This window comes from Rhincodon typus, chromosome 25 (assembly GCF_021869965.1).
Source record: "Rhincodon typus isolate 14 chromosome 25, sRhiTyp1.1, whole genome shotgun sequence".
Lineage (NCBI taxonomy): Eukaryota > Metazoa > Chordata > Chondrichthyes > Orectolobiformes > Rhincodontidae > Rhincodon > Rhincodon typus.
In genome coordinates, this window is record NC_063356.1 from 14,094,948 (window position 1) to 14,167,036 (window position 72,089).

General features: G+C 40.3%; 2 protein-coding genes across 3 annotated transcripts in view; one reads left to right on the top strand and one right to left on the bottom strand.

Annotated features, from left to right (window-relative positions):
• Positions 1 to 4,821: 4,821 nt before the first annotated feature.
• On the bottom strand, positions 4,822 to 26,765 carry LOC109913717 (proline/arginine-rich end leucine-rich repeat protein). 2 transcript variants are annotated; one of them, XM_048612251.1, is made up of 3 exons: positions 26,386 to 26,765; positions 7,403 to 8,421; positions 4,822 to 5,848 (listed from the first exon to the last, which is right to left on the bottom strand). In XM_048612251.1, the coding sequence occupies exons 2-3, from the start codon at positions 8,406 to 8,408 to the stop codon at positions 5,673 to 5,675; spliced, it is 1,182 nt and encodes a 393-aa protein (XP_048468208.1). In that variant the 5' UTR covers positions 8,409 to 8,421; positions 26,386 to 26,765; the 3' UTR covers positions 4,822 to 5,672. The 2 variants fall into 2 exon arrangements, with proteins under 2 accessions (XP_048468208.1, XP_048468210.1); XM_048612253.1 differs by having other exon boundaries at positions 7,403 to 8,426.
• A 14,985-nt stretch (positions 26,766 to 41,750) lies between these two features.
• LOC109937343 (decorin-like) overlaps positions 41,751 to 72,089 on the top strand; it is a 140,246-nt gene continuing 109,907 nt past the window's right edge. Inside the window, exon 1 of the mRNA XM_048612021.1 lies at positions 41,751 to 41,866. The gene's annotated coding sequence lies outside the window, so the exon portion shown is untranslated. The remainder of the gene's footprint in view (positions 41,867 to 72,089) is intronic.

Sequence of the window (72,089 nt, forward strand, 5' to 3'; positions counted from 1 at the left end):
TTACTCCCTTCATTTTCAACTACCTGTAAAAACAATTACTTTTTCACCTGATTAATCTTTTATTTATTCACTGACATTCTTTAGATTCTCTACAATCATCATACCTCCCAGTCATCTTTTCCTTTAAGTTTGATTCATTTCTTAATTTCTTTAGTTTCCAAGTATGTTGGGTCCTTCACATAGAAATTTTCTTACAGTGGGAATATTCTTACTCTGAGTATTCTGAAAAATACCTCTAAATATCTACCACTGCTTCTCAATTGATCTATCCACCACTCTAGTATCTCAGTTCATTCTAGTTAACTCAGCTTTCATGCCAACATAGCTGCTCTTACTTAGGTGTAAAATACCAATCTTACTGCCAGCTTCTACCTTCGAAAATGAATGTAAAATTCACTCATTTTATAATCACTGGTAGTAAGAAGTGCCTTTACCCCGAGGTAATTAATTAATTCAGTCACTTTACATGAAACCGAGTCCAGTATAACTTACTCTCTGGTTGATTCCAGAACATGCTGCTTCTGGAAAATAACTTGCAAACAGGCTATAAACTCTCATTCAGACTTCTTTCGCCAATCTGATTTTTCCAGTTTACATGTAAAGTAAATCCTCCATGATTATTGCTGTACCTTTTAAGTACCTAACATTTCTTCTTGTATATTTCTACCTGCTTTATGATTACTCTTAAGGGGTCTGTAAAACACTCCCACCAGTGACTTCTTTCTCCTACTGTTCCTCATCATCAAATTGATTGTACATCCTGATCTCCTGAACCAAGGTCATCTCGAGTTCTTGCACAAATGCCATCCTTGATTAATAATGGTATGCCTCTATCTTTACTTAGTCTCCTATACTACTTGAACTTCTTCATGGACAGGATATTTAATATTCAAGACTCAACCCTTGTTATCATGTCTTTGTAATGGCTGCCAGGCCATATTTATTCATTTTGCCGTGTACTATCAATTTGTTTACTCAGTTATAAATGCAATGCATCTTAAGATATGGTAACTTTATACTGTCTTCTTATTGCCTTTGTAATCTTTAGTCCTGTCTTTTGGTGTATTCGTGTGTTTAATCTCCCTCCTGCCATTGTTTGACTTTCTTTTCCCATATTATGTTAAACATGGCATCTGGTTTCCACACAGCAAGCACCAAAAACAACAGAGAAATGATCAGTTAAGTTGATTTTGGTGGTATTGGATGAGAGATTTTGGGAGGTCTTCATCACTCTTCTTTTAAGTAGTGTGGTGAGGTCTCTTGCATGCGCTCTTACATGATTTTGTCTTCTTCCAGGCTCTTGGAAGGCAAATTGGATGGACTTGCTGCATTTTATAAACCTAGCAAGTCTTAATATTCCACAGAAGGATGATGTGAACGAAGAAGAATTTTGTATTAATAATCCAATTGGTAATAGCTAGAATCTTTCCTACAGACATGTTTAAATGTTTTACAAGCCAAGAAGAATTCTTCATTCAATATTCATTTTGGATTCTTTATGATTTACTATTTGGGCTCTGTTAGATTTTGTACGATATGTCCACTTAAGGATAGTTGATCCAATGTTTACGATGTTATTAATAACTTGCGTATAGCTATTTGGAACCAAAACTGCCATCTATAAATACTATCATTAAATATTTTAGAAATATTCTTCGCACTAGCTTTAGGATTTCGTCTCAGCTTTGGGGTTTTAATCTAACTATTGCAGTAAAGTCTGTTTATTATGGAGAATTCATTTTTGAGAAACTGCTTTCCAATGTTTCTATCCTGTATATTTAAATGACTCCATAAAATTCAATCTTTGATCTTTTATTAAATCAACCACAAGAAATGTTTTAAAGATCATTTACTTCATTTGAAAAAATCTCTCAATGTCCTTTTTGCTGAAGAACTGTAATTCCATTTATTTTGTTTGAAATGTGAAGTAAGCAATGCCGACAATATTTGCTTTTTTGCAAGAAATGCATTAAACTGCACTGCAGTAAATTACAGATCTCTGCAAGTAAAAGGATAAAACAAAGCAAATGAAAACAACTTGCATATCAAATTCTATGAGGGAGGGGCTTAAAGCTGCAATTTGTTATAGTAAAATATGTTGGCTATAATTAATGTTAAAAATTTTGCTTAATAAAATATGCATGCAAGAAATGTGATTGGTTTACAAAAGTTATTATATAATTAACATTTGACAGAGAAATTTTAAAATAAACAAGCTTTAAAAAAATGATAATAGCAGTAATCTATCACTGTATAAAGCAAAGTTCTGAAAATGGATATACGTGAACAGAAGACTTATTAGGAATTTAACAATATTTTGCTAGCACTTATTACCTTTGAAAACATTTTTGTTGTTTTTTAGGATTAATATTCTATATATTTGTTAATTGATTTAAAGGCAAGACAGAAATGTGTGCCATCGTTAAAATAAACCCTTATCTGCTATAAAATATTGCAGCTTTAAAGACCTTTGTAATATGTTAATCTGGAATGAATGGATTTCCATGTGAATTCCTTAGAGTTAACATCACTGAACTGCTCGCCATCAACTTTCTTAGGGCCATCATTGACTAGAAATTAGACTTGATAAGCCTCATAAATGCCATGGGTACTGCAATATGTCAAAAACTGCATAGTTTACAAAAAATGATTCGTCTCCTGATTCCCTAAACCTTCTCTACCATACGTAAGGTAGAATCAGGATTGATGGAATAGAATTCTCCTTACCTGTCTTAACGGCTGCAGAAACAACACCAACACCCAAGATGCCCAACAGCATCCAGGACAAAGCAGAACTGACTGGCACCCCATCTCCCACTTTAAAGCTCATTTCCACCAGTGGCATTTTTTCTTGATTCTTCCATTGAATGTGGGAGTCACTGGCAAAGCCATCATTTATTGCCTGTCCCTATCTGGCCTTGACCTGAGTGGCTTGCCAGGCAATTTCAGAAGGCATTCAAGTGTCAACCACTTTCTATGCATCTGGATTCATTTGTAAGCCAGACCACATAAGGACAACAGATTTCCTTCCCTAAATAGCATAAGTGAACCAGACTGCTTTCTAATGGCAATATTTTCATCACATCATTACTGAGATTTATATTCCAGATTTGTTAATTGAATAAAAATGTCATCAACTGGTGATTTGGGGTTTTCAGCATATCTCCATTGTATTATTCTAGGCTTCTGGATTGCTAGCCTCACGACATGATCATTGCGCCACCCTCTGCATTCTGCAAGGGCACTAGTGCAACAATTTATTGAGGCTGCTTTGGAAGCACTTTCCAAATGCTTAACATTTCAGCTAGGATCATAGAGTCCCTACTGTGTGGAAGCAGGCCATTCACCCCGTTAGGTTCATGCTGCCCCTCCAAAGAGCATCCCACCCAATTCCCCCTAGCCCTGCATTTTCCATGGCCAATCCACCTAGCCTGCACATCTTTGGACTGTTGGAGGATCCCACACAGAAACAGAGATAATGTGCAAGCTCCACACAGGAATTGAACCCAGGCCCCTGGTGCTGTGAGGTAGCAGTGGTAACCACTGAGCTACCAAAATGCCCAGAATGATAGGACACTACTTCATCAGGAACATTGCAGCTTCTAAGATCCTTTTCAAATCAGATGCCATCTCAACATGGATGTAAACTGCTGATCCTTCATCAATATTGATATTAAATCTTGGAACTCATTGTCTAAGAGCATTTTGGATGTCCCTCCACCTAATCAACAGCTAAGGTTCAATAAGATTGCACACCACAACCTTCTCCAGGGTAATCATCTTAGCCAATAAATAGTGACCTTGCTACCAAAACTAATCTCCCAAGAATGATTTTTTTTAGCAAACTGAATCAGAACAGAGTTATAGAGCAAGCAGAATTCAGCAAGTTTGGTTGTGGATACAAACTTTAAGACAACTAAAATTAAAGTTAATTTACTTAAGAAATATATTGCTGTTAATGGAAAGTGTGCATTTTCTACTCTAAAGAAGATATGTTTGCAAGCTGAAGCAAACATAAATTCTGTATTCTCGACACAGAGCTCATGTCCTTATATTTCCTGATGCACATATCCCTTAGTATAGAATAAATGCAGGGTTGTTCATTCTTGGATATGAATACTTGAAAAGATAGATCCGAATACGAAGCTATTTTCTGTTCTATCTTTTAGGATACATTTTAGTATGCATTTTGGTATATTTCTTGTCCGGAATCTAAAGATGTTAGAGTTTATGAAAAGTATATAAGGCACAAGCTAGGAGAGAAGTGAAACAACCTTATTAACAGCCAGGTGATACACTCTACAGAATCTAAGCCTCTCAATGTGAAGACTGCAACGTATTTGTGATGATCGTGTTAAAGCTAGAGAACATCGCTCACTCTAATGCTTATGGCATCACTGTTTTTCCTCTAGATGCTGACAGAAGAAGCCACATGAGGACAGACAGACTTTAAACAAATTGGAGCAATTGAGCGGAATGCAAAATAGATCCAATTTAACATGTTTGAATTACTACAAACACTAATTTCCTCCTTCCTCTCTGGATCTCATACTAATAAATTTTGGAAGTGATAATTACGTCTGCTATTATCTTGTCTATTAGTTCTACATCAATGGCACCAGCTGCTGGAAAGGGACAAAATGACTATTTAATCATTTCAAAGTCAGCACAAATTCAACATTATGTAGCCTGACGGCTATTAACTGACTGTGCATGAAATGATAAGACAGTGTGTAGGACAAAACTACACTGTGTAAACAATTAACAATGAGAAAAAAGCTGTAGGAGGATGAAAGAATTACCAAGAGCAATTGCTAATGATGTATTTTGTCGCTGCCTTTGCTTTATTTCCTTGCATTAATATGTAATTGGTGATAGATTTACAGGAGAGATAGCTCACATTGGCATTGCACAGGTCTTGTTTGGTTGAAATCACATGGAAGTCCATTGATCCCTTAATGTCTTAAATTGAGAAGGATATATAGGCAACAAATTAGAAAGAGAAAGGGAATAGATCTTAAGATTTCCAGCAGATATTACCAAACCATGCTACAGTGACTTCACATAACAAGTGGCATATTAGCTTTCACTAGTTTAGACAAAAAGGTGATTCTGCATTCTTCTGATCTGCACCACAACAGGGGCAAATATCAATGTCATTGTTTGCTCATTGTCTTAATACCACAAATGGAGTATTTGAGAATCAGAGAGGGAATCACAAGGTGTGTTCTGTAGGTACAAGGCTCACTACAGTTTCAAGTTTATTCCTTTCTAAGTATTTCTAACTTTTTTAAAATCTGTTTTTTGTCCCTTGTTTCTTCCAGGATAGGTTGACGTGCATGGAGGCTAAACCATATTTATATGCGACATACTGAACATATCAGCTGGTCTTGTCTTTCCTCTTCATATGATACTTCTCCTGTGAAGCAAAAGTTTGCACACACTATTGAGGGTTTAATACAAATGTAGTGGCCCCATTTATTAGATTACTTTTGTGTCCAAATTGAAACAAAATAATCTGAAAGGGAAGAAACCGTGTCTGCAGTATTTTGTGCCTGATCATTTAACACAACCATAGCAATAATCTGACAGAAAGAAAGTTGGCCTAATAGCCCTATGAGAAAATTGGCTCTGTTTCAAGAGTGGAAGGGGGACTTGCTGGGGACTAGCTTTCAAACCACTATTGCCTGCAGGAGTCTGAAACACATCCTTATTTCCATTGGTATCGGGAGCGCCAGCGCATTCCCATCCAATCGTAGATATCGAAGGCGTGGTATCACATCCAGATCATGGGCATGTAAAGCAATGTTATCGATGGGACATGGGCAGATTTCAGTTCCATTGATTTCTGTGAGGAAGAGAAAAGTAACTTTAAGTTGGTAGATGTTCAGGAACCAAAACGTCCTGCATTAATCTTTTCCACAAATCCCTATATCCAATATGATAGTGGCAAATGTCTATGGAAATGAGACACACTGTCATTATATCCATTTGGCAATGGTGAGTTATGTACCTCCCAGCTCCTTATCCTCTACTGCAGTGAAAGGTTACAGCTAACTGTACTTTGCTGCTTCGAAAATTGCTTTAAATTTTGTGAAATTATCATATCAAAATAAGGGAGAATTCAAGGTATTAAAATGCCTGAATTACCTCTGACCCTCTATATTTGAAGACTTAACTTGGCATTCACTCATTGTGCAAAGTGATTTCAAGGGTGGCCATCTCTTGAGGCCACAAATATAAAATGCCTGGGGGAATGAAGTCATCATGTATTAAGATGGCATCATCGTGTGCATGATGACATTGTCATTTATTTGGATGGCATCATTGCCTGTGGGGAACCATGACAAAAATCATGGTGGAGGAAGATGGAAAAAATATATACGTCAATTTGACGTGCATCCAATCTCCTTGACGTTGCTGTAGATGGGGAAAGGTCCTTATTGGTGTAACAGGCAGGTAGTTATGGCATAGTGAGAGTGTCCCTATCTTACACCAGAAGGTCTAGCTTTAAGTCACACCTCTTCCAGAGGTATTTCTAAGCAGGTTGAGTTTTGGCTGATCTCTGTGTAAATAAGGGTTTGCTCTTTTTCACATGGCTCTTGTGACACAGCAGCAGTGTCTCTGCCTCTGATCCAGGAGATCCCAGTTCAAGACCCACGTGCTCCAGCGGTGTGTAAAAATATCTCTGAGCAGGTTGACTAGGAAAATACTTACATGTGCACAAAGTGATATTGGGCAGTGGCTAGATATTCAAAGAAACTGACCTGTCTAGTATAAAACTGAATGGATGGCCAGCATAATAACACAGGAGATTCTCGTATTCATTATTTTACATTGTATACATAGTTTAAAAATAATTCAGATTCAAATTTTCAGATATAAATTGATTATTTTATACAGATCCCTGATTTCTTAAACAATATTTTAGGCCATCAATGCAGAAGAGTTTTAGCTTAAAGATAAGTGCAAGATTTGAGTAATCTATTAGCAGGATATTGTAACTAGTGGTGTCACTAATCAACACTGTAGGTACGAATGATAATGTCAAACTTCATAACACTTGTTCAATAATGAATCAATATCTACTATTAACTAAAGTAGACAATATTACTGATTTTTTCTGTCTAGCCAATTACTAATAACTCCATTAACTTGTATTAAAATAATTGTCTTTTAAGTGTAAATCAGATAGTAGTTCAGTGGTAAAACATCTCTACTGATCAAACAGTTTGAATGAAAAGCTAAAAGAGAGTATCGTTGATAATCTAAATAATTAAAAGATCATCAACAGTTTACAGATACTTCAAAGTAAATTACTTATAATTCTGAATAGTTTACCATATTGTGTAGAATTGGAACAATCAAATTGGAACCTACCAAATAAAACACAAAAACTTACTTCCAATATTGTTGTGGCTGAGATGCAGGTGTTCCAGCTTTGTATTAAAGGTTGGTATTGAATTGAGTTTGTTGTTGGACAGGTGGAGATCTAGGAGAGTTGATAGATTAAAAAGACCATTGGGAATACCTTGGTCTGTCAACTGGTTAAAATTCAGCCTTAAAAATGCCAAATGGTGTAAATTCTTGAAATAGTCACCAGGTATTTCCTTGATTTGATTTTTATCCAAGAAGAGTTGGAAGACATCCTGAGGTATGGTTGGAGGCATTTTCTTCAAGGAATTGTGAGCCAAGTTGAGCTGCATTAGGCTTTTGAGACCTTTGAATGTATTCTTATTGAACACACCATCAGATAGCTTATTGTGGTGGAGGTCAAGTAAAGTGAGATTTTCCATCTTGCTGAAGCTACCTGCTGGGATTTTGGAGATTTGATTCCTAGATAGTCGAAGTTGTTCTAGACTAGATGGAAGATTTGCAGGAACTACACTTAATTTATTTCTATCCATGTACAAGAAAAGAAGTTTATTCAGAATGTTGAAAACTTCCTTATCAACCTTTTGGTTCGAAATCCTGTTGTTGTCCAAATTGATCCATTTGAGTTCTGTTGCATTCCTGAAAGCCCGTTCTGGAAGACCATCGATGAAATTATTTTGGAGATAGAGATAATGGATCCTAGGTGGAATGATGGGGACCATTCTTAGATTACGGCTGTCACAATAGAGTGCGTTGGGATAGTCAGGGGGGCAGTTACACTCTCTTGGGCAGTCTGGGTACACAGACACTGGACCTGGGGGTAGAGGTGGTGGAAGTGTTGTAACATGACTTGGCTCTGTAGGCTCAATGACAATTGCTTTTCCAGGCTTTGGAGTTTTTGGAGCCTTGGGAAGCTTGGGAGGCTTCGGAGGCTTTGGAGGCTTGGGAGGTTTGGTTTTCGGTTGACGACGTTGGCAATGGACCACTGTGGTCAGAATAAGACAAATGGAGAGTATGTATCCAAAATGGTTCATGATCCAGATGAACCTTTACTTGAAAAAAAAGTTCCAAAGTTTTTTGTTAATATGCAATGAATAGATAAATGAAAAGAAGCAACTGAAACTAAAGCTTAGTTAATTATACCTCATAAAACAAACCTGTATACAAACAGCAGATAAGTTTAGGAAAGGGTTCAGATAGCACTTTAGCTTTTGAGCTTGAAGATCATGGGTTCAAGTCTCACTCTAAGACCTGATGACCATGGATGGATTCAGCACAGTATAGCCTATGAAGTTGTTAGTCAGCCAACAAACCCTTCCATGTGGTTCTCCAAAGGAGAAGCAAGTATAAAATATGATAGACAAGCTTATAAAGTTTCTCCTACATAAAACCTTGGGTGATGCAGCCTAATTTGTTGTGATATATACAGTATTATTTTAATATTAGTGTTAGCCCATTACTTTTAATGCGAAAGTTAATCAACACAGAAAAATCGCCACACATGCCTCACTATAGTGGTGGAAGTACGACATCAAAGCAGGTATTGTACAATATAAAATTTTGTTTTCCTTTTGCAGGAAACAATTCCTGTAAATGTGTTGATCTTTGCTGAGACAGCACCTGGAGTATTATGCATGGTTTGGTCTCCTTATCTAAAGAAGGATAAACTTGCCAAAGAAAGAGTTCAACAGACAGATTCCTGGGATGGCAGGATTGTCCTATGAGAAGCGTTTGGGAGTATGGGCCTGTATTCTGTGGAGTTTAGAAGAATGAGAGGCAATCTTATGGAAACGTACAAAATTCTGACATAGCTCAACTATATAGATGTAGGAACGATGTTTGTCCTGGCTGGGGATTTAGAAATAGGGGAAAGAGTCTCATAATAAGTGATACGCCATTTAAGCCTGCGAAAAGGTGGAGATTCTTCACTAAGAGAGTGGTGAATCTTAGATTTCTCTGTCCCAGAAAGCTGTGGAGGCTTTAGTTGTTCAACATGTTCAAGCCAGAGACTGATACATTGCACAGAATCATAGAATCCCTACAGTGTGGAAGGAGGCCATTGAGTGTGCACTGACCCTGCAAAGAGCATCCCATCCAGACCCAGACCCTCACTGCATCCCATAACCCACATTTACCGTAACGAATCCATTTAGTCTAACACATTGCTGAACTCTATGGACAATTTCAGCATGGCCAGTCCACCTAATCTGCAAATCATTGGACTGTGGGAGGAAATGGAGCACTGGGAGGAAACCCACGCAGACACAGGGAGAATGTGCAAACTCCACACAGACAGTCACCCAAGGCTGGAATTGAACCCGGGTCTCTGATGCTGTGAGGCAGCAACGCTAGCCACTGTGCTGCCCAAATTCCTAGATATTAAAAGATATGAAGGGACAGGACAATTGTGTGGGAAAATAGCATTGCGATCAACCATGACCTTGTTGAATGTTGAAACAGGATAATTGGACTGAATAATTTACTCTTGCTTCTGTTTCCTGTGTTCTTAAGAATCAATTGCTCCTTGTTCAGTGTACCATAGTTGTAGGTCATACTATATTGCCTCAAAACATTTTGATTCACAATAGAGCACTGCTCAACTAATCTATAGCCTATCTGTAGTGTCACAGGATGGGACTCCTTTTAAGCTGAAAAATTACTCTGTGATGTTATTGATCAAAAATTAAGAGTTTTTTTCAAATGAAACTTTCACTCTGGGATTTTAACATAGGTTTTTGTCTCCATTGGAATTAACATTCTTTTAAAAGTAGTGGATAGAAGAGCCTAACCAAACACATGGTGCAATCATACAATAATATTATGTGATATATTATATGGGGCAGCACGGAGGCACAGTGGTTAGCACTGCTGCCTCACAGCGCCAGAGACCTGGGTTCAATTCCACCCTTGCGTGGCTGTCTGTGTGGAGTTTGCACATTCTCCCCGTGTCTGTGTGGGTTTCCTTTGGGTGCTCTGGTTTCCTCCCACAGTCCAAAGATGTGCAACTAGGTGGATTGGCCATGCTAAATTGCTCATAGTGTTCAGGGATGCGTAGATTAGGTGGGTTATAGGGGGATGGGTTTGGGTGGGTGTTCTGAGGGTTGGTGTGGACTTGTTGGGCCAAAGGGCCTGTTTCCACACTGTAGAGATTCTATGAATGAACTATGAAATGAACAACTCCACAAAGGGTGGAATCCTGTCACCTTGTCACCCTTTATTTACAAGTGGACCTTGACACAGGTCCAGCTCCCTCAGATCCAACTCTTACAGTGAGCAGGATAGCTGACACTCATGTTCTTATCTGTCAGCCAGGGCTCCCTGATTAGACCAGATTAACAGCCCCAATTAGGAAACTCATTTTCTACGAGGTCCACCTGGCTGATCTCAAAACAATTACTATATTATGCACTATCGTATGCTCTACTTCTAAACAGTTGCAAAAAATGCAAAAATAAAGATCAGAATCATTGAAAAAGTATACAGCACAAACATCTCCCACACATAAAACATATGCAGTAGAAATTGAGATAACAAGGTGTAGAGCTGGATGAACACAGCAGATCAAGCAGCATCAGAGGAGCAGGAAGGCTGACGTTTCTTTCTGAAGAAGGGTCTAGGCCCAAAACGTCAGCCTTCCTGCTCCTCTGATACTGCTTGACCTGCTGTGTTCATCCTGATCTACACCTTGTTATCTCAGATTCTCCAGCATCTGCAGTTCCTACTATCTCTGCAGTAGAAATTGTCCCTTTTCCAAATTCAAATTACTGAGCACTGTTCAAAACCTGTAGCATTGTGACAGACTACTAAAAAAAATTACTTCCAAATGATCTCACTGTTTCACTGCGTTAGGCTAATTAATTCCTCCTGGCTACTCTGAAAGGCTTAGCGAGTTCACACTGAAGGATTCTATTTAGAATTGAATCAGTCTTGCTCAAAGAAAAAAAATAAAAGCATATGGTGCATCACTTAGAATCTTTCAAAGCTGCTGAAGTAATTGTGTACACAGAATAAAAATGAGAATTATATTAACATGGAGTACTCTCTGACATCCCTCTGGCAGTGCATTGCTGGCATCATTTACATTTTACTGTTAGCAGAGACAAGGTTACCAAAGGTGGAACAATACTACCAAATAATACCTACCAAATATTGTAGGTGCTGGATATCTGAAACAAAAAACTGAAAATACTGACAACACAGTATGGCTTCAAACACATTGGATGGTGCCTCTACCCATTACATAAACAAAGGTGGCAAAAAGTCTGTTTCAATGGTCCCCTGTTCATCTCTCAGTAGTGGGTTATGAAGTAAACATTGTACATGTCAATAAGAGAATTAATGGGAGCTGAAACATAACTCCTTTGTTTATTCTTTTACCATAATTATGTTGGTAGCACGTAAAGGACAGGCAGTAGAATAGCCGCAACAAGAGTGTGTTGATGGCACAGTCCAGAGTGCCTGGTTCAACAATATGCTTCTTGTTCCATTTTTAATCAATCTTTATAATTGGGTGTTAGGTTAATTAGAGAGAAATGGGCTGCCTAAAGTGTACTGGGCTGTGACCATTATTGTCATCATTGGAAAATTTCTTAGCATGTTCTACGGATGGAGAAATAACAACATTTGCCTCTAACCAACACTGTAAAGAGATTATCTGGTCATTAATTTCCTTACTGTTGGTGGGGCTTGCTGCGCTTGAATTGACTACTGCATTTGCGACTCTCAAAAACTGCTTCATTGATTGTAAAGCACCTTGAGGCACCTAGAAACCATCAAAGGCTCCATAAAAATGCAATTCCTTCTTATTTATGCAATACATTGTTCCAATTATATTTTTGTGCCTGTACAGTAAATCTTTCGATTACATTAGGCATTTCTATTAACCTCATGTATTGGAAGGGAAAAACAGTCAAGTGTGAGGCAGCCTGTTGTATCCTGATTTTTGTTCCTGATTTGTTGGATTGAATATTATGAACCTCCAATATAGCACCCAGGAATTATTATCACATTACTGTCCGACAGAAACGTGTAGGCAGTAATACTTTATCAATAGCAATCCCATCATTTGTAGGTTACTTATTCTGAAGTTTCTTTTAATGGATATTTTCTTCAGCTGAATTAATGGGCTTGGGTAAAATTAGAACATTCATTCTGTTGCCCTTTATGAGTATCTAACATGGAAATATTATTGACATATATTGGATGTTATTTAATAATTAAATTTAGAAAGTTAATTTTAACAATAACTGTGGAAAAATTATGTCATGTGTATAATAATGTAATGTTTTAGTTGCTAAAACTACACTGGTTTATGAACAGTGGGGCAAAGTACTTTGAACGAAAAATCAATTAGTTATTTACATATCCCTGTACTTCAACATTTGAAGACAGAAGAAAATAATTACATTGCAAGCCATCTTTAAATATGTTTCATCTTTTTGAACATTTACATATCAATGCTTAGAGATATTCCTTAATAATTTGAAATGCTTTAACACTCAATTTCACGGAATTACAGAATAATACAGCAAAGAAAGAGACCATTCAACACATCACGCACATGCTGTCTCTTTGAAGGAGCTATCCGTTTTTATAGCCTATCTCCGCTGCCTTGCAAAAGGTATCCCCTTGTGTCTAATTTTTTTTTGGATTAAAGTGATTTAGAAGGTTTAAATTTTGTTTAACATAATGTTATTTTTATCTCAAGGCACAACTGAATCTAAAGGCATTGGGTGGGAGTGACATCAAAGTTAATTTCAGCAATCAGAGTAATTGGAAGACATAAACAAACACTGCAACAAATAAATTTGTCCCAGAGAATCAAGATTGCCTTCCCCTGTCCTCTTCCCTGTCAATTATGCCAATGTTTCTATTTGTTATGTGATATAATTTCCAGATTTCCCATTCCAATTTGGCTATCAAACAGGTCAGTTGGATTGTCAATCAGAATCACTGAAACCATTTTCAAATGGGCTGAAATGATAAATTGCACATTATAAAAACACTACTTGAAAATCTTATCAAATCGTAATTTTGTTTTCTGTATCCACCATGCACTCCTGTCACTCTGGAGTCTACTAGCTTCAAGTTCACTAAATTTATCTGCTGTGCATTCACCGCAGCTGTTATCAGTTTCATTCCACTGTCTCTATTAGTGGCTTTTGCCTCTAGTGCTATGAGAAAGATTTTTGTGACAAATTACTACCCTACCCAACTTGAGTTTGGGGGTGGCGGCATTTCATCCAAAGGTTCAAATGCAGTGGCTGGTCAAGGAACATGGCATTGAGAAAGCAGAGGAAATGCGCGTGAGGGTCTGTAGACCCTTACCTTTTATGCTAATGCCCCTGCTGTCTCATTCCCATGACGTCAGTCCTCTGACCTCCATCCTGCCATCTAGTCTGATCTGGAATCTAGCGATGATCCTAAGCTTTTGAGTGGAGAGCTCACCATCAGCAGCAACTTTCTCCATGGTAACATTACAGCTCCATAGAACTACTGACCTCTGATTGGCCAGCAGTTCTCATAAAATCAGACCACTGTCCCCTCAGAGTCCTTCATCCTTGGAAAGGTCCACCATTCTTCAGTGGTGCTTAATTTAGACAGCTTTTCCTATTAAAGGGCTGTCATTGGCCCTCTACTTGATGGCTGAGACCCCTGTTACTGACCTTTAATATTGCCTTATCACACAGACAGAAGCCTCAAGGTGGCAGTACATGAGTGGCTGCAGTTTGTATTGAGCACAAGATACCACAAAGATAGATTATGAGACAGAAAGAACATGTATAAATGTCAGCTGATGCCTTCAGTTCTGCTTTTAATTGACTATTGTGTATCTCCCAGGAGCTAACCGCAGTGATTAAATGAAAGAATACTACATAAACAGAAAATTAGCATCCAAATAACATGTTTTACAATTTAGGGCATTGAAAGCCTTTCCCCAAAGTAAAGTATTATTGCTTTGATGTGTAGTCAATCCTGTAATACCGGGATATTCAACTGCCAATTTCTGCATAGCAATGTTCCAAAACACTTGCAAGACAATGATCGAATAATCTCTTTTAGTGATGTTGGGTTGGATGAAAAAAGTATTGACCATGCTGTGTTTTAAATACATCTGCAGGATCGATTACATCTACCCGAAGCAAAACAAAACTTATCACCTATTTAAAAAGTAATGTAACGTTGCTCCATTGCCAAGTTTACCATGTACCAAATGAAATGAAGATATGGAGATGGCTTGACATTTCTACGTGTCAAATTCTTATATCAAGTCGTCAGTTATTTTACATGACAAAATGGGATTTAAGCTACATCACAGATGCAAAGCCATCCCAAATTTGCTATCATCACAGGCTCACTTACTGATCAATGCCAAATTATTATACAATGATTTCAGTTCTCTTGCTTTCGGACCAGATCCGAAACATGACTGAAACTGTTGGCAATGCTGATAGTTTTATGATAACAGAGTGAAGATATTGGCTCTGGAGCCTACCAATACAGTGTGTTTACACTGGGATACTTCCAAATCTTAAAACTGAGACATGCTGAGTCATTTTGGATGGCAAGAATGTTGAACAAAAATGCTAGTGAGTCGGGTTTTTGATAGGGCAACATTGCCTATTTATTATTTGAGCCTGATTGATGAAAACTCGGTTTTGCTTATCATTTCTTGGACTGAAACTTGTCATTCAAATGACCCTGCAACATAAACATTGTATTTGAACGTAACTGGCTTTATTTCATCGTACATTTTCAAGTAATAGAACAATTTTCCAATTTCAGAAGAAAAATCCATGATTTGTGATTTACGGGAAGGCAGACTGCAAGAAAAGTCAGATTAAAGAGGTAGATAAATTTAAGGTTATAGCCATTATGTTATTTGAGTAATGGGGAGTTGGTTAGCTCATTGGCTGACTGGCTGATTTACAATGCAGGTGGTACCTACAGCACAGGTTTAATTCCTGTAATGGCTGAGATTACCAGGAAGGTCCCACATTCACAACCGCACCCCATGCTTTAGGCATAGTGAGCCTCAGGTTAAGGTACAACCAGTCATCTTACTCTCTAATCAGAAAGCAGCCCTCTAGGACTAAAATGAGTTTACCTGGACATGAGCTCAAATATCACTGCAGCTCCTGGACGATTTAAATTCAGAGAAATAAAGTTATGTTAATTAAAAAAAACAATGGTTAGTATCAGTTACCGACAGGAATTCTGTAAAAACGGTGGCTCAGTGGTTAGCACTGCTGCCTCACAGCACCAGGGACCCAGGTTCGTTTCCAGCCTCGGGTGACTGTCTGTGTGGAGTTTGCACATTCTCCCTGCGTCTGCATGGATTTCCTCCCACAGTCCAAAGATGTGCAGGTTAGGGTGGATTGGCTGTGCTAAATTTCCCACAGTGTCTAGGGTGGGAAATGCAGGGATAGGGTAGGGGGTGGGTCTGGGTGGGATGCTCTTCAGAGGGACGGTGTTGTCTCGATGGGCCAAATAGCCTGCTTCCACACTGTAGGGATTCTATGATTCTATAATGTCCTTTGAGAAAGAAAATCTGTCATCCTTAACCAATCTGGCCTTAGAATGATTCCACTACAATTGCAGCTGCGCTCTGATATGGTTCCCAGGTCATTCAGTTGTACAGCTACAAATTACCTTCCCAATAACACCTGCATTCACTAAATTAAAAAGAAAGGAATAAAAGAAAAACATAGTTTGGCTTTGATCAGAATGTGTCTAGTTGATCATTTAGACTGTTAGAAAAAATGTAGACTGCACTATGAGTAGAGTTTTGTTTTTGCAGATGTAAATGTAAAAGTTTCTTCATCTCAACTTCTCTGGAACATTGGAAAAATGTGAACCTGAACAATTTAAAAGTCACGGCATAAAGGCACTGGTGCAGAGCCATTAACGAGGCTTTCAGGCACACACTGAAGCTAAAAGATTAGAAGCAGTGTCTTATATTCATAAATAATTGAATAAATGAAGGGATTAAGGGTGCAGTCATGCACATAACACAGCCTGATTAAGAAGTAAGTATGCTTTATCCAGCAAGAAGTAATTTGCTGAAGTTTATTGTCAAAAACATATCAGAACATGACATAACATTTTTCAGTTTTATGTGTGAGATTTTGTTCACAGTGAAAAATGCCCTTCAGTTCCACATAATCCTATCATAATATATTTTAACATAGAATCCCTACAGTGTGGAAACAGACCCTTTGGCCCAACAAGTCCACACCAAACCTCAGAGCATCCCACCCAGACCCATTCCCCTATAACCCACCTAATCTACACATCCCTGAACAGTATGGGCAATTTAGCATGGCTAATCCACCTAACCTGCACATCTTTAGACTGTGGGAGGAAACCAGAGCACACCCACACAGACATGGGGAGAATGTGCAAACTCCACACAGACAGTCACCCAAGGCTGGAATTGAACCTGGGCCCCTGGTACTATGAGGCAGCAGTGCTAACCACTGTGCTACCATGCTACCCTGTATCACTTTACTTCATGCTACTTTGAAAATAAAAACTCAATATTTTAAAAAGAATTGTATTGAAATTAAAAGAGGAAATGTTTTAAGCAGGGGATGGCTGAGGGATGAGTTTCAGCTTCCACGCTACAGGTTGGTAGTAACTTGCTCAAAGTTTACTTCTTAGTGACACATTTGTGAAATTAGCAATATGTATGCACTTTTGAGAAGAGAGATTTTATGTTTACTCCCAGGATGTGGACATTACTAGCAAGTCCAATATTTCTTGCCCATTCCTAATTGCCTTTGAGAAGGTGACGATGAGTTGCCTTCTTGAGCCTACAGCAGTCCATGAGATGCAGGTACTACCATGGTGCAATTAGATGTGGAGTTCCACGTTTTTGACTCAATAACAGTGAATGAAGGGTAATATAGCTATTAGTCAAGGAAGTGAGAGACTTGGATGGGAGCATGCAGGTGGCAATGTTGTCTTTTGCCTGTTTCCAATGTTCTCCTAGGTGTTAGAGGTGCCAGGTTCAGAAGGGGCTTTGCTGAGTTACTGGAATGCATCTTGTTGATGGTACATGCTGCTGCCACACTGTGTTGGTTCTGGAGGGAATGGATGTCCGAGGTAGCTGATGGGGTGCTAATCAAGCAGGCTGATTTGTCTTGGATGGTGCTGAGATTCTTGAACATTTTGGAACTGCACTCATCTATGCAAGTGGAGAATTTAAACTTATTATATGTGATGGACAGGCTTCAGGAATCAGAAGGTAGGTTACTCAATGCAGAATTTTTCATCTCTGACCTGCTCATGTAGTTCTGCTATTTATATGGCTGGTCCAGCTCAGCTTCTGGTCAATGGGACATAGGTACATTCATTATTATTTGACTAAGTCACTGCCTTGCACTTCTGTAGTGTGAATATTATTTTCCAATTATCAGGCCAAGTCTGAATGTTGTCTGGTACATTGAATGTGACCATTGTACAGCTATCTGCTCAGTCGTTAATGTGCTGAATATATTGAAATTACCAGTGAACATCCCCACTTCTGCCATTATAATGCAAGGAAGATAACTGATGATGCCTCGGTGGACCTAGGACGCTACCTTGAGGAACTGCTGCAGCAAAGCCTTCAAAAATAACAACCTTCACAGTGGAAGTAATGTGTACTATCTACAAGCAACCATTAATGCTTCTCTGCAAACACCTTCCAAACACACAATCTCTACCACTTATCACCCAATGAAGGAGCAACGCTCCAAAAGCTTGTGATTTTAAATAAACCTTTTGGACTATAGCCTGGTGTTGTGTGACATCTGAATTTGTGCACCGCAGGCCAACACCAGCACCTTCACATCAGGCGGTTGACAACACCTTCCACCACTTTGCTAATGATTGAGAATAGTCTGATGAAGTGGTAATTGGCCAAGTTGGATTTGTCTAGCTTTTTGTGTTGACGACAAATCTGGGCAATTTTCCATTTTTGAGTAAATGTCAATGTTGTAGCTGTCCTGGGACAGCTTGACTAGACGTATGGCACATTAATCAATTGAAATGGCACCTGTGATGCTGGGGACTTCTGGAGAAGGCTGAGATGGATCATCCATTGCTGATTATTGTTGCAAATGGTTCAGCCTCATCTTTCACACTGATGTGCTGGGCATCCTCATCATTGAGGCTGACGGTATCTATGGAGCCTCCTCCTCTTCTGGTCAATGGTTTATTTGTCCACCATCATTCATAAACAGATGAGGCAAGACTGCAGACCTTATCCTCCTGGATACCACCCCATGGCCTCCTACACTCCCTCTTCATTTCCAACTGCCATTGTGACATCGATCACCTTAATCTCTCCACCTCTCTCACTCACTCCAACCTCTCCCCTACAGAATGTGCAGCCCTGCGTTCCCTTCACTCCAACCCTAACCTCATCATCAACCCCGCAGATAAGGGTGATGCAGTTGTGGTATGGCGCACTGACCTTTAAATCACCGAGGCCAGGCGCCAACTCTCTGACACATCCGCCTAATGCCCCCTCGATCATGACCCCACCCCTGACCACCAAACCATTGTCTCTCAAACCATTCGTTACCTCATCACCTCAGGTGACCTTCCGCCCACAGCCTCCAACCTCAACGTTCCCCAACCCCACACTGCCCATCCCGACTGCCCTGGCCGACCCATTGTCTCTATCTGCTTCTGCCTCACTGAACTCGTCTCCACGTACCTTGACTCTGTTTCCTTCCCCCTAGTCCCGGAACTCCCCACCTGCATCCGGGACATTACCCACACCTTCTACCTGCTCCAAGACTTCCAATTCCCTGGACCCAACACCTCATCTTCACTAAGAACATTCAATCCCTGTACACTTGTGTCCCCCACTCAGATGGCCTAAAAGCCCTCTGCTTTTTCGTCTCCCGCAGGCCCAACCAGATCCCTCCACCGACAATCTCATCCACTTAACAGAACTTGTCCTTACCCTTAACAACTGCTCCTTTAACTCCTCCCACTTGCTACAGACTGAGGGGGATTGGCCATGGGAACCCACCTGGGTCCAAGCTATGCCTGCACCTTTATAGGATACGTGGAACAGTCCCTCTTCCGCAGCTACACTGGCCTGATTCCCCACCTCTTCCACCATTACTTCAATGACTGTATCGATGCTGCCTCCTGCTCCCACGAGGAGCTTGAACAGTTCATCAATTTTACTAACACCTTCCACCCCAACCTCAAATTCACCTGAACCATCTCTGATAACTCCCACTCCTTCCTGGACCTCTCCATCTCCATCTCTGGTGACTGCCTTGAAACATATGTCTATTTCTAGCACACCAACTCCCACAGCTACCTAGACTACACCTCCTCACATCCACCCTCCTGCAAGAATGTGATCCCATTCCTCTGCTTCAGCTGAGTCTGCTCCCAAGATGGAGCATGCCACTCCCGAACATCCCAGATATCCTCCTATTTCAAGGACCGCAACATCCCTCCTCTGGAGATCGAAAATGCACTCAACTGCATCTCTTGTGTTTCCCACACTTCTGCCCTCAAACCCCCTCCCTGCAACAAAAATAAAGACAGAGCGCCCATTATCCTCACATACCACCCACCAACCTTCGTGTCCAACATGACATTCACAGGTACTTTCGCCATCTACAATCCGACCCACAACCAAAGAGATATTTCCCTCCCCAACCCTATCTGCCTTTCATAGGGACCACTCTCTCTGTGACTCCATCTGTTCCACAATCCCCTCTAACCCCACCACCCCCGGCACCTTTCCCTGCAACAGCAGGAAGTGCTACACCTCCCCCTACACCTCCCCGCTCACCTCCATTCAAGGCACAAAACAAACTTTCCACATCAGACAGGGGTTCACCTGCACATCTGTCAACTTGGTCTACCGTATCTGTTGTTCCCAGTATTGCCCCTTCTACATCTGTGAAACCAAGCATAGTCTCGGAGACCGTTTCATGGAACATCTGAGCTCTGTTTGCAACAAACGACAGCACCTTCCGGTCGCAAACCATTTTAACTCCCCCTCCCACTTCCTGGGTGATATGTCCATCCTGGGACTCCTCCAGTGCCACAATGATGCCACCCACAAACTGGACAAGCAACACCTCATATTCTGCTTCGGGAGCCTACAGCCCAATGGCCTAAACATGGAGTTCACCAGTTTTAAAATCTCCCCACCCCCGGTCTCATCCCATGTACAACCCTCCTTTTCATCCCTGCCTTCTTGACCTGACATAACCTGTCCGTCTTCTCTCCCACCTATCCACTCCACCTATCTCCCATTGACCAATCCCCACTACTGCCTACCTGCACTCACCTATCACCATTCCACCTACCTTCCCCACCCCCTGCCCTCCTCTCCAGATTTATTTCCTAGCTCCCTTCCCTGTCCCCATTTCTGAACAAGGATCCCGACCTGAAACGTCAACTTTCCTGCTCCTCTGAAGCTGCCTGGCCTGCTGTGTTCCTCCAGCTCCATTCTGTGTTGTCTCTGACTCCAGCATCTGCAGTTATTGCTATCCCTGTCTATTATTTGTTGCTTATGTTGTTTGACACAGGTATAGTTATGTACAGTAGATTTGCTGCTCCCAGCATACCCTCCTGTACTCTCCATTGAACCATGGTTCATCCTCTGGTTTGATGGAAATGGAAGAATAGGAGATTTGGTCATAAGGTTGCAGATTGCATTGGAGTACCACGCTGCTGTTGATCACTCAAAGCAACCCGTAGATAGAGTCATCGAGATATACAGCACAGAAACAGACCCTTCAGTCCAACTTGTCCATGCCAACCAGATATCCTAAATAAATATAGCCCTATTTACCAGCATATTGCTCATATCCCTCTAAAACCCTTCTATTTATATAACCATCCAGATGCCTTTTAAATGTTATAATTGTACCAGCCTCTACCACTTCTTCTCTCAACTCATTCCTTACACGCACCACTCTCTGCATGAAAAAGTTGTCCCATAGGTCCCTTTTAAATCTTTCTCCTCCTAGCTTAAACCTATGCCCTCTAATTTTGGACTCCCTTACCCTGTGAAAAGACATTGGCTATTCACCATATCTGTGCCCTTCATATTTTATAAACCTCTATAAGGTCACCCACTCAGCCTCTGATGCTCCAGGGAAAATAGCTCTAGCCTTTTCAGGCTCTCCCTGTTGCTCCCACTCTCTCAACCTGGCAACATCCTTGTAAATATTCTCTGAACCCTTTCAAGTTTCACAACATCTTCCCGATAGCAGGGAGGCTAGAATTGAATGCAATATTCCAGCAGTGGCCTAACCAATGTCCTGTACAGCTGCAACATGATCTCTCAACTCCTCCACTCAATGCACTGACCATTAAAAGCAAGCATATCAAATGCTTTCTTCACTACCCTGTCAAACAGGTAATGCTAATTTTCTGTTTATAGAGTATTGTTTCATTTAATCACTTGCAGTTAGCTCCTGGGAGGTACACAACAGTCAATTAAAACCAGAACTGAAGGCATCAGCTGACATTTATACATGTTCTTTCTGTCTCATAATCTATCTTTGTGGTACAAAAACAAAGTTGCTGGAAAAGTTCAGCAGGTCTGGCAGCATCTGTGAAGGAAAAAGCAGAATTAATGTTTCGGGTCCGGTGACTCTTCCTCAGAACTGAGAACCTTTGAGCCAATTTTGTATCCAAATGGCTAGCTCTCCCTATATTTCATGTGATCTAATTTTGCTAATCAGTCTATCGTGAAGAACCTTGTCCAAGGTCTTACTGAAGTCCATATAGATCACATCCACTGCTCCGCCTTCATCAATCTTCTTCTTCACTTCTTCAAAAAACCCAATCAAGTTAGTGGGACACAATTTTCCAAGCACAAAGCCCTGTGGACTAGCCCTAATCAGTCCTTGCCTTTCCAAATGTAAATCCAGTCCTTCATAATCCCCTCCAAGAACTTACTCACTTCTGACAACTGCCCAGATTTGAGTTTCTACATCTGTTTGAAGTCTTTCCTGTTTTGCCCAGCGATGCCACACAATATGCTCAATGTGAAGATGAGACTTTGTCTTCACTCTCAAGATGATGGTTCAGGCTCCTGTGCCCGGGCTTATGGTACTCATCTGCATTTTTCTTTTCTTCTTTTTCCTTCTTCCCCTTCTTCTTTTTTACCTCAAATGTACCTGATAAAGCGAGGTCTTTGACAGGAGGCGGTTTTGATGGGCTACAGAAGCAACGTAGCTGCAGAGACGGTCAGTTGATCTGTGGAGCCTGGAGTAGGACTCTCGCTTCCGCATGGAGTAGGCTCCTGCCGGGGCCATGGCGTGGGCTGGTGTAGCCTGGAGCGGGACACTGTCTCGGTGCCATGGTGTGGGCTAGTGTAGCCTGGAGCGGGACACTCTCTCGGTGCCATGGCGTGGACTGGTGTAGACTGGAGCGGGACACTGTCTCGGTGCCATGGTGTGGGCTGGGAACCCTGTATCAGGACTCTGGTGGTGGTATGCTGTAGCAGTGGAGAAGGAAAAGTTGGACTCCCTTTAAGGTTTTTCTATTTTATCCTGTGAATGGAGCTTACATATGAGCAACGGTACACACTTTTCATTGTATTTTATATTGAATGCACATGAAAATAAAAGATATTCTCACGACACTTACTGAAATGTCATGAACAGATGCACTGTGGCTGGCAGGTTGAAAAGACAAGGTCAAGCATACTTTTGCTTTCTTGTTGTTTCTCTCACCACTTGTCATGGACCAAGTCTAGCAGCAAGGTCCTTTAGGACTTGACCAGCTCAGTCATAGGAATATAGGAACAGGAGTCGGCCATTCAGCTGCTCGTGCCTGTTTCACCATTTAGTGAGATCATGTCTGATCTGTGGCCTAACTCTGCATACTTGCCTTTTTCCCACATGCCTTAATACCTTCACTTAACAATAATTTATCTATCTTAGATTTCAAATTGAACAACTGATCCAGCATCCACTGCCATTTGTAGAAAAGAGTTCCAAACACCTACGACCCTTTGTGTATGGTATTGCTTCTTAACATCTCTCCTGAATGGTCTTGCCCTAATTTTCAGACTGTACCTTTTAGTTATAGACTACCTAATGAGTGGAAATGGTTTATCTTTATCTAATCTCTCTTCTCCTGTTAATATCTTGAAGTTGTGCTGTTGAGCCACTCTTGGTGATGGACATTGAAATCTGCCACCCAGATTACATTCTGTATCCTTGTCACCCTTAATGTTTCCTCCAAGAGGTGTTCAACACAGATCATGACTTCCACATGACTTCCCGACTGGGACCTGTACCATCATCCCTTCACAGACATTGTGTCAAATTCCTGGAACTCACTTCCTAATAACACACCCAATTCCATAAGCAAAATTTTTTTAAAAATCTTCCTGTGTGCTGACTCTGATCCCCATTGACTTTAGTTTTGCAAGGGCCCACTTGCCACACTGGTCAAATGCTATCATAATGCCAGGGGCAGTTCCTCTCACCGCAGCTCTGGAATTCAGCTCATTAATCCACGTATTTAACTCCAGATGCTTTTGATGTCAGAATGGAAATCCAGACCAGGGCTGTACCAAATTTCAGAAGTGCTCAACAATCCACTCAATTAAATGTTCAGACACATATGAAACACATATGAAACAACTTTCTAATTTCCAATTTCTGGGAGTGCCATATGTAGCTGTAAGAATTCTCTCCTGGACGGCAGTAAATTAAGCCCAGCCGGGGAACTAAAAGCAGAGAACTACTTGGCTGAAGTTCAATTAGCAGCTTCAGACCACAGACCATATAGAAATGGCTCTCCACTGTTGGTTCAAATGATAATGTCAAAGTATATTGTGGAACCGAGCCATTATAAACTAAGAGGAATGATTACTCATTCTGTGCTGAGTTAGCTTTTGTAGGTTAGAACTATCCTGGTGTTCCTCACTTAATGTTGGTTCTGTTAAGAATTAGAATCCCTACAGTGTGGAACCAGGCCCTTCGGCCCAACAAGTCCACACCGAACCTCAGAGCATCCCACCCAGATCCATCCCCCTATGACCCACCTAATATACACCCTCTACCTCCCTGAACACTATGGGCAATTTAGCATGGCCAATCTGCCTATCTTTGGACTGTGGGAGGAAACCGGAGCACCCGGAGAAAACCCACACAGACACGGGGAGAATATGCAAACTCCACACAGACAGTCGCCCGAGGCTGGAATCAAACCCAGGTCCCAGGCGCTGTGAGGCAGCAGTGCTAACCACTGTGCCACCGTGTCGCGTTAAGTTTAGGAATTGAATCATATTAGCTGCTCCTGGTTGTTATCCCAAAACTCCCGATGAAAAACACAAATGCATGGACAAATAATCAGCATCAGTGTGGATTCGGCTGTGATACCACCGTGAGAGATATTAGCCAACATCAATTATTTGTGCTCAACTGCACCGCTGAATCCATATCTCTGGTCAGAGATGCGCTATCAAACATGTACTCAGGTCACACATGCTCTAGTGAGCTTGTATCCCAGTCACAAAATGCATTGGTTGTCCTCTGTCAAGCTTTATTTATGCATCTTGCATTAGGGAGGCTTGCCAGGGTGGATGTTTAAAGGTCCCATTGCTTTTCTGTGAGCAAGAAAGCACCAGAAGGTTCAAATGACTGTGGCCTTCCAGGAGATTATCTCATTTTAGAGGCTTGAAGTGGGTTGAACAGAAGATGGAGAGGAAGTGAAAAAGAAACCTGATGAAATACAAACTGGTAAATGAAGCTGTTTTTCAAAGAACGATAAGAACGATAAAGGAATTCAGTGAGTTCACTAAGTTCTCTAAAACTGACAAAGGCAGCAAAATCAGTTTCCCAGAGGAACTGTCTAATAAAGAAATAAGATTTCTCAGTGATCTTAAGACAACAGGCTTTTTTTTATAGCTGAGACTGCAGTTGTTCACAACACAAAATGAGACTAAATGACTTGGGACTTTACAAAGATGAAACAGAATATGTTAGAGATTTAGTCACTTCCTTATTTGCATTCTAATGATATGTCTATTTTGTGCTATAGTTTCCTTCAGTTTTACTAACTTAAACATTTTCAGTTGCCTGAACCACTGCAGAATTCTATAACAACCTACTTTCATCCTCTTTTATGTCATTGGAAGGTTGGCTGATTACCTGAGCTGGCATGTGAAGCCAACATACTTAAAAATCTTAAAACCGGTAACTGTCAGCCACAACTTATAAGTTCTAGTGAAGAGAGAGTTCAGGAAAAGCAAATAAGGCACACAGTTCAACACTGACATTAGATCCAATTGCCTTGAGTACTAATTTCCAGAGAAAAACAGGAAATCTGCTTGATAATTAATTTACTGCAAGTATTTGGCAAGGGAGAAACGACAGAATAATTTGTCGCGTTCTCAATAAATTTTGCTTGCTCAACAAAACTGTAACCTAGAACCAAAGCTTGACTTAAACAGTCGAAAACACGTAAATTGAACAGGAAATGTAATGTCTGAAAACACTCATGTGCCTTATTGTGAAGGGTGATATACCCGAGCTTGGCCCCTACTCAAAATAAATGGCACACTCATTAGTAACTAATTACAATAAGCCCTGCTACATGAACAAGTCTCCACTTACAGTGATGTTTTTAAAAATACTTCTTGTAACACCGAATGCCAAGTTCTTTATAGTCATCGTGGCAAAGTTAACCTTCAGCAAAAGTAACAACACTTACTTGAATTTGAGCAAATGCTTAAACATAACTTGAAAGTTTTGTTATAATCTATCAAACTAAGTGCAACAATATGTTTTGAAACAAAATGTATTCACACTGACAAGAATTCTTTGAGAAAAGTTGTTGTTCTGAATCACTGAAACTCTGAGCGAAACAGCTCCAGAAATGTCTAATAGTTTCTTAATTCTTCCATCAAAAACTTCAGTAACTATCATAAAACCACTAACATTTGATGTTAGAACTGTTTGAAGAGTTTAGATCAACACTGTAGAATGTTAAACTCACAGCAAAATGCATGCTTACCCTGAACCTCCAGAATCTGTCTGCTTCTTTCTAAATGCAGCCTCGACTGATAGTGCCGTATGTTTTTGTTATGTTTCAGTTTGTTTCTAGTCCCTCAGACTCCATCGGAGCAACAATACATCCTTTATCTCTCAGCCAACTCCTTAAGATTGAATCCACACCCCCAAATCCTCATTCACAAGTTCCCATATTTAATAACGTTTACCTCAGTGAAATAAATGCATTCTTTCATCATTACATTCCCCACATTCTTTCCAATATTTATGCATCATTTCTCCCAGAATCATTTTGGCAGTTGCCTATGTCCCCAACGTATCTGGGTGAGGGATATGCAATTCTGTGGAGACTTGTTAAGGGAAAGTGCAGCTAACCTCCTAAGTTTTCTTTCTGGGCTGGGATGCATTTCAGAAGTCTGAGCTTCTTTATGTTACAACGTGGATGGTTTATACGCATTCCAAGTGAATGCTGGAGAGTCATAAACTGCAGAATGCCTCAGTTTCTAGACAATTCTTAATAAATGCTTATCAACAGAAGTTATCTATAGACATAGTTTAACATTTTCTAACTGGGAACAAAACAAAGACTTGTACTTCAGCTGTTTTGACATTTTGATAATTGGCAGTAATTTTTTTTTCTGGATTTTGTACATTGGGTTCTGCCAAGATTCAGTTCCCTCTACATCTGGAGACAACCAATTTAAGAGTGCAAAGATCTTTGGAACAATACACAGTATGAAAATGATAAGGCTTTATAATTTAGTGTCAATGTTTCTAGAGAAATCTATTTTCTGGCTTCACTAAAAAGGCATGAACATTAACAATAAACTGTATTCTTCCACCTTCCACATGACAATGTCTCCGGAATGAAGCCATGTTGTATCATTATTTCTTAAATAATTTGGCACACAGTAGCATTAAAAATAGATTTTCTATTATCTATGTGTATCTGTCTTCAGAAGAAAGCCAGTGACTAAAACAAACATCCCAGTATGTAAACATTGCTTTCAGCATATGACTACACAGTGTCTCCAGCCTATTGCACCCTGCTCCATTCCCACACACCTCACTGTATTGCCAACTTCAAAATGACGATGCGGACACTGACAAAAGGTGCAAACTCGATTTGAAGCTTGTTGCAACTCCAAAGATCAATGAGTGCTTAGAAATGGTTTTAAAGATTGATTCCTCTTTTTTTTCAAGGAAAGAACAAACATTTATGCCATGAAAAAGGCTCTGCTTTCTTTGGAAAATTAGGAATGGCTGGAATGTTTGATACATCATTGTATAATGGGTAAATCCAGTCGTGTTAATTAACAACAGAGCAATATATCTTTTCCCAACTGCTAAGAAACATTGCCATTGGTCTATTCCAGCAAAGTAACACATTTTCAGAGCGGATCAGTTTTCTCTGAAAGCGAAAAGTGATCCTGGTAAAGTAGGCCTACTGGGGCTATTGTGTGAGATGTGGTGATTGTGTCTCTATCTTTTGGTTAGAAGAACCCTGCTTCATAATTCCGCCTGCCCTGAAGAGGTCCTGACCCGAAACATCGACTTTCCTGCTCCTCTGATGCTGCCTGACCTGCTGTGTTCCTCCAGCTCCACACTGTGTTATATCTGACTCCAGCATCTGCAGTTCTTACTATCTCTGCCCTGAAGGTATGTTATGGCAAGTCTGAACAATTTGGTTAAGAATAATAGTAAAAAGCCTGTCGAATTTTCTGTGAAGCTGTTGTGCTGCAGACGTAAACCCTTTTCACTCCCAATAACTTAATCAGGAATTTTTCATTTCCATACTTTGTGCCAAATAGCCAAGCAGAAAAGCGAGGCAAACCTCCAGAGCTGAATGTAACATCATGCACTGTCTATATTATGGAAATAGATTTGTTGTTTCACTAACGTAACATCAGCTTGCTTGAGTTGGCTGTTCTTTTGCCTCTGCGTCAGAAAGCTGTAGATTTAAGCCTTAATTGAGGATGTGATTCTGACATTCCAGTTCCATTTGAATGCCATACTGTTGCAGGTATTGGTACTTGGATGAGAATTTAGACTTAGGATATATCTTCCTGTTCCAATGTTTCTATTTAAAAGAAAGCACTATTTTTCCTCAATTAGACTTTCCAAAACAGTTCAACTGTTGAAAACTATTGAATTACCGAGTTCCTTCTAAATAAATTTTTTAGTTGTTTCTGAGATCTTGCTTTATGCAAAATGGTTGCTAGGATTGCCTTAACTCTGTATTTCAAAATGATGTAAATAATCAAAGAGCGGTGAAACAGTTTGGTACATAATGAATGTTTCATGTAACTATGTGTCTTCTTTCATCTGTTGGAGTCACTCTTATCTCAAAGTCCTCGTGGGCTCAAGATCCCTTCATGACTTTCCAATAAATCTAAGCTATTACCTTTCTACAGTACTTTTGATGTTAGTTCATTCTCAGAATGGGAGCATCACGGGCAAGGTCAGAACTTATTGCTCATCCTATCTGCTCTTGAGGAAGTAGTGGTGAGTTTGTTGCTTGAACTGCTGCAGTTCTTGTGATGTAAGTGCACTCATGAAAATATTAGAGCAAGAGCTCCAGGAATTTAACCAGCAATGGTGAAGGCACACAGACATAGTCTCAGGTCAGATGACTGGGAGGGGAACATTTCGGGTGGTGGTGTTACCACATATCTGCTGCCCTTTTTCTTCCAACTTTGAGGATTTGGGTGATTCCTGTTGGAGAAGGAATGGATTAGTATAAGTTAGTCAGCCTTGTAACTGATGATTTTATCATGACATTAACAGAATCATCAGAGATAAGAAACTGAGAAAGAAGCAGTGTATACACTCTGTACTAGACTGTATTAATGTTGGATAATTGTTAATATATCCAACTTCCATCATTTAATTTTATTTTCTGAGGATGTGATGGACTAATGCAGCATTTAAAAAAATAAATACTCATGTAAAATGGCTGCTGTGATCACATGGCCACAGATTGAGCTAAACCCAGTTAGCCAGCGTGAAATATACAAAACCTGTTCACATTGAAATTACCAATTCATCTGAAGACAATTAAGTCAACATCACGTACTTTGCCTCCTGTTTTATTCATGTTTCATTCAATATCTGTGTCTTGGTAGATGTCTGCCAGTTAGCCAGTTTGGAAACACAATGAACACACTTGGGAATGTACAAATTGAACTATATCGACAGCTGCTTGGGGCAGCATTGCAGAGACAAGGTAAAATGAATATGTAAACAAGAACTAGAAGACACTCTTTCCCTTTCTCTCTGCTGTTGTCTCTGTTTCACATCAAAAGTCAGTGTAAAAGCAACTTGAATCAGCAACAATTTGCTGAGAACTGAGGAATATCTGTAAACTTTGCCACTGTTGAAGAACCAAAACCACAAGTAAATATTTGGAATTCAAGTCATTCTCAGAACTGAAGAACTCAAAGACCTTACTGTCTGCACTAGGCATTCTCCAACTTCTTTTTCAGCTTATTACCTGTGTTTGTGTTTGATCTTGTATTAATTATTACTTTCCAAGTAAGTAATAAGTTGAATCGTTTTTGCTCAAGAAAACCTTGTAATTTGTCTCCTGCAGTTTGATTCCTGTTCATTATGTTTTAAATGAAGTACGATAGCTATGTGCTAAACAGATGAAAAATATTTGTTGTAACAGACTGAGAGGAACTGATTAACCCTCCTCACCTGGGTATAGCAATGTGTACAGTGTGAATAAAGGGTTGGAATTACTTTACCATATCTACATCGAGATTACTGGTACAGTACAACAGATAAGCACAACTAAACAGTTCAACACTAAGGATCTGGGACTAACTAAGCTTTGTATTAGGGACAGACTGGAACATAGTGCAGACACTCCATCTGTGGTCAGCACCCGCCCAAACCTGCTGAAGGGTGTCCTGCAATTATGGCTGCTGGCCTATGTGGATGTCAATGTCTCCCATGGCACTGTTATGAAGAAATTCAGGGGATTATCCCCACTGTCCTGGTCAACAATGTTCTGTAATGAATATTTCAAATGCAGATTCTCTGATGATCATTCCATTACCATTTACGAGAGTTTGTTGTGTGCAAAATTGGCCGCCAGAATTACAAAGCTTCAACAGTCCTTCATCGGTTTTAAAACAGTTTTAATATGCATGGTAGTTGTGCAATTGCTTTATAAATGCAAGTCTTTTTTTTGACAAACTTTTTGTTTTGTTTCCCATTCAAAAATAGGATGATGCCTTATGCAACAGATTATGCATGTCAAAACTGCTAATTATCTTGTGATGGAATGATTTACAGCACCACCTCTCTTGATATTTGAACATTTTGCACATTTCTCCATATGCTCTTCGAAAATGTGCTGAACTACAAGAATTTAATATGGAAACTCTATTTTGAGGGACCTCAGTGGTAAAATAAATTCCATGGAGTTATCTGTTACACAAAATTTTTTGGGATAAGTTTAACGAATATCCTTCAATGAGTTTTACATATTCCTTAGTTTATGCTATTTGCACTGTTGGGTCATTGTGTTATAAATGAGTACTTTGGGCAGGATGATAAAGTTGGAGGACAAGGTAATAGATACTTCTAAAGCAAGCCTTTAATAAGTAACAGATGAAACAAGCTGCACAAAAAAGCAATCCAATCTGCCAGAAGAACATGATATCTGACATAAAACTGAATTATGAACTCAGAGATGTGTATTGTGGTTATAATTGTCCTAAGACTTTTTCAGACTTTGAGATCAGTGGTACAGAGTAATAAAGTGTTTGATTCAGGGGTCATCAGAGCAGTCTGCAGGTAAAGTATCCTAGAGTAAAATCTTATTTTCTGAAATGCCATTGAGTTAACTGGGCTGCAAAATGAATTCTTTGATGACTGCCAATTTTTGTTATGCCACGAATATGGATTTTAGTTGCAGACGCCTGATTTTTTCTTGGGAGCCTTCTAGCCCTTTCACATTAGCTCACACACCCTCTGGATGTCCCTTGCCTTCATATAGCATTTTACTGTCAGTATCAGTTATCCTAGATTATAAAGCTGGAACGCATCGAACAACAATTATAGCCAACAAGTGCTCAAGTTAATGTTCCCTCATAATGATGGACTAAATCCAATGACAACAATGTTGCTCAAATGTGCAGCACCCAGACATGAAAGCAGAAATGCAAAGAAAATGGAAGGATTTTCCTGAAATATCAACAAGGATAATTTAATACTGTAGATCATTTAATAGTTATAGATCATTTTGAGATTGTAGGGAGAGAAAAGTCAATCCCTGTGCTAGTAAACAATAAACTTTTGCTACCTATTCACACTACATACGTAAGTGCGCAGGAGTATTCTTAGAATCTTATAGGTTCAACCTCAGATTCGAGTAAGTACCTACAGCAACTGGCATTCTGTTGATATATAAAGCATAGTGGCTTGACGGTCAACACTTCTGCCTCACAGCACCAGGGACGTGGGTTTGATTCCAACTTTGGGCGATTGCCTGCATGGGTTTTCATCGGGTGCTCCGGTTTCCTCCCACACTCCAAACATGTGCAGGTTAGGTGGAATAGCCACACTAAATTGCCCATAGTGTCCGGGGATGTGCAGACTAGGTGGATTAGCCATGGGAAATGCAGGGTTACAAGGACAGGGTAAGGGGTAGGTCTGAGTGGGATGCTCTTTGGAGGGTTGGTATGGGCTGAATGGCCTGCTTCCACACTGTAAGGATTCTATGATTCCGTAAGACTTACTCATTATCCTACAATTCCCCTCCCAAACCTTTTGTTACGCCTCTTTAAATATTTGTTTTTAAAATATTAATATTTCTCTTAACAGTTCACTTCACATTTAGCCATTGGGAAAAAAAAGATTGTGTTCAGTTTCCTGCATAGTTCATTAGGACAATAGCAATTCATGCAGCCAGTGTAAACAGGTTGGAAAGACAAATAACGGAAATATTCCTGGTTTTTGTGTTCAATTTCGAGGTTCAGAGCCGAAAAGAAAGGTGTGAAAACACATGATACTGAGACGCTTCTCCTTATGTTGACCATGGATATTCTGGCCATTTCCCAGGGCAATAGAGCCCGTGTCTCAATTTTCTATTGGTTTTCTGGATTAATGAGCTCCTTTGGAGAACTGTTCAAACAAGTGATCATGAGGTCTTTGGAAACTTTCCTGCAAAAACAGTAATGTCAGGAAGACCCAGCTACAGGGGGCTTTGGCCTGCTCATTTTGGACACTTGCCTGAAGACCTTTCAGTAAATCTCCAGCACTGGATTTCAGGCATGTGGCCCTCCTTTGTCTTTGGTTTATCAGGCCTAAAACGATGATCTGAACCTGTATTGACAGCCTGGCCAGGTTAGGCAGCGTATGGAAATTTATAACTCATGGCAAGTATTTCTGGAGAGAGAAAGAAAAGCAGAATATGATGATAACATAGATATTAAAGACTGATCTATCAAACAAAGCAGACATTGCTCTGAGCCTTTTTCTGATTTACTTATATGGATATCGCTGTCAAGGCCAGTATTTATGAATCATTCACTGCCTATGAGAAAAGATAGTGATTAATCTTCTTGAACTGCTGCAGTCTTGTGGGTACAGTGATGCCACAGTGCAGAAACTAGAGACTCCAATAGTTTTGACCCAGTGACAATGAATGAGTAATAATTTTCTAATTTGAATGGTCTGCAACTCAAGGTGGCAGCTCACTTCACCACCACCTACTCAAGAGCAATTAAGGAATGGCATAAAATGCTGGCTAGCCAGCGATATCCATGCCTAATGAGTGAATACAAAACAAAACTTGAAATGGGACATACTTGTAAAGATATCTTTGTGGCTATATTACTGGATTTATAATGTAGAATCCGAGACTAATGATGAGAAGATCTGTTCAAATTCATACATGGCAGCTGGAAATTTTAAACTCAGTCAACTAATTAAAATCTGGAACTCAAAAGAAGTGCCTGAAGTATTGAGCATAAAACTACTGAAATGTCATTAGAAATGTGATTCACTGATGTATTTAGGGAAAAAGATCTGTTGTGCTTATCTAATCTAGCCTATTATGACTCCAGACACATAGCATCGTGATCGCATTTTAAATTCTTTCTAAACTGGCCCACATAGTCTTTAATTGTATTAAACTGTGGCAAGTGTCATGAAGAATAAAATGGAATAGACCACTCATCTTCTACTTAGGCAACAAAACATGTCAAAGGGCCAATCAATCTCATCACATTCTCCTAACTAAGAACTCATACTAGAGCTATGACAGCTGTCCCACAGATTAATGACACAATAATGCAAGATAGTTAATGCTCTGAATCAAAAGTGCCAACTCCTCCATCTTCAACCTGGAAGTCATCTGTCTCACTAATAGATTAGACTCGTACAAAAATGGTGCCAAGTAGTATGCATGTGACAGGGAGTGGCCTTAGGAGTCCTCGCTGTTGTCTGGATCTCATGAAGTCTCATAGCATCAGGTCAAATATGGAAAAGAAATCTCCTACCCATTACCACTGTCATTGATGAATGATGGATCAGTACTCTTCCATGTTGAACACAACTTGGAGGGTTTTTGGTAACACCACGATCGACCGAGTGTTTTAAATTCTCAAGGGCATACCTTCAAGTATGGATTGGTCTTATGATAAGTGGTGAGGAAATCAACACTGGGGAAAAGTGTACTTTGATGTCATTGTCACCCATTTATTGTTGCAGGTGCATCGATCTACAACATTGGTTGGAATGACATCAGCACACTGATCATAGAGATGTAGTCCCACCTTCACATTGAGGGCACCCTCCATCAATCTACATGGTACAGTTGTGCCATCTGTTGTGTAGCACAACCACTTTATTAAATGAGATAGAACCAGAAGCCATCTATGCATTCTTCCCTTACTACTCTCCCAGGCAGTGCATTCCAAATCCTAATGACTCTCTGCAATAATTAATTTTCCCTTCATCTCCCTCCTAGTTCTCTTGCTGACAATATTGAAATTGTGACCACTAAGTTACTGGCATATCAGCTAGTGGAAATAGAATGTCCTACTTTACCCTGTCAAAGTTGTTCATAAGTTTGATTATCTTAATGCGGTCATCTGTTAATCTTCTCTGCTCCAAGGAGAATAAGCCCAATTTCTCCCATTGTGAGGAAGGGTCACTCGACTCAAAACACTGACTCAGATTTCTCTCCACAGATGCTGCCAGACCTGCTGAGCTTTTCCAGCAATTTCTGTTTTTGTTTCTACCATCTACAAGATGCATTGCAGTACCTCACCATTAGTTCTCTTAACTTTTGTTTTATCTAAGATACTTCATTCCTGGTGTCATTCTAGAAAATCTCTTTTGCATTCTCTCCAGAGCTTTAGCATCCCAGAACTGAACATAATACTCCAAATGTGGTTTGACCAAAGATTTGTAGAGGTATAGCATCATTTCCTTGCTTTTATACTCTATGCCCCTATTTATGAACCCAAAGATCCCATAAGACTGTCTCAACTTGCCTGGTCACCTTCAGAGAATCATGAGCATGAACCCCGAGGTCCCTCTGCTCCTGTACTCCCTTCAAAGTTGCACCACTGAGCCTGTATTGTCTCTCCACTTTTTTTTCTACCAAAGTGCTTTTACCTCACAATTGTCTGCATTGAAATTCATCCGCCAGGTGCTTACCCATTTCACCAACGTTTCAGTGTCCCTTTGAAGTCACTCAGCATCGTCCTCACAATTCACTATTCTCCAAAGTTTAGTACAATCTGCAAAGTTAGAAATTATGCCTTCAACACCCACTCCAAAATGATAATAAAAATCAGAAAAAGCAGCAAATCCTGGGGAACACTACTATCAACTCATCTCCAATCTGAGAAATGCCCACCTATACCTATCCTCCGTTTCTTACTTTTAAACCAATTTGTAATCCATGCTGTCAAGGACCCATTAGTCCCAAACATTTCTAATTTGCTAACTAGTCTGCCATGTGGAACTGGACCAAATATTTTCTGAAATATGTATCATTCACAGCACTAACCTCATCCACTGCCCATGTCACTCATCAAAGAACTCAATTAAATTTGCCAACTGTGACCTGCCCTTGACAAAGCGATTTTGATTATCTAGTTTTAACTTATCTTTCTCTAAGTGTATGTTTGTCTTAACCAGTTTAATGGTGTCCCTTAGTTTTTCCGCTATCGATGTCAAGCTGACAGGTCTGCAGTTTCCTGGCTTATCCTTTGCCTCTTTCTTAAACAACTGTGTCACATTTGCAATCCTCCAGTCTCCCAGGACTAATCCTGTGTTCAGGGACACCTGGAAAATTTCTGTCAATGGCTCCTTAATTTACTCCCTCAACTCTCTCAGCAATCTGGGATGCATCCAATCTGGGCTAGGCAACTTCTCTACCCAGAGTGCTGCCAGGCTTTTTAGCAGCTCTTTTTTTTATCTATTACTATAGTGGCCAGTTGCTCAACACCCACTTTATCAACTGGGTCATTGTCACCATTTTCTAATTCAGCAAAGACAGAGCAAAGTGTTCAGTATCTCTGACATAGCCTTTGCTTCAGTGAGCAGTTTACCTTGCTTGTTCCTTATGGGCCCCACTCTATCTTTCACTGATCTTTTACTATTAATATTTTTGAGGAACATTTCATTATTTGTTTTGATGTAGCCTGACATCCAATCCTTATGCTTCCTCTTAGCCTTCTTTATTCTATCCTTAGCACCTCTCCTGCATTTCAGATACTCTTCCTGATATCTTTTGCTATTATTATTCCAGTATGGCTCCTTTTTCTTCCTGAATTTCTTATTAATATACTTAGTTAACTAGGGTACTCTAGCTGTGAATACCCAAAACTTAATCCTCATGTGTATAATCCTAGCTTGAATCCTATTTACCTCTCTTCTGAAAGTCTCCTATTTTTGTATCCACTGTTTTATCCACCAAAATGTGTTTCCAATCAACCTACTCCAGGATTTGTAACAATCCTTACCCAGAAGGGCAGAGTTTCTCGATTCATCTTGATATCCTCTTGGGCTCTTTAGCTACACACAATCCAGTCATTTACTAATTTTATTTATTCCACGTGTTATCCAGAAAGAGCTGAATACAATGGATCTGAAATTTATGGACCCTGACAACATTCAGCTTAGAACTAAATATTTGTGGTCAAGAACTAGCCGTCTCTAGCTGAGCTGTTCTAACATAGTCACAACATTGGCAACTGTCTAAAGACATGGAGAAATAACCCAGGTATGTCACATCCGCAAAAATGCACAGTAAGTCCAAACTATTGCCCCATCAATTTATTCTCAATTATCAGCAAAGCTGTTGTTGGCTGTGTTATCAAGTGTCATTTTCGTGGCAATAATCTGCTCACTGATGCTGTTCACAGCAGCTCCAGGCCTCATTAAAGCAGTGGTCATACAATGATCAGCATTCCACAGTTGATGCCAGAGTGGCAGTCTCTGATATCAGTTGAGCACATGACCCAGTGCAGTATCAAGAAGGTAGTACAAAATTGAAATCAATAGGATTCATGAGGAAAGCTCTCTCCTGGTCTAAATTATATCCCATCACAAAAGAAGGTGGTTTGGCTGTTGGAGGCCAATCATCCCAACATAAGGATATCAATGCAGAAGTTTCTCAGTCTAGTGTCCAGGCCAACCATCTTCAGTGCTTCACTCCATCATAAGGTTGGAAATGGGGATGCTCACTGAAGATTGCACATTGATCAAAATTCTCAAACGTTACACATTATAGATGTATTGACAAGGCTGCACTTCCATTTAATTTCAAATATAATGAAGACTTTCTTCATAGTCTGCTTCAACAGTAACTTCAACTTAGCCAGAGCAACATTGGCTTAGAAGGCCTCGAGTAACTGAGATAGCATCATTATCCATGTTTGTAATCTTCAACAGGACAAATCTTATTATTCACCATTTTGGACAGCCCACTGTAGCTATTCTACTGTCACTGGTGATCAGCTTGAAGGTAGGTAGGGCATTCCTGACACCCATCATCCTCACACCTCCGTTAGAACTAAATCCTGGGCAGAAATGTCCATTGGATACCTCCCCATGCGCTGCCAATTGAGGATGTTAGTAGCAAATTCAGATCAGATTAGGGCCTTGATCGTGCTGCATCTTAAAATGTGAACTGGTAATCACTTCAGGAGTTGGTAGTGAGTGAGGTGGGACAGGTGGTGAGTGGGGGAGATGTGTGGGGAGGAACAGGCTTGTGCATCCATCGAAAAAAATCAGTGCCTTATTGAGGGACTGGATGTTGAGAAAGTGAAGATGCAAAGAGTCACCTTCACATTGCTTCTAACCCCCTTGCGCACCTCTCCCCACCTTGTTCAACCCTGTCCTGTAAACCTCTTTACTTGCCCATAGTCTGGGCCACCTGTGATCCTAAGCCTTCAGGTGTTGTCCTTCCTGCAGCAGCCATCAGTGGAAAATCTGCCAATGAACTCAGAGCTGCTTGATTCCACTTCCGAAAGTGAATCATTATGGATTTCTATCGGCTCCACTGCCTCCCAGTGCAACAACACCTTCAGCTCTGGGTTTTGCTTTAGCTTTCAATAAGGAAAATCAAGCATAGAAAATCCATTGTGTGGGAGCAATGTAGAATCCCTACATTGTGGGAGCATGCCATTCAGCCCATCAAGTCTACACTAACCCTCCAAAGAGCATCCCACCCAATGCCTGTAACGCTGCACTTCCCATCGCTAATCCACCTGGCCTGCACACCATGAGTGATTTAGCATGGCCAATCCATCCAACCTGCACACCTTTGGACTGTGGGAGGAAACCCTGGGCAGATACAGGGAGAATGTGCAAATTCCACACAGACAGTTACCCAAGAGTGGAATTGAACCCAGGTCCCTGATACTATGAAGCATCTGTGCTAACCACTGAGCCACCATGCCAAGGGCCCATATGCAGAGAGCTCGTTATAGAGAAGTAACGGCCCAGTTTAACATTGTTCAGCTGAAGGTGAGCAGTTAGAGTGTTCGGTGTTCTTACTTGCAATGAAGCTGATGCTTTTCCATAGATATCAATGTTAAAATACTTTACAGTACAAGAGGGAAACCCAGCAGAAGGATACAATTTCCTTTAAATACACAATAGGGCTCTGACAAAGTTAGCCTTAAGTTCAGTTTAAACTTTGGCTTGCAGAAGCCATTATGTCTTTCCTCCAAGTCCAACCAGGCAGCAAGAAGAGCTGTGATCTGAAGAGACCTAGAAACATGCTTTGTACATCAAAATAAAACAAAGATCAGTAGTGCCGGAAATCAGAAACAGAATCAGAAATTGCTGGAGATACTGGGGTAACACAATGGTTCAGTGGTTAGTGCTGCCACCTCACAATACCAGGGACCTAGGTTTGATTTTGGCCTCGGTGACTGTGTGGAGTTTGCACATTCTCCCTGTAGCTGGAAGAGTTTCCTCTGGGTTCTCCTGTTTCGTCCCATAATCCAAAGATATACATGTTAAGTGGATTGGCTGTGGTTAAATGTGGGGTTATGGGATATGATAGGGGTCTGAGTGGGATGCTCTTCAGATGGTCAGTGTGGAGTCAATGGGCTGAATGGCCTCTTTTCACACTGTAGATGGGGGTCTACAATTCTAAGCTCAATAGGTCTGGCAACATCTGTGGGTTAGAAACAGAGTTAATGCTCGAATTCATTGACCTTTCCTCAGAACATTAACTGTGTTTCTCTCTCCACAGATGCTGCCGGACGTGCTGAGTTTCTCCAGCAATTCCTGTGTTATTTATGTTCCTCATGAGTCAGGACAATGCATTGGTCCATCTCCAGGCTCCAATCTAGGGGAACTGGCGCTCACCCACCATCGAAATCACTCCCAGACTGTCTCTGAACCATTTACTGAATGTTGTCAGTGGCCTCTTGCCCACTGGAAACCCCTTTCTGCTCGTTGGTCAGCCTTCACTTCCCACCAACTTTAGGGAGACTGACAAGCAATGAGGCCGAGGTGGTATAACCTCTCAGGTCTTGCACCGTCCAAATCAGCTGGTGTTGCTATCCTTCTCAGTTCCATCCACATGTACCTTGGTCAATTTTTCAAAATCAAGCTTTTAGTTCAGCATAATGAAGCAGAATTTATTCCAAAGGTTTTCCATCCCTTGGTTGCAATTTTGTACAGTAGAAATTAAATGCATCAGAATTCTGACAGCAAAGGTCATACACATTACATCTGGAAGAACTCATGCAAGTTAAGATTTGCCACTTGGGAATTTGAATAATTTCTGCATGGTTGATAAATATATACTGACACACATAGAAAATTGGTTTAATTTGGTATCCGATGCATTAACAAAGGAATACTGAGGAATTTTATTGGGTGGGTCATTCAGAGATTTGTGTTGCTACCCTGACAGCTGTGACCCTGAAGAGAAATCTGTGTTTTCACTTTGAATTAACTGACCATTTCCTGAGAGTGAAGCCAGGGAACATTCAAAACTCTCTAGAAACTGCCCAAACAGGTCAACATTGAAAGAGTTCTGTTTTAAATCTCACAACACCTGAAAGTGTTTACAGACTCATGGTTCTCCACGGAACGCTTTCCACTGTTCAGACTCAATCCTGAACAGCCTCAATTGCTGAGCAACTGAACACAACCCCAGTGTGATGCAGAGCTATGCAGGCCTGGATTAGCCGCAACTTGAATCCTGTGATTGCCAGTGAGTAAACTGATACCAACCCCAACATAAACATTGGTGATATCATACAATCATATCATAGAATCCCTACAGTGTGGAAACAGGCCTTTCGGTCCAACAAGTCCACACTGACCCTCAGAGTATCTCACCCAGACCCATCCCCCGATAACCCGATGAGAAGTTTTGTAATTCTAGAACACCTCTTTGTCAACAGGACAGAAAGCCAACCTCTGACATATAAAGAAAAACAGGAAATGCTGGAAAAACTCTGGCAGAATTTGTGGAATGATAAACAGCTAACATTTTGAGTCCAATATGACAATTCCTCATTTCTTAAAAGATAAAGAATCAGATTTGACTGAAAGCATTAAATCCACCCTCTATGCACAGTTGCTGCAAGACCTGCTGGGTTTCTCCAGCACTTCCTGTTTTTATTTCAGAGCCTGTAAGCTGCATCCCACTTTGTGGGGGAGAAGACAGTCTTAGAAAGGTACAAATGGAGAAATCTCAACAATTGAGGAGAATAAAGTCAGATTCCCTACAGGACAGTCGATCATGTTGGATACCAGTGCCTTCACCTACCTGACTTTATATGCAACATTTGTAATTGGATCTGCATATCAAGGGCTGGAGTTTACACCTCCCCACCACCTAACCCCAACCAGGCATGTTGCTGGCAGTGAAGGCAAGGGATAGGCACATGTAATATGTTGGTTGGGTAGCCCAGCGTCCTTCTGACTCTGCCCCCACTAAAGGTGCAATAAGCAAAATGCCCACCAGTCAGCCCAACCTTCAGTCTATTCAAGCTCTTAAGTTGCCAATTATCTCCACTGTCATAAACACTGGGTATTGGAAGACAAGGGAAAGTGAATAGACTGTTTCTCCAGCCAGGTTTGTGACTGGTGTGAAGAAAAGAGGCTACACGATTTTTGCAAGGGTAGGTGTGTGGGTGGTGAGTGCATCAAAGCCCCATTTTGTATAAATTTGTTTGATTTTTGACCAACGTTCTTAACAGGTGTTCAAACAGCACTTCCACCCCTAACCTGGTAAAAGCAAAGCACAAGATCTAATTTTGCATTACAAATGAGACAACAGGCAATGCGCATTTGGTTTGCTTGCTCATTACTCATCCATCGAAGCAATGGGAAAATCCATCAAGGCTGTGCTGTAAACAAGATGGCTGCCACATTTGCCAACAAAAGAAGAAACACAATTTCAGCAGAGTTAATTGATCGTGAAATGTGTTGAATGATTTTCAGAACATGAAATAAACACAAGTTCTTTATTTTTCTTCCACAGCGATCTTTCTTAGAGAATGAGTGAAAACTTGTTTCCTCCATTTCTAAACATGATCAGTGATAAAAAGTACCATGAAGAAGAGGAGAAGAGATTTAAAAAAATGTACAGAACTAAATTATTAGGAAGATGGAAAATGAGTGTTTCCAATGACATGTGACATACAACTTAAAATATCTAATTTTCTGTCCTCTCATTTCTAGTGAAACTTTTAAACAGATAAAGATTTTACTAAGCTAGTAAACACAGGAGAAACACAATAAATCATTTACAAATATTTTATTGTCTGTTAAGACACCATTTCCTGTGTTGCATCTTTTCAGAAGTATATATTTCTTTTTAAAGTCTTGTAAATATTGACCAGGCTGTTCTCATTTGAAGGCATTTAACGTTAATCACAAAATGCTTCTCTAACAAACGTTAATTGACTGCATCTCAAGATTCTGATATGTTGGACTATGTTTTGCTGACCACAGAACTTTTCTTGAGAAGGAATTTCATTGTGAGTAATTTTTAATTTGTGTGATATAATCTGTGGAGAGTTCAGCATCACCTTTGTGAGGAGTTGCTTTATAAATATACACTCAGTGATGCAAGCAAGAAGCCTGTGAAATGAGAAAAGAAAAGCACAGATCATCTACTTGTGGTGGGATGGTGTCATGCTAAGATTACTTGGTGCTGACAAATAGATAAATCTTTTTGACATTTTGCTTAGTAAATTTTGTGGACTCAGGGAACACAACACACAGAGCTTTCTTTCAAAGTGAATAGATGCAGAAGAATTCATGTGAGTGGAGGATGCACATTGTCGGGGGAAAGGTTATATTTCATGGATGATTGATTGTTCTTAGATGTGCATTTCCTTGTCCAGTTTTTGGGCTCATTTGGTGATATAAGAGTCTTTAAAAATAGCAATTTGTGGTTTGATCTGTCTTTACTGATATAAATCTTAGCTGATCAATCCTTATGGATCAGCTTGCTATGAACTTGACACGTGGGGTTCTGTCCTGCTCTGCTGAGAGTTTGTTCATTCAGACTGTATTGTCTCTGCTTTGAGTTTGCTGCTTCTAGATCTCTGCCTTACTGAAGAGAACTACTACCTGACTCTCAGGAATTCCAACAAATTCCTTTATATACACTCAATTGTACATAATTCTGAACTCTGTAACACAGCTCTCTATTGCAGATTAATCCATCCTCCCACCTCAGAATATCAATAACATGTGATTGTTGATGCTTGTGTTACATCATTTTATAGAAGCTGATGGCCCACTATTGCTGTAGGATTATTCCAGAAACTTAGTTAATGTTCTAGGGACCCACATTTGAATCCTGAATGGCAGATGGTGGAATTTGAATTCAATAAATATCTGGAATTAAAAATCTAATGATGACCATAAACCTATTGCTCATTGTAGAAAAATCCATTCGGTTCACTGATGTGCTTCAGAAAAAGAAATCTGTTATCCTCACCTGGTCTGGCCTACATGTGACTCCACACCCAAAGCAATGTGGTTGACTCTCAACTGCCCTCTAATTGTCTCAACAAGCCACTCAGTTATGTCAATCACTACAATGTTTCAAAAAAGAAATGAAACCAGATAGACAACATAGAATCAACATAGGCAGCAGAAATGACAACGGCAAAAACAGCCCTATCAACTGTACAAAGTCCTTCTTAATTACATCTGGGACTGGTGCTAATATTGGGAGCGCTATCTCACAGATTGTCAAGCAACAGTCTGACGTAGTCATACTCACAGAATCATACCTCACAGACAATGTCCCATTGGAGTTGCTAGGGACTCCTCAACATTGACTCCAGACCCCATAAAGTCTCATGACATCAGGTTAAACATGGGCAAGGAAACGTCCTGCTGATTATTACATACTATTCTCCGTCAGCTGATGAATCAGTATTCCTCCATATTGAACAACAATTGGAGGAAGCACTGAAGGTGCAAAAGTGCTCAAAATGTACTCTGGGTGGCGGATTTCAATGTCTACCACCAAGAGTGGCTCAGCAGCAGTACTACTGATCGAGCTGGTCGGGTCCTAAAGGACATAGCTGCTATACTGGGTCTGCGGCAGGTGGTGAGGGAACTAACAAGAGGGAAAAACATACTTGACCTCATCCTTACTAATCTGCCAGCTGCAGTTCCATCTGTCCATGACAGTACCGGTAAGAGTGACCATCGCATAGTCCTTGCTGACACAAAGTCCCACCTCCATTGTGTTGTGTGGCACTATCACCGTGCTAAATGGGACAGACTTCACACAGATTTATCAATTAAAGACTGGGCATCTATGAGGCTCTGTAGGCCATCAACAGCAGTAGAATTGAATTCCAAAGCAATCTGTAACCTCATGGCTTGGCATATCCACCATTCAACCACTACCATCCATCCAATGGAGAGAACAGGAGTGTATGTCAGGAGCAGTACCAGGCATACCTAAAAATGAAGTGTCATCCTGGTGAAGCTACCAAACAGGCCTACTACTTGTGTGCCAAACAGCATAAGCAGCAAGTGTTAGACAGAGCTAAGCAATCCCACACCCAATGGATCAGAGCTGAATTCTGCAATCCTCCCAAATCCAGTCGTGAATGGTGGTAGACAATTAAACAACAGATTGGAGGAAACGGCTCCAAAAGTACCACAATCCACAGTGACAGTCTAACATAAGTGCAAAATATGAGTCTGAAATCTGCAAGAATCTTTAGTGAGAAGCGTTGAGTGGATGATCCATCTTGGCCTCCTCCAGGTCTCCCCAGCATCACAGATACTAATCTTCAGCCAATTCAATTCACTCCATGTGATATCAAAAAACGGTTGGAGGCACTGGATACTGCAAAGGCTATGGATCTTGATAACATTCTGGCAATAGTACTGAAGACTTGTGTTCCAGAACCTGCCACTCCCCTAGTCAAGCTGTTTCAGTACTGTTACTACACTGGCACCTACTCGACAATGCAGAAAATTTCCAAGGTACGTTCTGTACACTTAAATCAGGAAAAATCCAACCCAGCCAATTACTGCCCCATCACTGATGGAAGGTGTCACCAACAGTGCTATCAAGCAGCACCTGCTCAGCAATAACCTGCTCAGTGACGCACAATTTGGGTTCCGCCAGGGCCACTCAACTCATCACCTCATTACAGCCTTGGTTTAAACGTGGACAAAAGAGCTGAATTCCAAAGGTGAGGTGAGAATGATAGCCCTCAATATCAAAGCTGTATTTAACCGAGTATGGCATCAAGAAGCCCTCGCAAAACTGGAATGAACTGGTATCGGGGTCAAACTCTCCTGTGGAGGTTGGAGTCATATACGGAACATTTAGAAGATGGTTGTGGTTGTTGGAGGTCAGTCATCTCAGCTCCAGGACATCTCTGCAGGAGCTCTTCAGGGTATTGTCCAAGGCCCAACCATCTTCAGCTGCTTCATCAATGATCTTCCTTCCATCATAAGGTCAGAAGTAGGGATGTTCGCCGACAATTGTACAATATTCAGCACCATTCACAACTCCTCAGATACTAAAGGAGTCCATGATCAAATGAAAGAAGGCCGGAACCATATGCAGGCTTGAGTAGGCAAGTGGCAAGTGACATTCATGCCACACATAGGGACGGCATGGTGGCTTGGTGGCTTGGTGGTTAGCACTGCTGTCTCACAGTGCCAGGGACCTGGGTTTGATTCCACCCTCAGGCCACTGTCTGTATGGCATTTTCACGTTCTCCCCATGTCTGTGCGGGTTCCCTCCAGGTGCTCCGGTTTCCTCCCACTTTCCAAAGATTTGCAGGCCAAGTGGTTTGGCCATGCTAAATTGGCAATAGTATTCAGAGATGTGTAGGTTAGGGGGATGGGTCTGGGTGGGATGCTCTGAGTGTCGGTGTGGACTTGTTGGGCCGAAGGGCCTGTTTCCACACTGTAGGGATTCTATTCTATAAACACACAACTACTGTCAATGGTATTGTCATCACTGAATTCCCCTACTATCAATACTTTCGGAGTTAGCATTGATCAGAAACTCAAGTGGGTTCGCCATATAAATGTAGTAGACTCTAGTAGGTCAGAGACTAGGAATACTGACTCCCCAAATCCCATCCACCATCTACAAGGCACCAATCAGGAGTGTGATAAAATACTCCCCACCTGTATGGAACAGTGCAGCTCCAGCAACACTCCAAATGCAGCAAGGCCTGGACAGTATCCAGGCTTTTTCTGGTAAGTGGCAAATAACATTTGTCCCACATAAATGCCAGGAAATGAGCTTATCCAACCATTGCTCCTTGGCATTCAATGGTGGTACCATCACTAATCTCCCACTATCAACATCCTGGGAGTTACTATCAACCAGAAAATGAACTGGACCTGCCATATCACTACAATGGTTACAAGAACTGGTCAGAGGCTAGAAATCCTACTGTGAATAAGGTCCTGACTCCTCAAAATCTGTCTATCAACTGAAAGACACAAGTTAGAAGTGTGATGGAATACTCCCACTTGCCTGGATGGGTGCAGTTCCAACGACACCTAACACCATCCAGAACAAAGCAGCTCACTTATTTGGCACAGTACCCACAAACATTCACTCCCTCAACAACCAATGGTCAGTAGCAGCAGTGTGTACCATCTCGAAGATGCACTGCAGAATATCACCAAAATGTCTTGGGCAGCACCTTTCAAATTGACAACCACTTTCGTCTAGAAGAACAAGGGAACAGATACATAGGAACGCCAACATCTACAAGTTCCCCTCTAAGCCTCTCACCATCCTGACTTGGAAATATGCCATTGTTTCTTCACTGTCACTGGGTCAAAATCTGAGAACTCTCTCCTTAATGGTTTTGTGTATCTCCCTGCAGCACATTAGCTGCAGTGGTTCAAGAAGGCAGCTCATGAGCACCTCCTCATGGTGACCAGGGATGAGCAATAAATGCTGTCCAGCCAGGGACACCCACGCCCCACAAGTGAACAAAAGCAAGTCAGCATGTCATTAACATGAATTTTCATTATGCTACATTTTATTTCATTCATGAAAGCACAACATCCCATGAAACATGTATCTTTCAAAATTACAAGAATATTTAAAATGGAAGTGTTATCATTCATTGTGAGGTAAAGACACTGTACAGGAGCCTCAGAGGGCCACTCCCACATTAGAGAGATTAAGCCATGATGTTTTAAACCTGTGGGCCACCATGCCTCAGACAAACAGTGGTTGAGAAGGAGAATCCTTTGTGGTAACCTTAGCTGGTGCAGGAAGTGAACTTGTGCTGTCTGTATCATTATGCATTAGAAATAAATCAACCAGCCAACTGAGCTAAACCAACCCTAGCTCTCACTGCAGCATTATGTACTCTCAACAGTGTAAGTAACTTAAGTCGGTATAAAAAGTTAAATAAGCCTTCACCAACAGAAAGACTGGGTCATAATAAGTCATAAAAATATTACATTCCCTCCTCTTTCCTCAAGAACGTTTTTTCACAGAAGAGAACATTTAAAGCATAAATACTATGAAGAGATACAAAGAAAATGTAGGCGTTTTGGGAATCTGAAAGAAAAACAGAAAATGTTGGAAATGAGCAGTTGGTTTGTTAGTGGCTAGGAAAGTTTGGAGTGGGATTCTTTGTTTAAATAGTTTAAAGTCTGCATTACACAATATCCTAATTAGACAATTAGAATCCTCCCACAGAAAGGAATATGTTTAGAAGGATGGATTTATTGCATTAATGGGCTGACATTCTGTGTTTGTTTTAGCATAAAACAGATGTGATATGAAACGGTTCAGTGCCACAAATGAAATATCTGTGCTACAATCAGCAGTTTCTATCCCTCCAAACTATATAAATGGGCATTCATATTGTGTTAGGGAAAAAGCAAAATTTCTGCTTGTTGAGCACATTAATGTTGAACTGGTACAGCGTTCCAGTTTACACCAGGTCAGGCCTATTATTTAGTCAATGTAACGAAGGCAGAGAAAGGAGTGAATCAGATGGAGGGCTCCCCCTATCCCCCAAAAGGGTTTGGGTTCATGACAGCCTAATATCTGAGGTGTGACAATGCTGTCACTTTAAGAGGTTATTTTGTCCTGGCTTTCTTTTCAGAGGGGTTGTAAGGCAGAGGTACCAAACTGTCTCTAAGAAAGTAACCAATCTGTGAGGCCGTAGGTTTTTTTAAAGTTGGAACAATGGAAGCTGCGTGGGTGTGGCCCGTTCTCACAGACCAGGCTTTCTAGGGTCTTTTTTAGTTTTTAGGTTTAGTTTATGGAATGTTACTGTATTGGAACATTTAATTAGTAATGGATACTGTTTCTATAATTCAGATAAGTTTTCCAACAGTTAAGTTATTCTAAATTCCTCTTTATTTTGTTTGTATTTTAACTATAGTGTTTAAATAAATTGTGTTTTGTTTAATGTTGAGTAGTTTGCATCTGGAACACGGCACTTCACATCGACCTTTAAAGTAAGAAATAGTTGGGGTCTAGGCTACCTTCTTAAAATATTTTGAGGGGCGTCCAGTCTGATCCATAATAGAGGATCATTATGTACTGTTACAACTACTGAATCTGCCACAGCATATACCCATCACTATTTCTACATTATTGGAGTACGATATCAATTGCAGGTATGGAACTCTTCTTTAGAAGGTGCTGGCTTGTAACTTGGGATATAGTGTACATTTATTAATCAGTGGTGTAGCAGTTCTATGAAAATTCTGGTCTAAACATGAGAAATGGATGGTGGCTTAAATTAAAATAAATATGAGATGTAGTCCCATTTATCAAGACTTGGGTATCTGCATTAAGAACTTCTCCTGTTCCAGCACCAACACAGGATTGAGTGGATATAATTACCCCAGCCTATGATACAGGAAGAAGTATCAGTTGAACCACAGGCTGCTATTGAGAAGAAGTGCGTTGCTGCAACAGCCATGGACGGTAGAAGATCAGGGTAGATTAAGAGTCTGGATGCCTTACATTTGTTATAAGTTGAGAAGTTGGCTCCCTCCTGGGTCTGGATATGGGTAAGATAGTGCAGTACCAAGTGCACTTGGTAGATTCTCCAAGGCTCCTAAAAACAGACTGCTGCAATTTAAAAATTATACAATTAACATGGCCTTCACTGGTACTTGTGAAAAATTCACAATTGCCCTTGAGAAGGCAATAGTGAGTCAAGATCTTGAACTATTGCATAGATGATGTTACTCCCACATGATAGTTCAATAAAGAATCCCAAGGTTCAAGCCTTGTAATGGAGAGCAGTGCAGTCTCATCAAGAAAGTGGCACTTTTGAAGTCATCGGTGAGAGTGTCCCAGGATCAGCAAAGGCAACAAACAGAGAACAATATATCCCCCACCCCCTACCCAAAGAACAACATGATGTCAGCAATCTCTCAGTTCTGGATTGCAAGGAGGAGGCAATTATTGGGCTTTCAAAAGGCATTTGAGAATATGGAAAATAATTGACTTGTTGGCGATATAAGAGCCCATGGAATTTGATGGACTGTGTATGATATAAGATCGGCTCAGTGACAGTAAAATCCATAGTCACTAATGGTGGTTTGGACTGATGGGAAAAGGTGTGACCTAGAGGCCAGTAATACAACCACTGCTCTATTTAGTTTACATTAGTGACTGGATTTGGATCCACTGGACAAACGGCTGAAATTGATGGAGACTGCTGGAAATTGGTAGGAGGACATGGAAAACTGCACAGTAGTCTGTGTGTCAGACTCACAGAGGGAAAATATAAATGACTAAATCAGTGGTGGGAGGTTAAACAAAAGCCGCGGGAAGCTCATTGGTATGCTTAATTGATCTCTTGAGGATTATTTAAATCCAAATCACCAAGATTTAATCCTGTTTCCATGATTTTGTAGGATTTCCATATCTCTTGTGCTTTCCAATCTCTTGTCAGTGGGAGCTGCCTGGACTCACTGTGAGAGTCCTTTAGATTACCAGGAGTCACAGGGCATCGAATTGATATAGGCGACATTCTTTCTGTGTGAAACCTCGCTGAGCTGGCACTCTGAATTGGGGCAGAACACCAAGTAGGAAATTCAAAAGGAAGAGGTCCAAAAATTTAAAGGAGCAACACAAAGCTGAAGTGCAGAGGTGTGATTTTTAAAGTGGCATCACAGATCTGAGTTTCTAAACGAAGATTGAGCACCAAGCTCTGCAGCAACCAAGTTCACACAGCAGCAACATAAGGTAATTTAAGAGCAGAAAGGACACAAGTCTTTACTATACCATGGGATGATGGACTATGACAACTCAGACCTCTGTTTTTTTTAAATTCTCTTGTGGGATGTAGACATCCCTGCTGGCCAGCATTTATAGCCTGTCCTTGCTGTCCTTGAACTGAGTGGCTTGTTAGACTATTTCAGAGGGTGTTTGAGTGCGAACCACATTGCTGTGGGTAGGGAGTCACGTGTAGGCCAGACCAGCTGAGGATGGCAGATATCCTTTCCTGAAGGACGTTAGTGAACCAGACAGGTTCTTCCAATAATTGGCAATGGTTTCCTGGTCATCAGTAGATTCTTAATTCCAGATCTTGTTTTTTTTTAATTGAATTCAAATTCCACTATCTACTGTGGCAGGATTTGAGCCCTGGTCCCCAGATCATTAGCTGAGTTTTTGGATTAATAGTCTAACGATAATGTCACTAGGCCATCACCTCCCCCCTCTTGCTGCTATCTAATGATCTGAATGTAGGAATATCTTCCGTGGCCTTTGCAATTTTTATTGTGCTGGTGAATCAGAAATTCAGATGCTTGAGGTTCAAACTGCAGCATGTTCTTCAAAAGCAACCCGAGTGGCTTCCAAACTCAGAGGCATGGCCCTTTAACTAAAGCACCTGCCCTTGCACGGCCATCTAATGATATAGATTTCCCAATGTCAGAGTCACCTACTGCCAAACGATCTAGCAACAAGCTTGTATCACCCACACTCATTGGCCGACCATCCAATAAGGTCCAACTAATCGCCATGGTCCTGAGTTATATCCCTGATGGTTTTTTAGGAACACTGATGGGTGCTACGATGGCAAGACTACATCTAATCCATAATTTTAAAGATTGTATATGAACCAAAATCCTTAGAAATTCTATAAATTATGAAGAAAATAGTAGCAGACTTCAGAATGTGGTAACATGGACACACGCATGGCAGATGAAGTTTAAAGTAGAGGAAGGTGACATGGTTAATTTTGAAAAATGAGTGACAACAAGCGCAAAATAGCACAAATTTTAATAAGGCTTAGAAACAAAAAAAAAATGTGGAGATTACGTACACCCATCTTTGAAGTGAGAAATTGAGAAGGCTGCTATAAAACTTATGGCAACTTGGCTTAATTTTCAGAAGCATAGCATTTGTGATGTGGAATGGGTCACAATCGAGCCTAGAGTTCAAGTCTAAGGAAGTTCTGCTGAACTGTCTGGTTAAAACTTTGGTTAAGCCCCAGCTGGAGTATTGCGCTTAGTTCTGGGCACAACCCTTTAGGCAGATTCTCAAGGGCTTGCAGAAGGGACAGAAATTGAATTATTGGAATGCTGTCAGAGATTGGGAACCTTAGTAATGTGGAGAGACTGGGGAATCTGAGGCTGTTCCTCTTACAGCAGAGAAGAATGGAAAGAGATTTCCAAGTGTGTTTAAAATCATGAAAGACTGTGATGGAGAAAATAAGGAGAAGCTGTTTCTAGTGACAGAAGACACGGTAACTAGTTGACACAAGTTAAGAATATAGACAACCGTGAGGCAAAAGAAATTATACAGTGAGGTGTTATAGTCTGGAATACACTGCCTCACGGTGCAGATTTAATAATGACTGAAAAGCAAATTGGTGAAAAAAGGAAAATAAAATTAGACAGGGCTATTTGGAAAGAGGCAGAAACTGGGATTAATTGGTAAATTTGACCAAACAGCAATCATGGACTAAATGGAACCCCCTCTATTGTACCATTCTGTGGATTCTACGAGTATTGAAAGATGACAATGAGAACAATCTCCACCCACAGTGAATATATCAGAGATTTTAAGCAGAATGGGAGAGGTTTCAAGACTGTGTTGCTTGCATTTAGTTTAATTAAAATAAAACCTGGCAGTGATTAGGGAATACTGTCCACTGTTACAAGAGAGGAGCAGAGAAAGAAATAAGGAATGATTTGAGATCAAACTGCTTGCAATTCAGAAAAGTAAGCAACAGCTTGACTCTGGTTAGCTAATGAGGTTCATTTTCTGGAGTATCCAATGTCTGATGCATGCAAGGAAGAACAAGAAGGATCAAGCCACTCTCATTTGTGAATCAACTGTAAAGCTATTTATCACTAATTTATTTCAGAGAATCATACAACAGAGAAGGAAGCCATTCAATCCATCATGTCACAGGGCAGTATGGTGGCTTAGTGGTTAGCACTGCTGCTTCACAGTGCTGGGGACCCGGTTTGATTCCAGCCTTGGGTGACTGTCTGCGTGGAGTTTGCACGTTCTCCCTGTGTCTGTGTGGGTTTCTGCCAGATGCTCTGCTCTTCTCCCACAGTCCAAAGATGTGTAGGCTAGGTAGATTGGCCATGCTAAATTACCCATAGTGCTCAGGGATGTGTAGGTTAGATAGATTGGCCTTGCTAAATTACCCATAGTGTTCAGGGATGTGTAGGTGAGGTAGATCGGCCTTGCTAAATTACCCATAGTGTTCAGGGATGTGTAGGTTAGGTAGATTGGCCATACTAAGTGACCCATAGTGTTCAGGGATGTGTGGGTTAGGTAGATTGGCTGTACTAAATTACCCATAGTGCCCAGGGATGTGTAGGTTGGGTAGATTGGCCATACTAAGTGACCCATAGTGTTCAGGGATGTGTAGGTTAGGTAGATTGGCCATGCTAAATTGTCCATTGTGTTCAGGGATGTGTATGTTAGGTGGCTTGGCCATGCTAAATTACCCATAGTGCTCAGGTTGTATACATTAGGTGGATTAGCAGCGGGGAAAGGCAGGGATAGGGTGTGGGGATGAGTCCAGATGTAATTTGCAGAGTTGGTGTCGACTTGTTGGGCCAAATTGCCCTTTTTCACACTGTAGGGATTCTATGATTGCCAGCTCTTTTGAACAACTATCCAATTCAGCTCACTTCCATGCTCCTTCCCAATGCCCTGCCATTGTTGTTTCTGTTCTAAGTTTACTGTTAAGCCCTATTGCTGATCAGAAAAGCACCAGGGACAGTTGTTTATGCATACTTGGTTTCTAATGTGCTGCTGAAGTGAGCATAGCTCATATATCATTCCAGTTGGACTGCAGGGGCATCAGAGTGTGACAAATCCCAATCCCTGCACATCCCATCTAGCCTATTTGGGAGATAATGGGGCTCCTAATCCCTGAGTTTCTGTCTCGAGACCAACATTGGGCACTGAATTGTTACTTATTTATTTCAACTTTTTTTTATTGAAAACACTAAACAATTGTGGCAAATAAAGTCCCTTTCAGCATATAGACAAATTATAAAATTTTGAGCAGGGCTTCCCAAGGGAGCCTATACTAAAGATTACACAGCACAAGATGGAGTAAACACAAATATTGTGATGCTCCTCAAAGTCTTTTTAATAGAATTTGCAAAATGTCCTATTAAAGAAGCAATACTCTTGTGTAATTCCGATGCAAATTTTAATTAGCAATGACTGATAAATCCTAACATGATTTTGTCTTAATTTGTTCCCCAATAACAAGTTTGAGTTTGCATCTCAATCATTACTTTATGATGTCTGTCTAATTACAAATTATAAAATTAGTAATAAGGAAATCTCCACATTGACAATCAAGCCTGACTTTGACAGACACAGCTCCAGGTCATTTGCCAGACACATTTTCCTTTTGAAAGTTAAGATTGAATCTGCCTTCACCACTACTTCAGGCAGTGCTTTTCAAATCTTTATAATTCATTGCTTAAAAGTATTCCTCCTCCACTGCCCCATGTTTTTTATTTGTCAGATATCTTCAATCTGTATACTCACGTTATCAATTCTCTTGCCATTGAGACTCCACACTGCTTAATGCATCAGAAAGTTTCTAAATTTCTAAACATATTAAATATCTCTTTAATGTTTTCTCAGGACAATCCTAGATTCTCTAGTTCTCCATCTGACTAGTTCTTCTTTGGCAATTTTCTTCAGAACTTCAGAATTTCTTCAGAAGAAGGATCACTGCATCTGCAATATTCACTCTGATTTCTCTCTACATATGCTGCTAGACCTGCTGAGATTTTTCCAACAATTTCTGTTACTGTTTCTGATTTCCAGCATGTGCAGTTCTTTTGGTTTTTTTTTGTTTAAAACTTTCTAATCTCTCACTATTTAAGACATTATTTTTATTATTGTTTTTCTTATCAAAATGGTACCTCATACATAGCCATACCTCATTCTATCTGCCATACTATTGCCCATTCTCTCAGCCTGTCTAATTTTCGTTATAGGTTCTTTGCATCCTTCTCCCAACTCAAAATTCTACCAAGTTTCGTATGATCTGTAAACTTGGAAGTTTATAACTGGCCTCCACATCATTAACATTGATTGTAAACCACCAGGCTCCAAGCATTGACCCTTGTGATACCCCACCGATAATAACCTTCAACCTGAGAATGATATATTTACCCATATTGTCTGCTTTCTACCAATCCTCAATCCAAGCTGATATATTACTTCCAACCCCACATGATTTAATTTTGTTTACTAACCTCCTATGTGGGACTTTATCAAAAGCCTTCTGAAAATCCAAATACATCATATCCACTGGCTCTCTTTTATTGCCTCTGCTAGTTACATCCTCAAACAAAAATTCCATCAGGTCATTCAAACGTGAATCCCCTTCATAAATCCATGTTGACTTTTGTTCAATCGTAGAGTCATAGAGTGTTACAGCATGGAAACAGCCCCTTCAGTCCAACCAGTCCACACTGACTATGTTCCCAAACTAAACTAGTCCCACCCACCTGCACTTGGTCCATATCCCTCCAAACCTTCCTGATTTATGAACTTATCCAAATGATCAGTCATTTATTTCCTAAATAATTCTTCTAATCACATGCTTTACAATAGATTCCAGTATTATCTTGACTATTAACATCATGCTAACAGGCCTGTGTTCCTTGTTTTCTCTCTCCCTTCTTTCTTAAGCGGTGAGGTTACATTTGTAAACTTCTAATGCAGGCAACATTGCAAAATTAATAGAATTTTAAAAGATGGTCATCAATATTATCTCTATAGCCATCTCTTTCAATATTCTAGGGTGAAAGTAATTAGGTCCCAGGTATTTAGTGACTTTCAATCCCATGAATTTTTCCAAACCTGCTTTGTTTTAAATAATAACTTCTTTAAGTTCTAAAGTGTCACTAGACCCTTGAATCTTAATTATTTTAGGGAAACTTCTTATGTCTTCCTCTTTGAAAACAGACTCAAAAGGCAGAATCTTATACAGGTCTAAATGGGGTGGGCTAAGGCAAGAAATCAGGGAGAATTATGTGAAAAGTTCAGCAAGGTCTTTCTCTAAGTCAGAAGTAACAAGTTGCATTTTCCAACAGAGTTCCAGATGTCAAGATGACATTTGCACTAGGGAGTGGCAAGATGTGTATTCATGGGAGTTATTGCTCATTATCACCCTCATTAACATGGAATCTCAACTTATTAATGTGCAGGTTGCTATTTTCCTGGGCCCCACTTAGAAACTAAATGCTAAAGTGTCCTGGCATGAAAGTTAGAGTGGGTACCTGATGGCTCTGGTTAACTGCCACCTGGAACACTCACTTGCTCATCTGGACTGTCATCCTGGAGTTGCTTGTGGAATAATAAAGAAAGTCATTACCATTACCATTTTATTTAAGGACATCTAACACAGACAACTGAATCAGTTTCAAGAAATAGGGATCTCCTGATATAATTCGTATTTGTATGATAATTTCATGAAAACAAAAAATGAAAGGCTTGCCTGCCAGTTAGTCAACTTGGAAGACATTGGAGCCGGATTGGGTTTTTATAAATGAACCATATTTCAGAGGAATTTTTGAGGAGTAGAGCAGACAGAAGGAATCTTGGTCTCATAATAACCAAACCTCGGGCTCGCTTTCTCCCATTGTTTCCTCCTCATCATTGTGAAAACAGTGCTGGATGAGAAAGTAAATTTGCATTTTAAAAAATTCACTGAAAAATCAAAAGTATCTTTGCACTTTGCCAATGCTGAGGATACTAGGTAACAACTTCGCAACTGTTGCTTCAGTGAAAAATCTAACACTTCAAGGACTCTAGGAACATATTAATGGTGCAAGCTTTATTCTCCCTGGCTGCACCACATGGTCTTTTTATTTCAATGTTGTTATCTGTGTTTCTGCTTTTTTTCATTCATTTATGGAATATCGGTGTTGCTTGTTGGACTAGCATTATTGGCTGTACAAAGTTGCCCTTGAGAAGGTGACGATGAGCTGCCTTCTTGAACCACTGCTGTCCATTTGATGTAGATGCATACATAATCTCATGCACGAGGAAATTCTAAGGTTTTGACTCAATGACATTGAAGAAATTATGATATATTCCCAAATTAGGATGACGAGTGGCTTGGAAGGGAAATTGCAGGTGGTGGTGTTCCCATGGTTGTGGGTTGGGAAGGTGCTGTCTAAGAAGTTTTGGTGATATTCTGCAGCGTATCTTCTAGATTGTACACACTGCTGCTACTGAGTGTTGGTTGTGGAGGAAGTTATACTTGCAGATATTGTGCAAATCAAGTGTGCTGTTTTGCCCTGAATGGTCTTATGTTTCTTGAAACTTGTTGGATTTGTCCTCATCTAGGCAAGAGAAGAGTATTCTATCATACTCCTGTCTTATGTCTTTTACATGATGGTCAGGCTCTGGGGAGTCAGAAGGTGAGTTACTCACTGTAAGATTCATAGCCTCTGACCTGCTTTTGTATCCATTATAATGATATCACCCAGGGTGTGTGTGTGTGTGTGTGTGTGTGTGTGTGTATGTGTGTGTGTGTGTGTGTGTGTGAGAGAGAGATAGAGAGAGATATTGTCCCCTACATGTTTTTTCACTTTACACATGATACAGCTGGATGCTAAAAAAAAATTTGCTTCAACTGACTGAGAGAGGGTTAAATAAAGCTGACTCACCCCTTTTCAACTAGTCAGCATCATTGGCGGTCCCTTGTAGATGATGATGACTCTCTTCTGCTCTCAGGATGAGTTGGTAGGTGGCTGTACAGACAGATGCAGCTACCACAGGCTCTGTTACACATGGGTCAGATGGGCACTTGGGCTGTTCTCATCACCAACACACTCTTTTGCCAAAGGGACAAATACAAGACTACAATGCAGCACCCACACTCCAAACATTGCACCTCCTTGACCACATCATCTGGTTATAACAAGCCTAGCATGGAAGAATTACATTCTATCAAGCAGGAATCTTTGCTATTTCCCTCTGTTATTCATTGGAAATTATACTCTTGATCAAAATTTATCTCTGTACAGCTGCTACATCTATTGCTAAAATGTTTATTGGTGCATAAAATCAATTTCTAGTAATGCTTGCAGAGACAAACTTATGGATATAAAATAGCAAAAAAAGACCAAATGTCCATTATGAGACTCTACAGCACTTGCATTGCAGCATATTGCTGTATTTTCTGGTTACATTATGAGGCACAACCAACTGTCACAGCACATCTAATTTGTTGCTGGAAAATAATTGTCAGATTTTGAAGATCTAAGCATCTCAGCAGCATTTCTGCATCCCAATCTGATGTGGTTCAGAATTGAAAAGTAAGGTGCTCGTGAACACTTACTGCGATGTGGATTTTTGCGCAATATGCAAAAATGCTTATTTTCCAATTTCAGGGGGCAGCTTAATAGACTGCAAGGAGAGGAATACGTGCCAAATGCATATTGCCTCATGCAAATATTTTGTGGATAATTGTAGCCTGCTGTGCATTTACTCTATGGATAATTTGATGGAAAGGATCTGTGACACTGAGGATCTGAGTACCAGGCATAGGCTATACTTATGATGAAAAAAAATATTAATTTATTAAGATTATTGTCCCAGCAGCTGATTAGCTTTGTTGGGACTCAATAGTTATTAAATATAGATACCAAAATAGGACTCTATAACTGTAAGTGCTAGAAGCTAACTACCCGACATGGCAGTCAAAAGGCAACATGACAAAAGAAGTGCTCTCTTACCCTGAGGCAGCCATCATCAAAAGAAACAGGACAAAAAGATTTCAAATAATCTGCAAACCCAAGAATCCCAAAACTGATTGTTCGATTATCAATGTTCTACTATCTACACTTTATGAATGATCCATAGGTCTTTTGTATCTTATAACTTTTATCTATTCTTTGTCCGACTTCTCATTTCTAGTCTGTGTGTATGTTTATTACATTATTATTCCTTCACAAATTTAGTAACTAAGAAACTTGCTCTTCGTTGAAGAAAGCAGAGTCAAATTGGTTCCCTTTGAAACATAAGTTAACCTAGTTTGAGTGAAAGGGAAGAAGAAATCCGCAGGAAGTGAATCCTTTGTAAATTAACCTTGCTGCGACCAACGGAGGAGATGGGTGAATAAAGAAAAGGAGCCAGTTCCTCATGCAGGTGCTTGACAATACAGGGCATCCCGTCTGGAACTATAATAACTTGGTGAACCTTTTCTGGGATCTTGTTACAACAGAATAAATGGTAGTGAAAATGCAAACTATTAGATAAATGTTTAAAAAGTTTTTACTATTAAGTTTTGTTTATCATTTTAAAATAATTGAGTGATCAGACTACAAATTATAATGAATATGAATTATTTAGTGTTGTTGATTTCGACTTTATTCAACTGCAACTATTTATTTTGTATTTCACTTGGGCTCAAATCAAGCACCATACAGAGCCTTAAAAACCAATTCCAATGTAACGGTGACCCCATGAGTTTTTGTCCAAATAGGTTGGACTTGAAATTCAGACAGTAATCTTTGATTTTATTATCTCCATATGCTTAATTTTTCAAGCACTCCTTTTGCTAATAACTTGATTTGCATTTATGTGCTGCAGTCTTGGGAAAGCAGAATAATTAACATGAATAATCAGCTTTGGGGCTTTAATGAAATAAAAACATCGATAATCATATTTTACTTGCTGTCATTTCTTGAGCTGCGGTCATATTTTCCAATGCGTGACCCAAGCCTCTTATGCTAATGTGAGAGATCAAACACTGACAGAAAGAAATTACTGGCAAAGATGAGACAGTTATAGAATTGACAGTCACATCTAATTCTTATCAGCCACTGTGTTTATATTACTTATAAAAGACCAACAAAGCATAGATTAGAAATGACCATCGGTGATATTAGTGAAGAAATATTGAACACATCCATAAGGTTTCATTATTTACAAATGGTACTAGTCATTGCTCATAAATTTGTTCCATAAGTTCAGACCCATTGTGTAGTGCAGTACCAAGACAGTTCTGCATTGTCAGAGGTACTATCTTTCACTTGAGACTTTAAAGTATCATCCTGTCAGTCCTCTCAGATGACTGCGGTGTCCCTTTATAAAAAGGTAAGGTCCTTGCCAATATTTATCCCTTAGCAGCCAAAGCCGATTATCTCACTAAACAAAAAAAACGAAAGAACTGCGGATGCTGGAATTCAGAAGCAAAATCAGAAATTGCTGGAAAAACTCAGCAGGGTAGGCAACAACTTCTCTGCTTTCTTTCCACAGATGCTGCCTGACCTGCTGAGTTTTTCCAGCAATTTCTGATTTTGTTACTGAAAGCAAATTAGCAGGTCATTGCTATTTATGGGATCTTAGCACAAATTAGTTGTTGTTTGTCCTTATATTATGACAGTGGCTGGCAATGACAATGCAGGGAGTCTGCAACTATATCCCTCCTCTCATTTAAAGGTGGCCAACCCAATAGAAACAACATTAGCTAACAACTAACTTAAAAATGTAAATAAGCCTGAACTTGATTGATCAACTGGGCACAATTGTGTGGAGATAAGTGACTGGTAAATGTACAAATCTGCAAATCTATTGTTCATTTACAACAATCATCACCACTCATTTCAGGTTTTTGGATTGGAAACCTTTGGCATTGGGTAGTGTAATGGTGATGTAATGGGATTAGCAATCTGATGCTTAGATGCAAAATTGGTTCAAATCCCCATTGGGGGGATTTAAATTAATGTATCTGGCATTGAAGGCTGTAATAGTATCCATGGAAATATGATTGATGTGGACAAAAAAAAGACTTGTTTCAGTCTGTTGGTGGTCCTTTTGGGAGCAATATGTGGTATACTTACCTGATCTGGCCTACATGTGACCCCAAACCCACACCAACACAGTAGACTCTTAACTGCAATGAAATAGGAAATGCTGCAGAAACTCAGCAGATTGAGTCTTTTCCAAAGAAGAGTCATATTGGATTCGAAGTGTTAATTCTATTTCTCTCTCCTCAGATGCTGCCAGGCCTGCTAAGTTTCTCCAGCACTTTTGGTTTATTTCAGATTTCCAGCATCTGAACTATTTTATTTTCAATTGACCTTTCACTGCCTCTGAAACAGCCCAGCAAGTCATTCAGTTCAAAGGCAACAGGAATAGGCAAGACATGTTGGCATTATCACTGAGGCCCAGATCCCGTGAAAGGACAGAGCAAAATTCAGATCAAAGAATAAAGTTATGTTGAGGGAAGAGTTAAAAAAGGCTGACAGAAAAAGACTGAAATGGCTGAATGTTTAACATAATCTCCTGGTGGCCTCAAATACATATTCAATTTTAATTTCAATTTACTTGGCTCCATCTGTACTTCCCTCAGTGCCTTATGCTTCACCATGTTTTTGAAGTAATGTGTAAGTATTAATTAAAATCAGACAATGTTTTATCACCATGTGTGGATTGAAGATAGCGGACACATTAAGTATGTTGTTTTGAGTGCAGCAAGTACACAACTACGAAGTAATTTGCATCTTGAATAATCACTAAAAATGGAGCTCAGCTGCAGCAAGACTCAGAAATCTGATAGGAAACAACTTGGCAGCAAACTTCACTTAGTTGTCTTTGGAATGACGGCACAAACAGTTCAGGCCAATTTGACCTTATCGCTGACATAAAACTATGTAGAAAATATAAACTTGCAATTAACCAAGATGTAGTGTAAGAATATCAGCTGGGAACAAGTTGGGCAAAGTTTTGATTGCAATCATATAGTGAGGGGTTAGCCTCACCAATTTAGCACCATTCCCATCCCCACCATTTTCAATCACCAGTTTATGACTGTGTAGCAGATGCTTTCCGCAAGCAGGCAGGGATTAAGTAAAAAACTCATGCTGTAGTGAGGTAATTCTGCCACACTGTATTTTGACTCTAAACTGTGTTTTCCAGACTCTTTTTTTTGTGCATATGTATCGACTGAGCTTTTGAGAGCTTAATCACCTTGATGGGTATCAAATTCATGACTGTTTCTTGTTCTCATTGTACAGTCCACAGGGAATGATGACTCTCTAATTTAGGAATACTAAATAAATGTTTCATAGTTCTGATGAAAGGGCACCGCTGAAATTATTAGGGTGCATTTCCAACCCTGAGACAGGAATTCAGAAAGTTCCTGGCTCTGCTCATCACCCACCCACCTAAACCTTACTTGCATCCCTGCAGGAGGATAGTATGTGCAAAGGTGGGATTTTCATTGCTTGGTGGGGGTTGTTGGAGGTGGCATGTATGAGATGCTGCTGGGCCAACCGTCCTGGGAAATGCTGCAAGATGCCAACGTGGGCTGTTTAACGGGCTGTCCCAGAGCTGTGATTCTTTGTGGCATTTATAATGCAAAATGCAAGGCCCACTGGTCCTTGCCCTTTGCATATTTACCATGGTCTATCCATACCATCTCATGCACTTCTGCAGCTTGACCCCCACATCCCATGCCAAGCCAAGCTGGATATTTGAGATCTCACCTAAGTCTCGTTGTGCATTCATGGTTGAGAGCCCAGACTTCCATTAGACTGCTGAAGCGGTCACAGAGAAAATATTATTAGATTAACGGCTGTCAATTGCTTGCCATTTTTGCTGTTGATGTATTAACTGATCTGGATGAGTAATCCTTTTATTGGCCTACAGTACAAGGATTTTTATAAGAAAGTGGAAAGTTATCATTGAATTACTTTCTTTTTTTCAAAACAAGCCTCATTTACACACCTTATTGTGGTCATTGGGTAAACTGGTTCTATTTAGTATATAGTGGGTTCATAAACATGGAAGTTCCAAAACTTGATGAGGAGCTTCACCAGGGGCCAAGAGATTAGGTGAGGGGCATAGCTTAGTATGGGAGCCATCAGGTGGAATACAGGGATGGGTGGAGGCATAGTTTGGCACAGGAATGCATGAGCAAGACCCTTTAAACTTACAGCTGAAGAGGTTTCACCGGGCAGACGACAGTGTTTTGCAACTCTGAGGGTATTGCGAACCGCAGATTCATCAAAAAGCTTGAAACTTGCAGAGGACTAGGACATGTTTAGAGGAGCAATAAGATTGGTCAGGTTGAGAGGGCAAGTATAGACTCATCATCCAAGCCAGCCCATTCCCTCAAAAGTTCCTGGTTAAAATTGAAAACTCTGGGACAGGGGTTGGGGAATTTCAAAACTGTGTCCCAGCCACAATTTTCTCGATTGCACAGAATCTCCCTGACTCCAAGCAAACCTGGGCCATTAGCTCTGTTTTGCTCTCCACAAATGTTGCCTTCTCTGTTGAGCATCTCCAGCTTTTTTGTTAAACCTGATAAACATCCGATACACAGCTTTATCATTTTGAGGGTAAACCTCTCCTTGTTCCTGTTTGTCAGTTTCCTCCCCTCTAGCCAAACAAACTACCACTTATACAGAATGTCATTGTCTGACAGTTCTACCCAGGAAGTAATGAAATTACTGTCACCTGATTGCCCTACCAAATTGATCTTGACATTCAATGCAAAACCTCTGAGTGTTCTTTATGAATAAGCTGTGCATTTTTGGCCGGTTGCTCACCACTACACAATACACACTAATACGCACAATGGTCCTTACACCTCATCATTACCATTCCAAGCCAAAAATCTTTGTACTTGGGTAAATAGGATGAAACTACACAACAGAAACAAATATTTTTCATTTGTTATGCAGACATTTTAATCACTTAAAATCATGATCAGGCAAAGGTTGCTCAACCTATGCTGTTTATCCATCTCAATTATAGCATGCCCTATGTTGTTCTCTAGTTTGCGTGGGAAATCAGCTCATCACGACCCATGTAACATTTGTTTTGCTTTGTCCTCGTCTTGAATTGCAGTCATGATCTGAGTTTTCCTCATTATGTAACCTTGAAAGGAAACAAAATATCAAAAGATTACAATTCTTTCTCATAAACTATCTGGTTACTAGTGCTTGGTAGATTATGCTTCTTGGTCTCTTCTTTTCTATACATATGCTTTTCAAAAAAAACATAAGCTGCTGGAAACCAGGGGTAACTTTACACAACAATGTATGGATCCTTGCTCAATGGAAGAATGTACTTGAAGTAGACTATAATTCTATGGGGACACACTGTGGCCCAGATTCTACACACAGACGCTCGCCTCACAAAAGGCTTTGATAAATTTCAAATTTGGAAAAGATCAATGCAAAACAAACATCAAGGAAATATCCAGAGCAGATTTGTAAAATGCTGAGGATATTTTTTCCAATGAATGTCAAAACGGCCAGACAGACATTACCAAATGCTGTGATAAACATTAAACCATTAATGGAAAAAGCAGCCCATATCCTCATCCTGGAGAGGAAGTTCTTGAAAGGGATTTTTGAGGGCAGCCAGAAAAATCCTTTGCTTAGTAAATCTTATGATATTTTTCAGCATGATTTGCTCAGTACAAATTTCTCGTTAACAAGGGGTTAAAACAAAAAAATGTTTGCATTGTGAATATTTGAGATGTACACCATTGTTCAAAGTAAGAGTTTTTAACAGTGCTGACTGGAACAAATTAGCTCAAGGGTTTATCTTTTGTTTATCAATTCTACCCTCAAGCTTCTAACGAATGGCACAAAGATTTCCAATGTTTGCCAATTGTTAATTTCTACAAAGGAGAGCTTACTTTTATAAAGCTCAATTCACAACCTCATGATGGCTCCATTTGCTTCGCAAAGAGTTATTTAAATCGTAAAGAACTCTACACACAATCTCCAAGTAATAAGATGAGCTGTTTTTTGTTATGTTGGTTAAGGGACAGAATATTGGCCAGGCATTTGGAAGAATAGTCCATCTGAGATGGCAAACAGGGATGTGGTTTATCCTCACTCCTGAAAGATAGCACCAACATCCTCAGTTCTGCACTGAATTGCCAATCTATGTGATGTATTTAAATCTTGAAACGCAGTTTGAACACATGAATCAGCGGTGAGCCTAATATCACTGAACTAACACTGATATTCATAGCTAATACCTGGAAGAATGCTCACTTTGTAACACTGCAAATATACTTGTGTCCATTTTAAATTGATTTATACTTTGGTCACATTCCTTAGATATTACCGAGTTTGTTATGCTGTCTGTTGGTAGGAGTTAAACAGTCTGGAACATGGATTTCTCTAGAGCAACCTCCAAAGCTGATTTTTAATGCGTCCTTACAAGGAGTTATTCAGTAGGGAGAGCCAACCTGACATTTTCACTTCTTTGATGCAGCTGTGAGTTAAAACAACAGACAACTGGATTCCTTAAACTTTCAACCTTATAACTGGAAGGCTCAAAGGCACCTACTACTCAGATCAGCTACTAGTTGGCAAACAGATTTTTTTGCATAGCAAGGTTCTTAGTTGGAAACCAGTGTCTCACAGAGTTGGACACGCTGGTTGTTTGGAGCACAGAAAAAATTTTGCAGAATAACATTCCTTGGGCTGATCCACCATCAGCAGATGCCCCCTGTTAAAGGTTTGTACATAAATATCAGCAAATTATCAGAAGTAGAATCCCAATATTAGAGGAATTATCCAGGCCTAGCAATAAATAAATCACAATTTTTTTTATCATTTTGATGCCTGTTCTAAACATCTGCTTGAACTTACTTTGGATAGAATTTCTAATTCTTCTGTTTTCACCTTTCTTCAACCTGGTTTAATCACTGCAAATCTACCACAGCATATTGTCCTATTCTTTAGTAGTTTGAAATATTATCATTCAATCATCATGTAATGATATCTATTCCAACAGGATTTAAAACAACCCTCTCCAGTTATCCTCAATGCATGTTTCATGAAATGAGATAACATTCCTTTTTATCTTCAACATACCTATTTTATTATTTCATCATTCTTCGTGTAAAGTGGGACCGAACTCTTGATTTGCTAAACTGTTGCAGAGATTCATCAATACAACCTATATAATATGCATCACTTGCTAAAGGCAATATTGTATAAACTCATTTTTAAAATTCATCTTATCACATTGATGTATCAATGATAGCATCTTAGACCTGAACCTTCAAATTCCTTTGCTCTACAGTCACCTCAGTTTCTAAGAAATAATTATTTATTGCTTTAGCTGTCAAAGTATAGCAACTGAAATTGAATTCCACCTGTTTATTCCAGAGGAAATGACTATTACAAGGGGCGTAATCTTAAGGTGATTGGAGGAGGGTATAGGGGAGATGTTAAAGGTAGGTTCTTTACACAGAGAGTGGTAGGTGCGTGGAATGCGTTGCCGGCAGTTGAAGTGGAGTCAGATACATTAGGGACATTCAAGCGACTCTTGGATAGGCACATGGATGATAGTAAAATGTAGGGTATACAAGGTAGTTTGATCTTAGAGTAGGATAATAAGTTGGCACAACATCGTGGGCCGAAGGGCCTGTACTGTTCTATGTTCTATGTTCTAACTCGTCAATATCTCTTGCAAATTAATGAGTTCTCAGAATTCTTTACTGTGCTTTCTGTTTATGGAATGTCAATGTATCTGAATATCAGTGACCAGTGGATACGTATAGAAACAGTCATTGATTTTATATAAGGTGAACAGAAATAGTGATCAAAGAAAACTATATTATATTGTCAATATCAATGCAGAAATAGCTCCCAACTTCAACACTTTCACAGTCTTCCAACTTGTTTTTAATTCAATATTCTCTTTTTTTAAAAATTTGATACCACTTACCTTCTTGACAATGTGATAAATTGTCAAAGGTATTCTAATGGTCTATGCGGCCATCACCATTGTAATCCCCTCTCCACTATAGTTACAGCTTTAAAACACATAGGTTTTCCAAGTCAGCAAGAAAGCACCTTCATCCTGCTGAAAATGCACATCACTGTCCCATCATGTACTTTAATTGTAAGGATAGAATTCTCCCACTTCAAATTAATGAGTGGTGGCAAGTGTATTCAACATGCTCATTGACTAGGGTGGGTCATGGTGCTGCATGAAGTGCTTCTCATCTCATTACCAATGCAAGTGAAATGTTGCACAAATTATTTGGAGAAATCATGTGGAGAGTAAGCCTTTATGCCTTACCACTGGTGAGATCATTGGGCTCAATTGGTGATTTAATTGAAGGCCAGCTGGCCAGCACTTCGGATATTACAACCCAGACTCTTTCTTTCGGTCTAACGCGGCTGCCCCAAAACTGAACATGTAGCTGCTAGGCATGACGAGTTCCAAAGTGCAGGTAACCACTTATAGCTTTCTCCTCTTTCTGCAAACATGAACCAGGAACACAGGTCGGTACCAAGTCTGGGCTTTGGTAGTCTGAAGCTGGAAGAAAGGAAGGAACGAATTGGAGGAAAATATGTAATGAGATGGGATGAGGCTTTGGGAAAAGAAACATCAATTATAGCAGTATCAATAGGCCAGGTTGCAAGCAAGTGGTGAGACAAGATCATAAGAGCACTGTAGTCACGGGAAACCTAAATAAAAACATTTGGGTCATACCCAGCATGATCTGGCAGCATTGGTGAAAAGAGAAACAGAATTAATGCTCTGAATTGAGTATCACACCTTTTCACAACTAAATGAGCGTAGAAGGGGAGAAGGGAGAGGAAGAACAGGAAAGGTCTGGGATAAGATAAAGGATAGGAGACATTAAATTACAAGGATGTCTAAAGCAAAGGGAGTTGGGATGGTTGCAATAAAGAGAAACATTTGTCTATCATGACTGCAAATACCAGAATAAGGATCAATTTTGTGTGAAAGCAAAGACATGAATCTAATGGAATACATATTCTAGGTCTGGCATTGTTGAACTCAAACTTGTGTTGAGTTTCACTGAGCGGGAGTATGACCATAAGAGCTTGGTGGTGAATTAAAATAACAAGCAATGAGAAGCTGAGGATCACGCTTGTGGGCTAAATGAAAAAAAAGTTATCCAATCTGTGTTTGGTTTCCTTACAGTAGAGGCAATGCAGTGTGCAGCACGTATAATGGATAGAATTGAAAGAAGTACAAATAAATCACCACTTTACTTGGAAGGATGTCTGGGGTCTTGGACAGTGAGGAAGGATGAGATAAAAGGGAAAGTGAGATGGCATGGAAAAGTGCCATGGGAAAGGGCAAGGTTTTTGGAGTAATTGAAAAGAGAATGGTTGCTTTGGAATGTTGACAGGGGAAGGGGTGTCATATTTGGGGGTGGCATCATGCTGGAGGTGGCAGAAATAGTGGGTGAATGTGGAGGCTGGTGGGGTGCAGAGTGAAGACAAATGGAAGCTGTTACACAGTTCTGGGAGAAAAAACAAGGGATGAGAGTCAAAGTCATGACTGAGGGCTAAGATCACTTGACAGCTGCCAAGGTTTTAATTTTTGTAGCCGAATGAGGAGATACATAACAGCAGACCTCCCAGGACAGCCAAACAATATCCACATATTGGATAGATATTCATGATTTCAGTTAAGAATTGGGAGTAAAGTTATAGATATGGATGTCTCTTTAAAGTTTAAGCGATTTTAAACATTGAGCTATATTGATGGATGAAAAGGGGTTAAAACTGGAGCCACAATTTGTAAGATTTGTAAGAGTCATTTTAAAAGTAAATGGAAATAATTTTATCTTGAAGGAAAGACAAGAGATTAACAAGTGATAATCAGGGACAGAGTAAAGTGAATAAATAATGACATAATTAACATAAAGAAGGGACAAAATAAGTTGAGTGGGCACTGTTCTAGAGAATTCTTGATTTCATGGAAAATGTGTCAGAGCGTGAGTCATCAACTGCAGCAGAAAGGAGTTCATTTAAAACCAAAGAACCATGAATACAGCTTAGCTCGGGACTGATAATAACTTGATTTAAATTATATAGTGCTGTACCAAGAGATGTCCAAAATAAATGATAATTTGCAAATGATTAGGAGCAGAGTTCTTACATTTTTCATCGTCAACAAACTCATCAGTGCAACTAAAGAAATGAAATGAGATAAGAGTTTGGTTCCAAATGTGCCCTGTTGGTTGCATAGCAACATTTTACAGCATTGACATGACAGATTATAAACACCAGCCTTAATTTTCTCAGAAACAAATGTTCTCATTTTGAGGCAAAGTGTATTTTTCACGTGATTCCTGGTGCCACATCCACTATGTTCCATGGTCATACAATCTTCTGCTGCTGCCTTATTAATTATACAAAAGGATTGTATGACACCTACCTCATGGGATTGTGTGACAGGAGAGGTGGAAGCCATTACCCTTTCTGGGACTTTGTGACATTCACGCCCCATTGGCTTGATATTTCGACCTAGCTCCACAGGCACCGCAAGCCAGGAAGTGCCCTTCACAATGAGTTACTACACCATTATTCCCATGGAAATGGCAAAGAAAGGCAAGTTAACTCCTTGGTTCACTGACAGGCACCTGGAGGTTTGGATAGAAGGAATGGCAAAGAGGAGGATGGTGTTGTATCTTGCTGACCAGCATGTTACCAGGAGCAGCCAGCCTGGATGCAGATAATGGCCCAAGGGTCAGTGTAGTGTCCCAGGTGAAACACAATCACAGCAGTACATGGAGAAGATTAATGATCTTCTGCGCACTGCAAGGGCAAGTGCTGCCTTCTTCTCCCTGCTACCTCGCAGTCACAGGACCAACACTGACTCTAACTCTGCCACTGCACATGCCTCTCACTGAGGTTTATAGATGACAACTATTATGTCCACTCAATGTCCCTCATCCACCCAAACTACCAACTCTTCCTGCCATTCTGATTTACTCTTTGGGAGCACCTCACCACTGCTGCTGCTTGTGTGTCACCACCAACTGCTCTTTCATCCTCATCCACTAAACTCAATCCCTCACTTTTGACCTGTCAACATCATGTGAGCCTCACCTCCAGCAGATACTTGTAATTGATGTGACATTGCTTAACTTAGCTCCCATGGCACAAGAACCAGATGTGGGTAACATGGTACTGAAAGGTTCAACAGATGCTTATTACAGCCCTTAATCTGGTTACAAATAATAGCACAAGGTGATTGTTAGTGTGTCATCCTTCGAGTAGCCTCAATTAAAATGGAGTCTGAGACCTTTATACCTTCAGATCACATGTAAAGAGATAATGATGGCATCATGAACATGTTTCTTTAAGGTATACTACACATACCTGTGAGACAAAACACAACACCTATGCCTCATTTTAGGATCAAAAAAAAATTTGCTTGAATTGTATTCCATTTATTTATCACATAAGCCATATGGCACATGCAGTAGGTGTGACAGTGTCATAGCATGACGCTGTACAGCAACATGTCCACCCTCTTAACTGTTCAGTGCCCTGAATTGTGACAAGCTGTCTGCCTGTCCTTCTGCGCTAAAAATCAGAGCATGCCACAAAGGTTGGCAGGATCCAAGTAAGCACAAGATGAGTGCGTGCTAATAAATGAAGCTATGAGCCTTAAGATGTATCCTTTGTAGGTGCATGAGATGCATATATGTCTCCCCAGGCAACTACAAAAGGAGGTCTGCCTGCCACCCTCAGTCCTATTGGAGTTCAAACTAAGGAATGTGCACCTGCTACTGGGCAGGACATACTAAGTACGTCTGGACCCTTAATCATAAACACTCTCTGGGGTTACTGGAGGAAACCTGTAAAGCCAATTGACTCCAGCGTAGATCTGGATCCCTCCACTCCAGCTGCAGACTCTGGGGCAGGGATGAAATATAGCTGGAAGGAAAGAATGAAGAAAATTTCTGAGGGCACATAGGGGTACAGGTGACACATTACTGTATTTAATTTTTCGCATTTGTGAAAAGAGAACATGTCACACGTTCTCTTTACACTATCTTCTGTGTTCATAAGTGTCTGACCAGCAACAACTGCAACATTGGAGCTACATAACCCATTCATTCTGTGACCTACATGATGTTTGATGGCCCCAAGGTATGAAGTGAGCAGCTCCTGCACCAGGTGCAGGCAATGGGCTGATCGCTAGTTGCTGCTACTTTGGCAGCTGAGCTCCATCTTTCCAAGTGGACAAACAATGCGATTGCATCACAGGCAAAGAGTGGAACTTTTTCTTAGATTCGTTCACAGGATTTGAGTGCTGCTGGCTAGGCCAGAATTCATTGTCTATCCCTGATTGCCCAGAGGGCTGTTGAGAGTCAACGACATTGCTGTGGGTCTAGAGTCACATGTAGGTCAGACCAAGAAAAGATAGCAGTTTCCTCCCCTAAAGGACATTATTGAAACAGGTGGGTTTCCCTGACAGTCGATTCATGATCAGCATTAGACTTTCAATTCTAGATTTTTACTGAATTCAAATTTCACCATCTGCTGTGGCAGGATTCAAACCCAGGTCCCCAGAACATTACCTGGATGTCTGGATAATAGGCTAGTGATAACACCTTTATGTCACCACCTCCCCTTCAATTCATTCTCTATCTTTCATGATGTGGTCAGTAGTGAGTGGGACAAGTATCTGGAATACACACAGCAGGTTAAGGGTTAAATTTCACAAAGCTTGGAGTGCTCACTGGTGTGTTTCAGCTTCATCGTATGGTGTTCTTTTAATTCATTCATGGGATGAGAGTGTCGTTGGCTAGGCCAGCCTTTATTGCCCATCATTAATTGCCCAGAGGGTAGTTATGAAACAACCACAAGGTTGCAGTCTGGAGTCACAAGTAGACCAGAACAGGTAAGGATGGCAGTTTCCTTCCCTAAAGGGCATTAGTGAACCAGATGGGTTTTCCCCTGACAATCAGCAATGGATTCGTGGTCATCATTAGACTCTTAAATCCCAGATGTTTATTGAATTCAAATTCAAATTCTACCGTCTGCCATGGCAGGATTTGAACCCAGGTCCCCAGAACATTACCTGGGTCTCTGAATTAACAATCCAGCGATAATACCACTAGGCCATCGCCTCCCGCTGTTGTGCTTTGAAGGGCCTCACATCACTTGATACCTAAGCCCCCTCCCCGACAGAGTGAGGCACTTACCCCGTCCACTCGAGGTGTGGTCACAGCCATTTTCGTAAAGGATGCTGGAAAGCAGCATCTCCATCACTCAAATAGTGAATGTCAGGCTTCTTATCCCTGTCTTGGTGAGTCTTCAAACATTAGAATCCCCTGTCTCGTACACTACCCCTTTTCAACCCCTTAGGCTTCACCCTTCCCCAGGTCAACATCCAATTCATTTATCTGAATCTGCATCTTCCAATTTTACTCCCTCCTAGCATCTGACATATCAAGCAAACATTCTAAGCCCGTTAATGCATTTTCTGTCACCTTACCCCCACCCCCAGCCCAGCTGTGGAGATGTGTGCTGTTCTCCATTGAAAATCCCCCCTCCCTCGTGACCCCTTTCCCTTCCATGCTGTATTGTCTCACACCTTATAGATTGAGTCGCACCACTCCTACCTCCCTTCACCCCATCACAATAGTATTCTCTCTGCATTCCAGAACTCAGCCCCCAATCCCCTTTATTAACTTGCCCTGACGGTGCGAAGAGGCTGGCCAATGTGTCATGGATGTGGGGTCCATACAGCTGCTGCTCATTGGAGAGACAATAGCGCCAAGCAGCCAAGGTGGCAGCCCAGAGGAGTAAGCAGCAAGCTGGATTCGGCCAAGTGCCCACTCAGGTCGAGAATTTGGGACATCTTGTTTTATCTCATGGGTGGTAGAATATGACAGTGAATATTAATATCGTAGGATTATGTAATAACTAATGTGATAATGAGCAATAATCCCTATTAATAAGCTTCTTGTTGCTCATAAATAAGAATCCTGTGTATACATCTGCAACATTGAAAAATGCAACTTGCTGCTCCTGGCGCCAGAAAGGCCTCACGTGACTACTCAAGAGATTTTGCCCCATAGCTACATTGTTTCGACCTGGGAATATTCCACTCAATGATTCACAATGCATACCTAGTTGCATAAGTAATTAGCAATGACTTGCCAATTGATGGCACAAGATAGCATTATTGGTTGAAACAACTTCTTCAGCAACAGAGTCATGTCAAATCCACTAAAGAAAGGTGAATATTATTTTTCCATTAGAGTTAAAAAATTTCTAGCTGCAAATGGTCTGTCATTTTCAATCTATCTTCAAGAGCATCTGATGTATAAAATAGAGATGGCACTAATGTAGTTGGAAGTACCGCCACAATAGGAAGAAAATGTGTTTTGCATTTGGGTTTTGTTTTCAGGACTGGCTTCTGAATGGTACTGGATTTCTGAAATGAGGAAGCGTTTTGTTCCACCACAGTGACATTTC

What these genes read in the sequence shown, in the direction of transcription:
- LOC109913717 (XM_048612251.1), bottom strand. Translation starts at nt 8,408, where the DNA reads ATGAACCATTTTGGATACATACTCTCCATTTGTCTTATTCTGACCACA. An exon ending in CAGCCACAACAATATTGGAA is followed by an intron (nt 5,849 to 7,402) that starts GTAAGTTTTTGT and finishes TCTTCCTCACAG; the next exon opens with AAATCAATGGAACTGAAATC.